The sequence below is a fragment of the Populus nigra genome, chromosome 10 (assembly GCF_951802175.1).
Source record: "Populus nigra chromosome 10, ddPopNigr1.1, whole genome shotgun sequence".
In the NCBI taxonomy this organism is placed as follows: Eukaryota; Viridiplantae; Streptophyta; class Magnoliopsida; order Malpighiales; family Salicaceae; genus Populus; species Populus nigra.
In genome coordinates this window covers 12,157,230-12,213,806 of record NC_084861.1, presented here as the reverse complement: position 1 = coordinate 12,213,806, position 56,577 = coordinate 12,157,230, and the positions used below count along the sequence as shown (strand labels likewise).

Sequence of the window (56,577 nt, the reverse complement as noted above, 5' to 3'; positions counted from 1 at the left end):
CAATACTAGACCCAAGAATATTAGATATGGGTTTGACTATAAAGTCGTGTCATAAAAGTGTGATAATTAAATAGATTAATTAAAAAAATAAAGAAAAAAAATTAAATTAATTGGGTTAACCCTTTAAACTAGGTTATCTCGTAAAATTTAGGATTCACGTCATGAAAGTTTGATAACTAAATAGAAAAAAAAATGAAGGGTTTACCCATCAAACCGAGTTAACCTATCAAACCAAGTTAACCTGTCAAGCCCAAGATACGTGTCATGAAAGTATGAAAATCTGATAATTAAATAGAATGAAAATTAACTTTAACAAACCAAACTAAATGAAAAAAATAATTAAAAAAATTCAGATTAACGCGTCAAATCAGGTTAACCCATCAAACTCGGGATCTGTATCATGAAAATCTGATAACTAAATAAAAAAAATTTAACATTAACAAATTAAATCAAACAAAAAAAATTCATTAAAAAAAAGAAAAAACAGGTATATAATATAATAATAATAATATAATATATTAATATATTAGTAAAAGGTGTTGGAAAACTACGGTAATTTTTCCATGTCTTTTAGAGTATTACTTAATTATTAGTATATTGGTTAAATTTGTGAATTAAATAAACCATGGTAGCTCAGGAATTTTCTCCTCCATCTTCTTTTAATGAAATTCATAATGTAAATAGTAAATACTTTGTCACGCGAGAAAAAGGAAAGTGAAATTCATTTTCAAGCTACATTGGAAGTCTCAGCAAAATTTATTTGACTTGTCTTTGGAAACAAATTATGAAGAATACAATAGGTCTGGATAATTCAATTCATTTGATTTGTTAATGCAATTTGTCACGTTATCGTTATCGTGTACAATGCTTTTTTTTTTGTAAAAATAAAATAAATTTATAAAAAAATAAATTAAAATTTTTATCTAGGTTACTTCAATACAGTTTAAAAGTATTTTTTTATAAAAATAAAAAAAATCTATAAAAAAATTACTTAGGATTTATGTCCGGATACTTAAAACTTGGTTTAAATGTTTTTTTTTAAATAAAAAAAATTATATAAAAAATAAATTAGGATTTTTATTTAGATTACTTGAAGGATAATTTAAATTGTTTTTATTAAAAATAAAAACAATTTATAAAAAAATTAATTAGGATTTATATTTTTTATAGTTTAAGGGTAGTTTAAATATATTTTTTTTATAAAAGATAGGAAAAATTTTAAAAATAATAATTAGGATTTCTATTTAAGATAATTCTATAATGTTTTAAACATTTTTTTTAGAAAAAATAGAAAATATTTATAGAAATAATAATTAAGATTTATATTTATGATACTTTAAGGGTAGTTTAAATATTTTTTAATAAAAAATAAAAAATCAATTAACATTTTGGTTTAGGATACTTTTAACTTTAAGTGTTTTTTATAACAAATAAATTTTTTTATAAAAATATAATCAGACATAACAACTAGACCCAAAGCTATTAGATCTGACTTGACCGCCAAACCCAAGGTCTTGGGTATAGAATTAGTTTAGGATTTAAAGTTATTGGATCTGATTTGACTGATAGACTTGTGATTTTGGATTTGGAATTGCTCCAGACTTAAGATTATTGGGTTTGACTTGACCACTAGAACTAAGAATATTGGGATTAAAAGTACTTAAAATATTATTTATATTCTTAATTTTTTTTTATATTTTATATTTTTTTATTATTAACCAATTGTGAAGCGTGCATCACTATACTTAGTTTCATTTAATGTTAATTTTTTACTATCGCTGTTCAAACATTGTCCAACCAGAACCAGGAACGTGTTCCTTGGAAAATAAAAGGGAAGAAAATAAAGCACTATTTCTATTTATTATTTTTCTCAGAGGAAAAATAAAGCGAAAAGAACCAGTCTCCGACCAAGAGCCAGAGAGATTAACGTGTTTGATACTTTGAGTATTGAATGACTTAGTCGCCAAGATTAATAAATTTACCTAATGATAATGGAACCCACCCACTTAAGAAAACCTTCCCTTTCATTTTCAAGTATAAACACCCTCATCCATGGAGTGTGCAGAAAACATCATTCTCTTTTTTCGCAAATTCAGCTAATCAACCCGTCCAAACTCTAGGCAGACACTAAATCTGCACGCCCTCTCAAAAAGAGCGTGACCACGTGAGTAATCGTCGCATTAAAAACAAGGAGAAGAAATCAACCCCTGTCCAAGGCAGTCAACCCCAGGTCAGTTTCTGAACACGACGCCGTCACATACCATTTCAACATCTCCATAGGTATCTCAGCAGTACCGGCACGTGCTCTGTTGATCACATCCTATCCTTAAAAGAGAGAAACCAGGGAGAGACATAAACAAAAGAAAGGCAAAGAGAAATCGGAAACTTTTTAAGCTTAAAAGAAAAACAAAAAGACATGTCCTGCACTGCAGCATGGGCGATTCCAAACTCACCAGCATTTCAATCACCGAGACTTCCTTCAATATTTTGCAAGCCATCTCCATCTCCTAGCATCATCCATGGTTCACAATCCCCGGCACCATCATCGTCTTTATCGTTGCCACCGTCTTCTTTATCATCGTTTTCACCGGGGCTGTCCTCACCAAAGTCACCTTTATCTCTTCGAGTTAACAAGACAAAATTAGAATCAAAGACTGACAAGTTGTTGAAGAGGAAGAGGCCGGGAATATTAGATATACCAGTGGCGGGGGTTTTGGGGTTTGGTTTAGAGACCCCAAAAGGAAAGAAGGAGAAAGTGGAGGTTGTAGAAGTTGAAGGAGATGGTTATTTTGTCTGTAGCAAGAGAGGACGGAGAGGTGGGATCTTGGAGGACCGGTACTCTGTTTTTGTTGATGTTAATGGATATTCTAAACAGGTATCCTACCCTTATATTTTATTTTTGTAATGATGGATTTTTGTTGAAACGAAAAAACGGATTAAATGTATAATTTCTTGGTTACAGGCTTTGTTTGGTGTTTTTGATGGGCATGGAGGGCCAAAAGCGGCTGAATTTGCAGCCAAGAATTTGAATAAAAACATCATGGATGAAGTTTCGAGTAGATATCAAGAGGGAATTGAAACAGCAATTAGAAATGGCTACTTGACCACAGACGAAGAGTTTTTAAAACAAAATGTTAATGGTGGTGCTTGTTGTGTGACTGCATTGATACACCAAGGCAACCTTGTGGTTTCAAATACTGGTGATTGCCGTGCAGTTATGAGTCGAGGAGGGGTTGCAGAGGCTCTCACGTCTGATCACCAACCTTCGCGCAAAGATGAGAAAGACAGAATCGAAGCCTTAGTAAGTAGCTACTTTGATTAATGGTGATCATGCCATTCAAGAAAGTGAAAGTGAACACTTACTAATGTATATCGTAGCTAAATCTTTTCTTTTGCTGTCATTTTTTTATAGGGTGGTTATGTAGATTGTTGCCATGGTGTGTGGAGAATACAGGGGTCACTTGCTGTAACAAGAGGGATTGGAGATGGACATCTAAAACGATGGGTGATAGCAGAACCAGAGACCAAAGTTTTAAAGATTAAGCCCGAATGCGAGTTCTTGATCTTAGCGTCGGATGGTCTTTGGGACAAGGTAAATTCTTGCAATTCCAGATTCATCTAGGATGATCCTGGCCATTAATTACGTATATGGATTAAATTTTGATTTTTTTTCTTTTCCAGGTTACTAATCAGGAGGCAGTAGATGTAGTTCACCCCTCATGCGTGGGTGTTGACAAGCTAGATCCTTTATCTGCCTGTAAAAAGCTAGTCGACTTGTCATTAAGCAGGGGCTCGGTTGATGATACTAGTGTGATGATAATTCAATTAGATCGCTTTGTTCCATAACTTGCCCCTGGGAAAGGAACTTATGAGAGAACTGGTGAATTCTGCTGATCCTACAAGGTGTTTTTATAAGAAAGTTGCAGTCTCAGAAGCTGGAAGGCCAACTCTTTAAAATTCTATCTTCACTATCAAGTTGGGTGTTAGTTGAAGAAGGTGGTAAGTTTAGATCGCATTCAAGAGGAGTTGTGGTAGAGGAATATGAGGGTCGGGTTCTTGTAAATTGTAGTATATGAAAAGCTAGTTCAACTGACTCAGTTTTCCATTGAAGTAAAACTGAAGTCGAGCCTCGTACTCGAGTGCTCAAATATGCATACATGATACATTAATGTTAGATTAATACAAGTCCTAATTATAATGGAGATATCCTAATATCGGCTGCTTTAGTTTTGGGATGAAATACTAGCGTGAGGCATGCAGGTACAGTTGCTGCTACTCACTGTTGACCTTTCAAATTGCCATTTATAAAGTTTTGAAAAGTTCGTTTTACATTATCCTTCCGGTGCAAGTCAACCAGTGGAGCATTTGCTTTTGTTTTGTTATTGGACCAGGTCGGTCTTTGTTTGGCAGCCACCCGCCAAGCTGGATGCCATTTTGACTGGTGTGTGGTTTCTAGACATTTTTGTTGATTTGTGGTGTGCCGATGCTCTCAGTTCTGAACTAGTAGTCAAATCCTGTCTCAGCTCTCCTTGATTCGTTGGCGCTAGAGCAGCCAGTGTTGTTGGATTTAATTTTAAAAAAAATATTATTTTTTTATATGATTTGTGATCAAGAGTGCTTTTTTGATTTTTCTTTTTATTGATATGATACATTTTAGTATAAAAAATATTTTAAAAAATAATTATAATTATATTTTTAAATATTAACTTAACTGTTTAAATATAGTGTCTTTTCTAGATATTTTGAGTGTGTTTAAAAATGTAATTATAATTGAGGTTGTTTCTTAAAGTGTTTTTTTACTTGGAAATATATTAAAATAATATTTTTTATTTTTTTAAAGTTATTTTTGATATTAATATATTAAAATAACTTAAAAATATCAAATAAATATTAATTTAAAATAAATAAAAAATAAAATAAAAATAAATTTTTTAAAAAAATATTTTTGAAATACAAAAACAGTCTAAGAGCACTTTTTTTTAATATAATAAAAGTATGTTATATAACATATTTTGCTAAATGATAGATCTGTCATCCATGTAATCAAAGGTAACTAGTTTGATATCGAGCACTTGATTGATTTTGTACGATTAAACTAGCAAACCATGGAAAGACTTTTGCTACTCTTCAATAATTCTATGCTTGAATGTGGAATGTCAACAGGGACTACTTATAATTAGCACCGCTTGGTTCGGCCCTCAGGCACAAACCGAGCTTCTTGCTTCATTAATTAATTCTTCGAGTGAAGTTATGAAATCTTTCATACTCATATAATAATAGTTCCAAAGTTGATCCATGATTAACTTATATTTCTACTAAAATATATAGAATAAAAAAAGATTTATGAATATAAATTTTAGAAAAATAAACACGTTTCAATAAAAACGTGCTAGGCATAGCTCTAACCAAACCCGACATACTGGACTTGACAAAGTGTGTAAGTTTCGGGATGCTAGGCCTATCACTAGCCATGCCCAGTTGCGGTTGGACTTCACAGTGTGTCACATTCCAGAAACGTTAGATCAGACTTGTTTGCTTGGCTTGAATATCAATTGAATACCAGTTTCTAAGTCACAAAGCAGCAGGTTTGTAAAAAGTTTAGCCTTTCCTTTTCATCGCTCGAAAAATGAACGTCTCAATTGAAGTACTCATGTATCATGCTACAACGACAAATAACCTGTAATAAACTTGGTAATTCAGATCGATAATAATAGTATTTTTATTAAATTAAAAGAAATTAATTACAAATATCTAATTAAATAAATAAATAAATAATAGTTTTTGAGCGTATTTGAGGTTGCTCGGGCAATCCTAAGAGCATATTCAAGGCTGCTCAATCCTTTTTTGACTTGATAAAAAGCTCCTGCGAGTTTTCTACTTGAATAGGAAAAAAAAAACAAATTCAAATTCAAATTAAATAATTAAATAATCTTAAATTTAAATAAGAGTAAATTAAGGTTAGTACTGTTACAATTTCACCCTCGTAAAAAAACAACCTTGCCCTCAATGTCAGGGTAGGTTACTTTAGAAAACATGTTCTGAAGTGTTGATATATTTATATCCAAATCAAAACCTCCTTTTTGATCATCTTCGTTTGTTTTGAGAGACAGCATGCCGAGCTTTGACATGTGATTAATGCCTTCACTGCATTTTTAGGAGTATAAATTATCCCCTAGTAATTGTTTCGAATATACCAGGTCGTGAAGTTGATGAAATTCCTTCCGGACTGTCATCAGCTGCAGGGGATCCAGGAGACAAGCGCAGTCCAAACCCACTAGTAGAACGGGCAAAGATTTTTTTTCCAGCATTTCCAGTAGGCGAGTCATGTGGCGAGGAAATCAATGGCTGCGGGACTGTAATGCCATCACCATCTCCAATTTCCATGTTGTTAAGACCATTTATTGTACTCTTCAGGGAAATTGATCGAGCTAGCATAGGCTCATCCACATGTAAATCTTCACCAACATCACTGAATAAAAACCAAGAATCAACCTGCTTATTGCTGGGAATGCTTTCAGTTGTTGGATGAGGCAGATAACGGGTAACTTCATTGCCGCCATTTTCTTGTCGAGCTTCAGTTCGCTGATTGTTGGTGTTATCACCATAAGTTGGCCTCTTCCTTTTAATTTTAATAAGATGATCTGTCTGGATTGACATGTTTTGTAATTGTTGAGCTATTTTGTTAGTTGCAACATTCGGTTTCGACACCCTAACCTGTCTAATTCTGATATCAATTAGTTCAGAAATTTTATTGAATTAAAAAAAATTAATTAAAAAGAAAAGATAAATAATAGTTTTGAGTATATTCAAGTTACTCAGTCTCCATCAAAATATATTTGAAGCTGTCCAGTTCTTTTATAACTTATTAAAAAGTCCCTAAAAGTTTTTCAATTGCTTTTTATATAGCCTAAAACTATACTCAAATAGAAGAGAAAAACAAATTCAAATTCAAATTAAAAAAGTTAGGCAACCTTAAATTTAAATAAGAGTAAATTAAGGCAAGGATGGTTTGGTAACCATTCCAGTATGCTCAAGAGCAGTTTGAGTTTTGATTTTGTAACTGTACAGGAAATCTTTTTGTTCTTTTGATGAATTATTGTAAATGAACTTATTGAGGACACGTGCCTAGCTTGATGACATTCCCTGCACCCAATTAACGCTTCTAAGGTTGAGTTAAGATGCCTTTTCTATCTCGGGACATACTTTGGACGCTGGTGGGCAGGATTGGACCGTACCATCACTCATTGTCATTCCCTTGCCACATTTCCTTCGTGCCCCTGAGTGGGCTGAGTTAACAATAACAAGTCATAGCTGCTCTCGCTGAACTGACGCTAAGATTCGTAGTGAAGAAAAGGGCATCACGGGCAAGCTTTGAAGTGAAGTGAAGTGAAGTCGTTTTATTTTCAATCTTTTGCGTTTAGCTAGTGTGATGCTGTGACATCAGAAGAACTCCGCCCTATCCTCCGCGTAGTTTCCGTGGCATCTTTGCAGGGGCCATGGAAAAAACTAGAAATTAGCATCGCACCTGTTAGGCGCACGATTAAAAAGCCCAAGGCATCGGCGAAGTCCATCGGAAAATACACAGCTGATAAACACGCCTTCAATATGAGAACAGAGGCAAGCCCACGGTCCAAGTATGGATTCCACACAAAACGCAGAAACGTCGCAACGAGAGATGTGTCCCCTAACAGTTGAGAACCCGAGCGCGTAGCTTCTGTTTTTATATAAATTTTCAAGAGTATATTTTTCTTGAAAAATATTAATTTAATATTTTTAAAGTTTTTTTTAATAAATTTAATGTATTAATGTTAAAAATAAAAAAATAAAAATTATTTTAATATATTTTTAAATAAAAAATACCAACTACAACAATACTAAAACAGTATTTTTCAAGTTTTAAATATTCTTTTTAAGTGTAAATTTCAATTAAGATGGATACCAGAACCCAAATCACCATTACTAAAATGAAGAAAATTCTTTACTTTGTTTTATGTAATATTAAATGTGTGTTTGGAAATATGGTAGAGTTTACTTTTTAAAGTATTTTTTATTTTAAAATATATTAAAATAATATTATTTTTAACACCAGCATATTAAAATGATCTAAAAACATTAATAAAATATTAATTTAAAATAATTTTTTTTTTTTTTAAAGTGCTTCAACAACAAGACAAACATTACTTTAAATACCAATGATTATAGCGGACAAGGCTGGAATCACAAGAAAGAGGAGCACAATTTTTCTTTTAATTTTTCAAATAACAATTCTATTCCCCAATGGTTCTAGTAGTTCAAAATTTCCTTTGTCTGTAGAAACTTGCTTCTCACATTTTTGCAAAACTTTCTTTAACCATGGAAGCAAAGCGCTTTGCACGGGGGTGGGTTCTAACATGAATCGAACGAAATTTACTCGAAGGAAAAAGAGGATGGCAGAAGGGGAAAATGAGTTCCGGCACGTCATCCACGCATGATGCTCTCATGCAATCAACTTGGTATGGCTTTATGTCAAGTCCAAAGGTGGTCACCGGAAGTGAAGCAAGGTCTCCGTTTTAATTCTTCCCGGCACCGTCACATTTTACTACACCTGACACGAGCCACGAGCGGCGAGCGGCGGCGGCATAATCTTAAACTCTGTTATCGTGGGCATAAAAAGATACCAAGAAATAATCGATACTCGTCTTTAATAAACATACGATGTCGGACAAGTACATAATATACACGACGTAGCTCAACATTTATTCTCAATTATACGGCACTCCGTATATTGCTGGAGTAGACCTTAACATTTCTTCAACAGCTTAAAAGTTTAAAACAATTCAAGCAAAAAACCCATCAGGAAAAAAAAAAAAAAGAGTTTATCCAACCATTCAAACCTCCAATTTATGAATCTAGTATCAAATAAAAACGTACCTGCAAATACAGTATACACGAAAGAGATAGCATACTCTGAGAGTACCAGATAATCCACTATACGAATTCTGGGCAGATCTTCTTCCTCTGTTTTTTTCTCCCTGAGAATCCATGCCAGTTAAAACGAACCCAATCGTCCTTTCCTTTTCCCGATCATGAACTCAATCGCCATTAAGATTTAAGAATAGAAAAATCTGAGGACATAATCTATATTAATTAATATTCACCTATAATCATGCCCACATGCGCCTGCAAGCCAAAAGCGAAAACAAGAGGGGTCGGGTCATGGACTCACGGGTGAGGTCCGAATCTGATGCCAATAAAAAAAATCCCAGAAAGAATTTTAACTTTTTTAGTAACCAAAACGCACATCATAACACGTCTTGTCGTCGTTAAGCAAGATTTTTTTTTTAATCTGTCCTTTTCTCGTTTCTTGAACAAGAGAGATCTCCTGCTTCTTGTCTAAGTATTCACATTCCATTTCTTTTCATTCTTACTAGTCGATCTAGCTCACAGTGACACACCTCCCTGCCTCTCCTCTAGATCTCTCTTTCTGTTCTTTTGATTCTGAAAGAATATTCCAGGGTTTAATCGCTGCTCTAGACCTTGCAGCGATTTGAATCCCCAACTTTGCTGACTCTCAAGTCGACGGTTCAAGTTCAATCACAGACCTGATTAGCTGATTTTGAGCCGTCGATCTAATCGGCAACCATGGCGGCAGCTAACGCCCCGATCACCATGAAAGAAGTCTTAACTGTAACTACTCTTTCACCTGCTTCTGTCTATCCGCTCATTTTTCGTTTCTTTCTGAATTTAAGCTCAGTTTAGACAAGTAATTGTGCATCAAACTGAAGTATGCATGCTTGTGATTAAAGTAACAGAGTGATCAATCATCTGTTGCTGCATTTTGGATCTAGAATGTGCTGATTTGTAATTTAGCTTGACTTGACATTTGAAAAGTAAGCCGGTGTTTCTAAAGATCTGATACTTTATTTCCATGTTTAGATCTATTGATTATATTATTATGGAGCTTGTTAGTGCTTAGTTGCTGTAATTATTTGAATTTCGTGTGATATGGAGGAACTGAGCTGGTGAATTTTTGTGTGATCTGTTGTTTTTGCAGTTACCGTCTATCGGTATTAGCCCTCAATTTATTACGTTTACGAATGTAACGATGGAATCAGACAAGTATATATGTGTACGTGAAACAGCTCCGCAAAATAGTGTTGTAATTATTGACATGCACATGCCAATGCAACCGCTGAGACGGCCTATCACTGCAGATTCTGCACTCATGAATCCAAATTCTAGAATCCTTGCTTTGAAAGGTAGTGAATCATCTGGCTCTTCTATTTGTCGATAATGAATCATGCACATATCTGTTACTGTGATTGAATATTGGTATACATAACATTTTGTATTTTATTTAAATGCATGATTTTCCTTTTCTGGTAGTTTGTGGATAATCGCTTTATAGCAGTGCTTGAGAGCAGATGGCCCAAGTCCTTCTCCTTTCCAAAGTTTGTTTTTATTCCTTGGAAATGCATGTTATCTACTCTAAAGAACTCAACCAAGAGGTCTATACTGTCTTTTAAATTTTGTTCTCCATTCTCTAGATGTGCCAGACTGACCGCCAACTCATTTATCACATTTTTTCCCTCCGAAAACTAGGCAACAACTGGTGGAGTGCGCATTACTTACTATGTGTCTTCACTCTTATACTGCTTACCATTTCTTTTCACGTTGATTTTTCTTTAATCATACCAGAAACTGTGTTTGTCATCAATTAACATCAGGTTGAAACTATGTTGCATTTACATAGTTCTTGATTATACGAAATCTTCTATATCAATTGTAAAATTGTTTTCTTCATCTTTTCCGGTACTAAACTCTGTGACTGGCGAAAAATCATTGCCACATTAGGAACTAATGAAATTGATGCTTGACTCACCAAACATCATCCCGTTGAAGATTAAAAGCAAACAGGATATGTATGCATCTTTTAACAGTTCATTTTTTTATCCAACTTTATTCTGCAACCAAGCATATGGTATTTTAATGTAAACAGGGTACTATGACGTGGAGTTCATTCATTGTTTTGATTGCCATCCTAGCTACAATGATAATGCGTTGATGGTGAATTTTAATCTGATTTGATCAATCAGACCTGGATGTCATATGCAGATTTCTTTGGTTCCTGTCTGTCTAGGAATTGTTTATTAAGCAACATGGAGAAGTTTTGATTGCTTTTAAATCATATTTTTATCTTTTAATTGTTTGTATCCCTCCCCTCCCCGCCCTTGTGCTACAATTTGAACATGGTTGCATGGGCTTTTATCTAGATTTGTTCCTTTTGCTGATGAATTGTGGGATTCTTTTAAAGCCCAACTTCCAGGAACTACTCAGGATCACTTGCAAATATTTAACATTGAGATGAAAGCAAAAATGAAGTCATACCAGATGCCTGAGCAGGTATTAGCTTTTCTAATCTTCCTCAGAACATCCCGTGACTTGCTATTTGATGGTTGGTATTGTTTCCCACTGGTGCTGTAGTGATTTTTGTTTTTTGAACTGTCTCTTTGCTTTATGCCTAGATTGTCTTTTGGAAGTGGATAACCCCAAAGATGCTGGGCCTGGTCACACAGACCTCCGTTTATCATTGGTCAATTGAAGGTCAGGATCCTTTTGCAGCGCTAACCTTGTGGCATATCTTGCACTTCTTCTTCGATGGCTTCTTTAGTCTTACTTCCTTGCATGCTTTCTAATTCATGTTGTTATTCTGGCCAATATTATTTTCAAATTGTTCTCTTATATGAATGCAATTGCTTTGTTCTATTTAGGTGATTCTGAACCAGTGAAGATGTTTGAAAGAACAGCTAATTTGCAAAGCAATCAGATTATAAACTATAAATGTGACCCTTCTGAGAAATGGTTGGTTTTGATTGGAATTGCTCCTGGTTCACCTGAGGTATGATGCTGTCTATTTTAATTCAATTTTTTTTTGACCTGTTAAATCATGATCTCCTTTTCTTAAAGAAGATATCTCTTTCCATTTTCTTAGGGAGAAGTTTAGAGCTTCCATGATTAGGAAGAACTTTTTTTATGTTAAACAAAGGTGGCTGTAGTACTTATATTTTGGATCTTCAGGACAGCAGGGGCTTCTGATGTGGAGCTCGTTTAATATCGAACTAGGTGGGGTTGGGCTAGCCAACATAGTGACCAGTCCTCTGGCTGGGGTGTTTGTGGTCTTGGTATCCAGGCTGCTACACTGAGCTGGTGTGAATTAGGGAAGAACTCTTTCTGACTGTTTTTTAGCTGTCTTGTTTCATCATTTCAAGTGCTTAATTCCCTCTGCCATTTTGCCTCACAGTGGTTATGTTGCCTGTTTATCTTTTTCAACAGTCTTAACTCCTAGTCTGTTAGGGACAGCCTTTATATAGTTTTAGCGCATGAGGTTTATTTCTTTATGAATGTTTTTATCAACCTGATGGTGCTAATGGTTTTGATTTCAAAAATCTTTACAGAGGCAACAATTGGTTAAAGGGAACATGCAACTTTTCTCTGTGGATCAACAACGTAGCCAAGCTCTTGAAGCACATGCTGCATCATTTGCGCAATTTAAGGTATGGGTGTCTCTGAATATAATCCTCAATGTTTTTTTGTGTTTCATTTATTGCCTTTTCATAACGGTCCTTTCTTCTATGTATGGTATTGAGCAGGTTCCAGGAAATGAGAACCCTTCCACACTCATTTCTTTTGCCACAAAATCTTTCAATGCTGGACAGGTTACATCGAAGTTGCATGTTATTGAGCTTGGTGCCCAGCCAGGTTGGTTTTCTTCTCTGGTTCACTACTGCCATGTCTGTGGTTTCTCTATTTTCTTTTATCTATCTTTCTTTTGTTCCTCTTTGTGTAGTTTTTGAGCAACATGTTTAGAATCTGCATGACTTGTCTTTGTGTTCATGATCAGTTATCTTGAAATGACTCCCCCCTATTACCTTACCTTGCATCTCTGAGGTCTGAATCATTGATTCCTGGTTTTAACATTTGCAAACCTGTTACAGGGAAGCCATCATTTACAAAGAAACAGGCAGATCTGTTCTTTCCTCCTGATTTTGTCGATGACTTTCCTGTGGCAATGCAGGTATCTGCTATACCTCTTTTTTCAAAATTCCTTTTATTGATTAGCAGTTCCTTGATATGTCATATTCTGTTAAATGTCAGATATCCCACAAATACAGTTTGATTTATGTGATCACAAAGCTTGGGCTACTATTTGTTTACGATTTGGAGACAGCTACTGCTGTGTACAGAAACAGAATCAGTCCAGATCCAATATTTTTGACAGCCGAGGCTTCATTGGTGGGGGGGTTTTATGCCATTAATAGGCGAGGCCAGGTGTTACTAGCTACTGTAAACGAGGCTATGATTGTGCCATTTGTTAGTGGCCAGGTTTGCTCATATGCTTCTTTTCATTCTTTGTAATACTCAACAAAATGTTCTTTGGTTTTGGGTTAACTTGATTGTCTTTGTTATAGTTGAACAATCTGGAGCTTGCTGTCAATCTTGCCAAAAGAGGAAACCTTCCTGGTGCTGAGAATCTGGCAAGTCATAAGTTTCTCTTCATGCTTTTTTGTTTTTGCCAAAATTTACTTTGTGCTTCTCATTTGACGAGAACTCTGTTGCTTGTTATCTTGAGGATCTTAGGTTGTCCAGCGTTTCCAAGAACTGTTTGCTCAAACAAAGTATAAAGAAGCCGCTGAGCTTGCCGCTGAGTCTCCACAAGGAATTCTCCGAACTCCTGACACAGTTGCCAAGTTTCAGGTTTTCCCCTTGTTTTAATTTAATGCTAATGTTCTTTCTTCATGAATTTTACTCTCCATTCAAAGACTTAGATGAAATTAACCATAGCAAGTTGTTTCCATCCATTCTAAATGTGCAGAGTGTACCTGTGCAACCTGGGCAAACTCCTCCCTTATTACAATATTTTGGGACCCTTTTAACAAGAGGAAAGCTCAATGCATTTGAGTCGTTGGAATTGTCCCGCCTTGTGGTCAATCAGAACAAAAAGAACCTTTTGGAGAACTGGCTGGCAGAGGACAAATTGGAGTGCACCGAGGAACTGGGAGACCTTGTGAAGGTTTGGTTTGCAATAGATTTTTCGATCCTTAATTGTTGAACTTCTGATAGGATGCCTCAGTTTTTATTCAGAAAGTTCTCACTTGTTTTTGATGATCTCTTGTTATTGATCATGTTGCCTTTGTAGACTGTGGATAATGATCTTGCGCTGAAAATATATATTAAAGCCAGGGCAACTCCTAAAGTTGTTGCTGCTTTTGCTGAGAGAAGGGAGTTTGACAAAATCTTGATTTACTCAAAGCAGGTAAAGGACATCTTTTTTCCCCTTGCATAGCATAATTATATGTTATATTGATAAGAAGTTTCCTATTGTTTCTGTTATAACTTCCTTTTCAGAACGCCTCCTTTCTTTCTGTTCTTATTGTACTGGTTTTGATCAGTTATGGGGTCTGATGCTTTTTGTGTTCTCATTTGTTGCTTTAGGTTGGGTATTCTCCTGACTATTTGTTCCTTCTGCAAGCAATGCTCCGTTCAGATCCACAGGTATCGTGTCCCAGTGATTTTGATTTGTATTTGTTTGGTTCCAGACATAAATTTTTTCTGTATGTGCTGGCCCTTCAATTTATTCATCGCATTATCATTTTTTTACGGGATTGTTTTAAATAAACTAAAGGTTCATCTTGATTGTGGACTGTAGGGAGCAGTTAACTTTGCTTTGATGATGTCCCAAATGGAAGGTGGCTGTCCAGTTGACTACAACACAATTACTGATCTGTTTCTTCAGGTTTGTTCTTGATGTTCACTTTGATTGATATTCTGATTTCTAGAAAATGAAGATCATTGAAAGTCCTTTTTGATTGTCTCAAAGTTTATCGTACTGGCATTCTGTGCGAATAAATTCATTAGATTCCTTGTAACTCTAATGGATTTGTCCTTGCTTTTCTTAGAGGAACTTGATCCGCGAGGCAACAGCCTTTCTGTTGGATGTTTTGAAGCCAAATTTACCAGAACACGGTTACCTCCAAACAAAGGTTATTGATTGATTTGGTTTTACAAGAGCAATTTGATTTATATTTCTATATGTTCTTTGAAACCTTTTTTGTTTTTTGATCAGGTTCTGGAGATAAATCTGGTAACATTTCCTAATGTAGCTGATGCTATTCTAGCCAATGGAATGTTTAGCCACTACGATCGTCCTCGAATTGCACAACTCTGTGAAAAAGCTGGTCTCTACATCCGAGCCCTGCAAGTAATTGGCTTCTCTTTTTTCCATATTCCATGCATAACTATTGCTGTTCCCTTGAGTGAAAATTTTACCTCCTCTGCAGCATTATACGGAGTTGCCTGATATTAAACGTGTGATTGTGAATACACATGCAATAGAGCCACAGGTGTGTTCTGTCAAGTTCTTACATGTTATTCCAGGATTGGAAATGGCAAGCTTCTTATGAAAATGTGCTGTTCTTTGCAGGCTCTTGTTGAGTTTTTTGGAACTCTTTCACGAGAATGGGCTTTGGAATGCATGAAGGATCTTTTACTGGTCAATCTAAGAGGCAACCTTCAGATAATTGTTCAGGTACATCATGTTTCTTTCGAGTTGCATGTCAAGAGCTTTCACATATTATGATGCCAACTATGTGCATCTGTGCAGGCTGCCAAGGAATATTGTGAGCAGTTGGGTGTTGATGCATGCGTTAAACTTTTTGAGCAATTCAAGTCATATGAAGGGCTGTACTTTTTCTTGGGGTCATATCTGAGTTCCAGGTGTTATGTCTAGTGATTCAGAATCCCCCCCCCCCTCCATGTTAACTTGGTTGTTTAAATTTTTGATTTCCGTTTTTCCTGTGAATTATGGGGCAGTGAGAATCCTGATATACATTTTAAGTACATTGAGGCTGCTGCTAGAACAGGACAAATAAAGGAGGTTGAGCGTGTTACTAGAGAATCGAATTTTTATGATCCTGAAAAGACAAAGAACTTTCTAATGGAAGCCAAACTTCCAGATGCAAGGCCTTTGATTAATGTTTGTGACCGGTTTGGCTTTGTTGCTGATCTCACTCACTACCTCTACTCAAACAACATGCTTCGCTATATAGAAGGTTATGTTCAGAAGGTATGTGTATTTTGCCTGCCATGTTGACTGTTCAAAATCATTGTCTGTCTTAATGAATTTGCTCAATTTTAGGTGTTCGGAAATTTGCATGTTTTCTCTTGACAGGTGAACCCAGGGAATGCACCTTTAGTTGTGGGGCAGCTGTTAGATGATGAATGCCCTGAAGACTTTATCAAGGGTCTTATTCTTTCTGTCCGTTCTTTGCTTCCAGTTGAGCCCCTTGTGGACGAATGTGAGAAGAGGTAGCTCCCTGTCTACCCCTGACACTTGGTCATTGTTCCTTTTTATTTATTGTTCTAATTCTTTGCTTGTGGTTTCAGAAATCGACTTCGTTTGCTTACTCAGTTCTTGGAACATCTTGTGAGTGAGGGAAGCCAAGATGTACATGTTCATAATGCTCTTGGTAAAATCATTATTGATAGCAATAACAACCCAGAACACTTCCTTACCACCAACCCTTACTATGATTCACGGGTTGTGGGCAAGTACTGTGAGAAACGTGATCCCACCCTGGCTGTTGTGGCATACCGGAGAGGACAATGCGATGATGAACTCATCAATGTCACAAATAAGAACTCTTTGTTCAAGTTGCAAGCAAGGTTAGTTGAGCTCAACTTTTTTTCTTTTTTGGTGTGTTTTTTTAATGGGAACATCTCATTCTCAGAGGCTCATGCTCATATACTTGTACTATGGTTTCAGATATGTGGTTGAAAGGATGGACGGTGATCTTTGGGAGAAGGTTCTTAATCCTGAAAATGAATACCGAAGACAGCTTATTGATCAAGTTGTATCTACTGCTTTGCCAGAAAGCAAGAGCCCAGAACAAGTTTCTGCTGCTGTTAAAGCTTTCATGACAGCTGATCTGCCCCATGAATTGATTGAGCTTCTTGAAAAGATTGTTCTCCAAAACTCTGCTTTCAGTGGAAATTTCAATCTTCAAAACTTACTTATCTTGACAGCAATTAAGGCAGATCCTTCAAGAGTCATGGATTATATTAATAGATTAGATAACTTTGATGGACCTGCTGTTGGGGAAGTGGCAGTTGAAGCTCAGTTATATGAGGAAGCATTTGCAATTTTCAAGAAGTTCAACTTGAATGTTCAGGCTGTTGATGTCTTATTGGATAACATCCAAAGCATTGACCGTGCTGTGGAGTTTGCATTCCGTGTTGAAGAAGATGCTGTTTGGAGCCAGGTGGCGAAGGCCCAACTCAGAGAGGGGCTCTTGAGTGATGCAATTGAGTCATTTATCCGTGCAGATGATGCTACTCAATTCCTGGAAGTCATTCGTGCTGCTGAGGATGCAAATGTATATCATGACTTGGTGAAGTACCTTCTCATGGTTAGGCAGAAGGCAAAAGAGCCGAAGGTGGACAGTGAGCTTATTTTTGCATATGCGAAGACTGATAAGTTGACTGACATTGAGGAGTTCATTCTCATGCCTAATGTGGCTAATCTCCAAAACGTTGGTGATCGCTTATATAACGAAACTCTATATGAGGCTGCAAGAATAATATTCCAATTTATAGCAAACTGGGCCAAATTGGCAATCACATTAGTGAAGTTGAAACAGTTCCAAAGTGCTGTTGATGCAGCTCGGAAAGCCAACAGTGCGAAGACATGGAAGGAAGTTTGCTTTGCTTGTGTTGATGCCGAGGAGTTCCGTTTGGCTCAGATATGTGGTCTTAACATCATTATACAGGTATTTTTTTTTATCAGCATTCTGTTGCGAATGAAATGATATCTGAGTCTATTTCTAGTTGTGTGGATCTATTAAAGTCAAACTTTGAGATAATTTCTTTGTTCCTGATAAACTTTTCAAATTAAATTTTAAACCCACATCAAGATCCTAGTTGTCCTTACATTTATACATTTTAATAATAAGTTCTCTTTGGCATGGAAATGCATGATGTCCAGTACTTTTCTTTTATAATGAATTTAGCATTTTCTTTCTTTCAAATTTTGCATTGGTACTGATATGTGCCCGTCTTGTTTATCTCAAATTAACAAGTTGATTTGTCCTATTTGTTCAATTCATTTCTCAATTTTGTTGTGGGTTTGGAATTTGTAGGTGGATGATTTGGAGGAGGTCAGTGAATATTATCAGAACAGAGGATACTTCAATGAATTGATCTCTCTCATGGAGAGTGGTTTAGGTTTAGAACGTGCACATATGGGCATTTTCACAGAGTTGGGAGTGCTGTATGCTAGATATCGTCCTGATAAGCTTATGGAGCACATTAAATTATTCTCAACTCGTCTCAATATTCCCAAGCTTATACGAGCATGTGATGAACAGCAACATTGGAAGGAACTTACCTATCTGTACATTCAATATGATGAATTTGATAATGCTGCAACTACCATTATGAACCATTCTCCTGAGGCCTGGGATCACATGCAATTCAAAGATGTTGCTGTCAAAGTTGCTAACGTGGAGCTATACTATAAGGCTGTGCATTTCTACTTGCAAGAACATCCTGATCTTATCAATGATCTTCTCAATGTGCTGGCACTCCGTGTGGACCATACTCGTGTTGTTGACATAATGCGAAAGGTTTTTACCTGTGCTATGACATGTTATTTTAAGAAGCAGCAAATCATGAATCTCTTCTGATGGCTCTAACACTATTAATAAGTGATATATATATTTATGGTTTTTAGGCAGGTCATTTGCTCCTTGTGAAGCCATATATGATTGCAGTTCAGAGCAACAACGTGTCTGCTGTGAATGAGGCTTTGAATCAAATTTACATGGAGGAGGAAGACTATGAAAGATTGCGTGAATCCATTGATTTGCACGATAACTTTGATCAGATAGGCCTTGCACAGAAGGTGAGGTTCACTGATATTATTGTTTTTCATCATTGGTTTAAACTGTCTTTGTAATCCATTTTGGTACTAATTTGCCCAGGTTGAGAAACATGAGCTTCTTGAAATGAGACGTGTGGCTGCATACATTTACAAGAAGGCTGGAAGATGGAAGCAATCCATTGCATTGTCAAAGAAAGATAACCTATACAAAGATGCCATGGAGACAGCATCACAGTCTGGTGATCGTGAACTTGCAGAGGAGTTGCTGGTTTATTTCATCGAAAAGGTATCAACTGCTGTGTTAGACTATAACTTTTTCGCAATGCATAAATGATAGGGCATCTTTTGTAGGTGTGGCTGACTGACCATTTTTAGGAAGTCCTCCATTTTTTCCTTACACAAAAATTAGGGTGAGTTTGCTTGGTTGCACTGAGGGGTGTTATGTTACCTTTTCTTGGTGCGACGCTTCACCCGAAATGATTCCACCTCTTGAACATCCCAAGTTTGAGGGTTCTGATTTATGGGAAGGACAAGACTTCTTAGGATTTCAAAAATCGATTATTTTTATGTTGTCTCCTGTTCTTACACCCCTTATTTGCCATGTCATTTGGGCACTCTTAAATATTTTTTTCTGAGTCATTGACTGCTTTTATTTGTGATTGTGCAGGGCAAGAAGGAATGCTTTGCATCATGCCTCTTTGTTTGTTATGATTTAATTCGGCCAGACATTGCCCTTGAGCTTGCCTGGATGAATAATATGATCGACTTTGCCTTCCCATACCTTTTGCAGGTGATTTCTTTAGCTGCTGGGTCTCTAATCTCTAGCATGTGTTTGTTTGCATCCTATGAGCAAGCCAACCTTTTTCTGCTACTTGGCCATCATACCTGGAAGTTAGAAGTTTATGCATGATGATTCACTTGTCTTTGTTTCTTTTCTTGCAGTTTGTTCGTGAATACACGGGCAAAGTTGATGAACTTGTGAAGGACAAAATTAATGCACAGAATGAAGTCAAGACCAAAGAGCAGGAAGAGAAGGATGTCATTGCTCAGCAGGTAATTATTTTGCATCCTATTGCTGTCAAAGGGATATGGTCTCAGAGGCGGCACATTTAGTGTTACAAAAAACATCTTTGAATTGGGTTTATCCGGAAGAGTTGGTCTTCCTTAAACGTTGAGTTTTATGTCCTACTTAGATGGGTTTTCTCATGGTTTTTTATTGTTAAATATTACATTGATCGATTCATGTGATTTTTTGCAGAACATGTATGCTCAGCTACTTCCTCTTGCTTTGCCCGCGCCGCCAATGCCTGGTATGGGTGGACCAACAATGGGAGGAGGTTTTGCTCCACCACCACCCATGGGTGGAATGGGGATGCCTCCAATGCCACCTTTTGGCATGCCACCAATGGGCAGCTATTGATACGCAAACCACCATTTTTTTGTAGAATTAGCTGCAAAGTCCCAGTTGCTTCAAGAAAAGAAGTATCCTAGTTGTTCGGGCATTTGATATGATGGTTTTTTCTGGACTTTGGTGCCTTCATTCTTTCTTTTAGCGTTTGTTTTGATGTGATGGAGGTGTACTTGAAATCATGAAGTTGCCAATTTTCCTTGGTCCTAGGTGTGTGGATAAGTGTTGTAATATTCTTTTGGTTGGAGTCATTTTTTGGCTGCTGGTAGAGAAGCAAGCTGAGGATTTCCTGTATCTATATTATTTTTTCCCTTGCGGTCTAGAGGCTAGCCCGAGTATAGTGCGAATTGTTTCATACAAATCATAAAACCACCTACGTAGGTAATCTGTAATGGTTTTTAGTTTAATTCCACCCTTCTTCTTGTACTTAAACTGTTTTCCATTAAATTTTGATGCTTGTGTTTTTTTCGACCACGTATTCTTTACATTACATGTTTGTAAAGGTTTATCCGTTTGAATCTTGAATTCCAGATTAACGATGTTAATATGTACGTCGGCCTGTCCCATCTTTTCCTCTGGGTCTGTTTGGGAATCGGGTCTCTTTGAAAATGTGATGTAAATTGTGTATTTTTTTAATTTTGGTTTTTTATTCAAAGTTATTTTTTTTTAATATTTTTAAATTGTTTAGATGTATTAATATTAAAAATAATTTTTTAATAATAATAATAAAATATTATTTTAATATATTTTTTAAATAAAAAACAATTTAAACCAAACATTTACTGCTTACAATTCCGAACACACTTTTCATTCCATGACTCGTCCGACAATTTTTAGTAATCCTACTATTTGTTTCGCTACGATTGCAAATTTCTGAACCAGCCGTTAAAACGTTGGCGTGAGCTTCAGATAAAACAGACCCGCTTGAGGCTCTTCCTGCTGGCTGGTGATTTTTGTAACATCAGATGGTACTATTTGTTTTTCTCGCTCAATGCTTTCTCAAGTCGTTCCAGAGATCAGGTGGTGGCAGTTTTAAGTACTGTTGTTCTGAATAACTCGAGCTTGGGCTGTACACACGCACGTGATACACTACCTGTGGATGCGTGTGGGTATTGTGAATGCAAGGTGTCATTTTTTATTTTTATACAGAAGAAGAAGAAGAAGAAGAAGAAGAAGAAGAAGAAGAAGAAGAAGAAGGGAGATGATGCATGCAGGTATTGTTAATCATTGGCAGGGATATCGATAGATCATAGGGTGTTTTCTACTATGATAATTGATAAACAAGTTGTGTGATTGCTTTTGTTGTGTTGAGCATATTATTGGTCTAATAGCTTTTCTTAGTTAATAAAGGAGTTTGGATATGAAAATAATCTGATTACTAAAAACCTAAAATAATAAATAGATAAAAAAATTTCAACTCCTTCAAAGATAAGATTGTAATGAAGAGGTAAAATTATTTGTTTTAAATTGAATACACGAGTTTTAAGTTTAAATCCCACTTTTGTAGAATATATATATATTTTTAGTTTTTTTTTTCATTTCCTTCTTACTAAATGACTGATTCATCAAGGAAAAAAGAAAAGGAGTGAAGGCAAGCATGAAGTATTTGAATTAAATAGAGATCATAAAAAAAAAGTGATGTAGGGGAATATCTTTCTAATAAGTCCAATTTTTTTAATGCAAATGTTTGTTCAAATATATATTTTGATTAATTTTATAAATTCTGAAATTAATTATCGTACACATTTATTCTTTAATCAATAACAATACAGTTTTTATTTTGATTTGTCACTATGTTTTTTAAATTTTAATTTTTTGTTAAAATAATTTTTTTATGTTTTCATGTCGTTTTGATATGATAATATTAAAAATAATTTTTAAAAATTAAAAAATTTATTTTAATATATTTTTAAATAAAAAATACTTTAACCCACTATTATTACTTCAATTTCAAACACACTTGGTCTAAACGGTCTAAACGACTGAGGTGGGTGGTAGAGTAATGACAACTGTTGATTTCTTTTCCAGTTTGGAGAAAGTGACACTGTTGGATGTATTTGTTTCAAACAACAATACTATCATTGCCAGTTTCGGTAAAAAAAGAGAGAAAAGTACAGGAAAATATTCTGATCTCGAGCAAAAAATGTTCGACACATTCTTGCAAATTGCTCTTCCCTGCTCTCTTCAAAACGGTAGCTTTTACATGGAGTGTATATATTTTACATGCAGAAAACCCCCTTCCGATCAAAACACACTTTACTGGACTTTGGCGAGAGTTTTGGGAGGTTCCATCACCGGAATGCATGCCGTGATAAATGAACACCGTGAAGATAGTTACATGGTTGCAGGCGCCGTACCAATTGGTGGGTTTCAAATGACCTGTTGATACTTTTCTTTCTGCTACCATGAAAATGCTTTAAATGAAATTACATTACCGAGGTAATATTGAGTTTTTCATGAATCTCAGAAATGAGATTGAAATTCACACACAATTCTCTTTAATTACTGGCAGAATGGACGGAAATGAACAGAGGCCGGAAATTTAAATTACATTGAAGTTGTGGGGGGTGATTGGGATGAAATCGAGACTCGGGCAAATTAAAATTCAGCCAAGATATATGGTCACAAGAAATTGAGGTCATTTTTTTAAGAAAATAAAAACATAAAACAACTTATTTTTTTAAAAAAATCACAGGTTTCTTCCTATGTATTGAGTATCATGATACAAAAATATTTTTTAATTAAAAATATATTAAAATAAAATTACTTATATTTTTAATATTATAATATCAAAATCGTTAAAAACATCTAAAAATATATCATTTTAAATGAAAAACACTAAAAACAAACAAGCATTCTCTTCATTGCACTGGCTGCATTAATCAATGAGCCGCCAAGTTAACCTTCCGAATCGGGCAATTCTTATAACAATGATGATTAGTGTCGTGTCAGCATAATAGAGGTGCAGTTTGCCACACATCCTGCGTGGAGTTTACAGATTTTAATAAGCGGGAATTGGACGGTGGATTACACGCTTTGTAAGAGAAAGTGGTGGTAGCAAATCAGCTAATCTCCTTGGGTTGGTTACAAGATCATCCACACTTCTTCGCACAAGCACAGCTGCTGGACTCACTGAAATCACAGAACTCTCTGTGTCTATTACTGAATGATACAAGGTCGGGACGTAAAAAGGAGGAGACGATGTCAATTTCTCTAAATTCTGCTGTTGGCTTCAACTCAACGGTAATCTCCTTTCTGCTATTTGGCTCCTCAAGATTTGCCGTCTTATTTACTGTTATCTCTTTTGGGTTTTCTTCATTAAGTTCTTGTACTAAAACTGTACTGCTGCTTTTATCTTTTCTCCTCAATGTTTTTGCTTTGAAAGTACTTCTTGCTAATTGCCTAGGTTTCTTTGAGGTACTTGAAAAAATTAACACACAGATTAGAGTTCTAAAAATAATTAATTTATTGATTTATTAATATTTGAAGAATGATATTGTTAATTGGGCTGTCCTAATAACGATTGAACGGGAATCTTGGCCTCAAATTAGAATTGATGTAGTAACTCATTGGTTTATTCAGTTAATCCAATACCCATTTTCATCATTCTCTTGCAAAATGAAACACGATTTTCCAGTTGTCTGGCTAAAGATTCTATGAAGATCACAAGTTTACGATATCAAAGTTAATTTTTTGGTTCGCACTATTAAGTCTCTTGTGACATTCATCTCTAATTCTCCATCCCTTCTTGGTCTACTTCCTATTAGTATTTCAGTAACCATTTAATTTATGGAGAATAATAGCGTGTTGGAAAAAAGTGTATAGTCAATGCTTAATGAAAAACTCTTTTTTTCTTCTTTTTCTTCCCTTTCTGCATGGAAACATGACCTGTCTGAAATTAATGTTGTTGGAAATCTTTTCCTTCAATTAATCTTCTGCAATGTTTCTCCTAGCACTTGAAATAAGGATTTTGCTCGTGTAACAGGTAGTTGCTCCACTTCATTAAGAAAGGTCTACTTCCTATTAGTATTTCAGTAACCATTTAATTTATGGAGAATAATAGCGTGTTGGAAAAAAGTGTATAGTCAATGCTTAATGAAAAACTCTTTTTTTCTTCTTTTTCTTCCCTTTCTGCATGGAAACATGACCTGTCTGAAATTAATGTTGTTGGAAATCTTTTCCTTCAATTAATCTTCTGCAATGTTTCTCCTAGCACTTGAAATAAGGATTTTGCTCGTGTAACAGGTAGTTGCTCCATTTGTGCACATTTTTTCTGTCATCCCCCGCCGCGGCCCCCCCCCCCCCCCCCCCCCCCCCGAGTACTTTTTTCTGCATCAGTGATGCTTGGTGCTTTTCTTTTAATTCTGTTTCATGTTGATCTTTGATAGTTCAAGACCTTTATTTTTATCAGTTATAAGGGGAAAAAAGACATGGTTCTAATGGTTCAAGTTAACTTTTACTCTAATAAAACAAATTTATACTTTCTTTTATTTTTTGTTTTTATTTTCTTATTTCTTTTGCATATTTGCCATTCAGCAGCCTTAATATCTATGCACTGGATTCTTTCAATTGATGCGATTTAGACATTTTTGGTGACTGTTATTTCTCGAGATTATTTACCAAAGTTTTTCTCCGTTAAAAGCTGCAAACCAAATACCATCATGTGTCTAGACCAAAGGCTGCCTCCTTGGGTATGCTTGCTTCAAGGATACAAATAAATGGAAGAAGAAGAGGGTTATTTGTTTCAGCTGTGGATAATGATCGTCTTGTCACAGACACCGGCGTTAAGGGTCATGGAGGTGCTGAGAGCTCAATTTATGACAATCAGCTGTCAGCAGTGAATTCCCCAATTGAGGATTCTCCAGTAGGAAACAATGTTGGTGAGGAGTCAGGACCTCAAACCTCTGGAGCTTCCAATGGCTCAACAATTTCGGTGGATATGAAGTCTAGGCCAAAAAGGTCGCCTCTAACAGCAAGAGAGAGACTAAAGGCTGCGAGAGTTATCAGCCGTTACACAGAATCAAAGACACCAAAATCAGAGATGGGCAGGAAAGTATTGGATGCCCTGAGAGAAAGTGACAAGGGCAAGAAAAGATATGGCCTTCCAGAAGCTCCTGAAAACTTGTTTGATGACAGCAAGCGAGGGTTGCCAAAGGAGGGATGGACCTTTCAATTTCCAGGGGGTTCAGAACTCTTTTTCATTGTCGTTTCATTTGTTTTGATCAGCACAATAATGTTTGCAACGACTTACATTGTCTGGAAAGTTGGTGCAATCCATTTTGATGAGTATTAAGGTGGGATTCCGCTATTTAGGTGAGCTACCTCTTCAGATACATCCATAGAAAGATCACAAACTATTTGGATTCAGGTATTTGCACAAGTTTCTTATATTTGTTAGTAATTTCATGTCATTTAGACAAGATACATGCATGAATGTACAAAGAATTGCTTAGCTGGCATTTATGTATCAAAGGAAAATGTATCAGGATGCCCTTTTGGTTGTCTTACTCTTACATGAATGACATAGTTTTCAAATTTTATTTTATTATTTATTTGATGATAATGATGCTTAAGCTTAACCCATATTATACCGTCATTCTGTATGTTATATGTACATAAGCGGGCTGATCCCATATTTGAGGTTCTTATAGTGTAGAAGGAGCATCTCTTTGCCAGTGGCACACAAGTTTTGATCTTTTTTTGAGTGCTATATTATAATGTAGCATTCAGTTGCGTCGTTATTTGTGTCCTTAACCGTGATGTCCCCCCCCCCCCCCACCGCCCCCCCCCCCCCCCCCCCCTTCCCTGTTCTTTTAATAAATTGCCGTTATTTCTGACCAAAATCCAAGTAGATAGGCTTCCAACTTGATACATTATTGTGCTAAAAAACGTATCTGGTTATATTCATTTCCTGATACGCACCTGGATTTGGGCACATTTTGTTCGTGTTTTTTGTGGCTCTTCTTAAGTTTGGTGAGTTTGTTGATGCAATCTTTTAGGGAGGAAAGGAGAAAACGAGGAAAACACTGCACGGGTAAGCTTTAAACAGAATAACGCAGAATTATGGACACCACACAATCCTGAGAGAGAAAATTTTGAACGTGAGTGGTTGATCAAAGGTCGTATCAATCTTTAACCCTCTTTATGGTGAGTTGTAGTGTTTGTGTGGGGCCACTGGTGATGGTAATCGTAGGGCTCTTGTTTGCTTGTGCAGGACACAAGGACAGTCTTTAACACTGAACAGTTGAAGGTGGACAAAACAAGCCACCAAAATGAAAGGTCCTTGATTTTCTAGATGATCCAGCTGAGATAGCAAGAGAGCTGAAAGCAAAACAGAAGTGAATGATAGATATTTGAAATCGAAGACACAAGAGCTATCCTTTAGTTTGTTTCGTTGCTAAACCCTATCCCTCCATTGCAATTTGCAGCACTTGAACAAAATTGTAGATGTAAAGACATGAGATCAAGGATACGATACATGACAGGACACATAAACATGATGCCAGTTTCAATCAGTAGAGCAAGTGGTTGTGGGCTCAATGGTACTTAATTCTTTAAGAAACTTACACAAGGACAAGGAAATAGAAACCAACTCATGGATAAGTAGTAGGAAATAAAACAACTAATTATTACTCAAGTGCGCAGAATCTGAGAATTTTAGCGTCGCAAGTCTGTAGTGACAGAATGATGCACGGATAATCACAAAACAGAAACAGAGCGATGCCCTAGATAGTAGATAGGTAGATCAACTACCACAGTAAGGTCAATCTATGATTTCCCACCACCAAAGCAGTTATTTATGCTTCATCTGAATTTGATTTCACGCAACTGTTCCTTTTCAGTACGATGTTTTAGCCACACGGAGTTACTTTGTTTGGCATGAAGTTATCCAAGTAAATTCATGTTGAGGTGACAGCCTAATATGGCCAAACATGGTTTTCATCTGACCATTAAAGTTAACTAGACATCACGCCAATCACCATCACGATATGCAGATCACACATTATTAGTGCAGATACAGTATCTGTACAATGAATGCAGGATAAAAAGAAGGAAGAGTCATAGCTTAGATTTTACAAAGAAAGCTTGCTTTTTTGCTTGGACATGGAAGATCACTATTCTCCTTGTTGGCCTGCTGCTCCTGCAGAGGCAAACTGGGTTCAAACAAGTGCTGCAGTATATGATGAGTCCTTTTTAGTGCCATGCCCATCTCATGCCTCTGCTTCTGCCAACTTTCAAGTTAATGGATTCCCTTCGTGGTCTATACCGATTCAGGAGGCTTCGGAGAATAAAGCTGCTTCTAATTCCAAGAGTCATAGCCAAGCTGAGAAGCGGCGCCGGGACAGGATTAATGCACAGCTGGGAATTCTTAGGAAACTCATTCCCAAATCAGAAAAGGTACACAAACCCCTGTCTTAACATGACATAAACATGCGCCAATCAACATAACCTTAACGGCTTGGCTAGATATTTCTGTCAATTACTCAAGGATGTCCTCTTGTAGCATCAAATAAGGGAGCGAATTTTACATATTGCCCAACACATACCCTCACTAGTAACGGTTTTTGGTTTCAATCCCATCAATCTTTATTAATGGTATAAGAGAGATCATGCATCTAAATTATTTAGCTCCTTTGACAAAATATGGTAAAATTAGTATAGATTTTGCTGATTCTTTATTAGAATTTCACTGACAACAGAACTTGAGATGAATCAATATTTCCTTGCACAGATGGACAAGGCAGCTCTGCTAGGAAGCGCGATTGATCATGTGAAGGATCTCAAGCAAAAAGCAACGGAAATCAGCAGAACTTTCACAATCCCAACTGAAGTTGATGAAGTAACGGTTGATTGTGATGTTTCTCAAGCTACAAACCCTTCTAGCACCAACAAAGACAAGGACAACACGTTCATCAGGGCTTCTGTTTGCTGCGATGATCGGCCAGAACTGTTTTCGGAGCTTATTCGAGTGCTCAAGGGCCTTAGACTAACCATTGTTAGAGCCGATATTGCCAGTGTAGGTGGAAGGGTTAAAAGCATACTAGTACTTTGCAACAAGTGCAGTAAAGAGGGAGGTGTTTCAATCAGCACTATTAAACAGTCACTTAATCTTGTTTTGAGTAGAATTGCTTCATCATCAGTGCCATCAAATTATCGTATTAGAAGCAAGAGGCAGAGGTTCTTTTTGCCTTCTCATCTGTCACAGCAATATACATAATCAGATATATTGAAATTTCTTTTTTTCTAATGGTACGCCTCTTTCCTTTCTAACCTGATGCTTTCTCTCCCATGCCACCATTCCAAGAAACTCTGGTGGCGGTGGCGGTGGGGGTGGCGCAGGCATAGAACGCCAATTATTTTGTGGATCCTCACTTTATTTACAGAGAAAAAGTGGAGTTCAATTTCCATAGAAGGGATCCTTTTTGCTTCCCATAAAGCAACTTTACGTCCCCAAAAAAATCAATTGTAGGTTGGTACCCTGTTAGTTGAAATTATTGGATATTTTTTTGAAAGAATTTCGCTCACTCCTAAGACGTGAAAGAAGCCGCACCAGTCATATCAATCCCCGGATAACTTTTTTTTTTCGTAGAGCAGAAGCTTTCGACTCCATGCTAGTCATAATTGTGTTGAGAAATCCATCAATTAATTTGGTAAGTGATGTATTTGTCAAATAAGAAAAAATGAAGAATGGCATTTGCTGATGATGGCGTTATTACTGAGTCCCTGAACCTTGTTTTTATACTGGAAGTTCGGAATATTTTCTTTTCTTCGTAAGTGAACGTTGTTCGGCTTTTTTTATGTAAGAATTCTAGATCCCTTCGGACTCTATAATTTTATTATTAATTAAACAAGGGAAAAATTCAAGGGCCTGGTGGCCTTGTGCCCCAAAGTTACAGAAACTCCAAGAAAAATCCCTAATTCTGGGAAATGTCCCCTAGCTCTAAAGTAATTAAAATCTAAACCCTTTCTTAATTATATAGTAGGTGGCTCAGTAGTAAGAACTTGAAATCAAGGGGTTTGATTTCAAGTTCAAGTTCTATAGTTGCTAATATGATGGTCACTGGAAATTTACATGGTTATTAATTTTAGAACTCGTGAAATTAGTTGAGGTGCGTCCAAGCTATTACCCCCACCTAAATTTAAACCCCCCTGAATTTTCATAACTATTATTTTCTTGATGTAATAGTGCTGATATTATAATATTTTTTTATAAAAAATAGTAATATCATAACATAATTACTATCACTACTGCTAATAGTAAGCGAATTTGATCCCACCCCTTGATGAGAGAGACGCCAACTTTGGTAAAATTATTGAACAGAGAATTATCAATTAATTCCCGAAAAATAGGGTTTTTAGGACGAGTCCAAGAAACTAGGCCAGCCCTATTTCTTATTATATATCACATAAAATCCTACAAATCAATTCAAATGTAAATTGTGAATTATAAATTAATATAAAATTAGAAAGAATAATATAAATTGATAGAATAATGTACATGAGATGCAGCTGTCAAGATGATGAAGTTTTAATTACAGACACTGTGATTCATGCCATGCGAACACTATGGAGATCGAAAATGGAGTCAATATGTGGGCCAGCTCGCACATGTGGTTTCTTATCAAATATCAGGATATCATATGAAATATTAGCCGATGGAGTCATAAAGTCCCCCCTGCTTGCTTACTAAAGCTGGATGGTTGGAAAAGCTAGCCGGCCGGGTCCTTCGCTGCAATGATGAAACGAACGAACACGAAGCCTTGTCCCTTTTTCAGTGTAGAATTGTAAACAGTTCCAGATCTGAGGATCAAGATTTAATTATGATAAATTGTTTTTATTTTATTTTAATATATATAAATTACTGGAGAATTCACACGTACGAGCATGGATAGATTATTGTGTGCGAATATCTTCTAGAAAATCGAATCTAGCAAAGGCAAGAAATAATGTCAAGAAATAATGGCTTTAATTATTTCTCGTAGACTTGCTAAAGATTGAAAATGAAAAGGGAAGAAAAAGAAGTCAGCTACAGTGGCTAAGGCCTTTCTAGTTCTTTACAAAGTTGTAATATTAATATTCGTTAATTATTAAACAAATATAATGACAATTGATGATTTTTTATTTTTATTTTTTTTGGCGCGTCAACTTGATGATTATATAAAATTCAGGAATTAAAGTTTAATTTTTTTAAAAATAGAGATAAAGTAAAAAAAAAAGGGTAAAGTATGTCGCACGTGTGTGGCGTCGAGGCAATCGTCCATTCTCTCAAGGAAAAATTGTAATGGTCTATCTGGCAAATGTGAAGAGATAAGGAATTATTATCTCTTATCAATGAAAAATTTGAACGTTCTAGCATCCTTTTTTTATTGTTATATTTTTTGATATTTTATTTTGATTCTTGTTTTGGAATAACCCAAAAATGAGTTATGACAAAGTACATGTTTTTTTTTTAATATAATTATCCCTATATTTATTTATATATAATTAGTCAAATTTAAAGTATATATGTTATTTAATGCGCAATATACCATGACAGTTGTTAAACTTAATATTCCATTTATTTATTTATAGAAGATATCGTGGTAATTAAATTGTAGAGCACCATTATATATAAATACCTTTTTTTGCCGAGTATTATTGGTAGAATATTCAACAAACAAGTATAAAAAAATAAGAAATTAATTCTCATAATTAACATCTATATAATTTTTCTTTTCTTTTCTTTTTCTTGCATCTATAGAATATTAATTATTGATATTTACTCTTTTCAGAACTCTAAAATAGTGGTTAAAAAGAAGAAGAAGAAGAAGACATAACTAATTAATATTATACTAACAGCAACATGTGAATTCCGTTGCAGCTCTCTCTTTCTCTCGCGCAATTCAGTTCAGCTAACTCCCTTGATAAGCGTGTGCAGTTCTTTGACAATTCTTTGGTCTCCCTCCTCAAGTACTCTCGATCTCTAACCGCCGGTCGTTATTATATTTAATAATTTCCAGGATAAACACAAAAAGAAAACCTAACCGCCACAGTTTCGGAGCCCTAATTTCAGCCATTGAATGCAAGTATTAACCTAACCGTTCAGTTAACAAATACCAATTTCTTTCTCTTTAAGAACATCCATCTCACCCACGCACGCCACCTTCAAAACAGAAAGTACTCTTCTATGATCAACAACTTTATAAAACCAAATTAAACAAGCATTAATTATCAAATAAATTTTATTTTATTTTATTTTTTTTAAAGAAAGGGGCGTGTAACTAGCAAAATAGCCATGGCAACGTGCGGTTTTACGGCTCACACACAACAACCCTCTCCTCTTCTTATAAACGTTATTATCTCTCTCTCTCACTCTCTCACATTAATTCTAACCTTCCTCCTCCATAAATAAACCTCCCACGAACGAACGTACTCAAAACAAATTAAACATAAATATTTAAATTAACAACTTATTTTATTTGACCTCTCTCATCTTCTTCATGGGTTCTGTTAATGGTGGTGACAGGATCAAAGGTTCTTGGAGCCCACAAGAAGATGCCACTCTGATCAAGCTTGTAGAGCAACATGGACCAAGAAACTGGTCTATGATAAGCACTGGTATACCAGGCCGGTCAGGGAAATCTTGCAGGCTAAGGTGGTGCAATCAGCTTTCACCCGAGGTGCAACATCGCCCATTTACGCCAGCGGAGGATGCCAAGATCGTCCAGGCACACGCCATCCACGGCAATAAGTGGGCTACGATTGCCAGACTCTTGCCTGGCCGGACTGATAATGCTATAAAGAATCATTGGAACTCTACTTTACGTAGAAAACGTGGGAGCGTGTCATCTGCGTCATCTGAGTCGAATTCAGTTTTCAAACGCTCGACTTTGGAGGTGTCGGTTGTGTCTGAGTCTGAGTCTGATTCGGGGTCCAAGAGACAGTGCCTGCATGCTTCGCCGGGGCATAATAGTGTTAATGGAGACGTGGGAGTGGATGGGCCTGAGACGTCCTTGACATTATCTCCGCCGGGAGATGGTTTTGTTTCGATGGCTGTGGCGGAGAAATTGAAGGAGGGTGTGGCAGTAAATGGCAGAGAAAAGGATCTTGGCGAGTCAATCATGAAAGATGCTGAGAAGAGATGTACAGAGGAGATGGACGAGGATTGCGTGAGGGCTCTCATACAGAAAATAATACAAGAAGAAGTTAGGATTTATTTTGATAGATTAAAGACTCGAAATGGAGTTACAATTGGATCTCTAAAGGATATATGATCAGAACTGCTTCGATCCTTGCTGCTTTTAGTTTATGTTTTTTTTTTAAATACAAATTAATAGGACTAGTCGTTCCTATTTTTATTTGATGCCTAATTAATCAACTGGGCAGTCCTAAGTTGTCGCCAGCCTGGCTTTTTCTCCATGATACAGTTTTATTTGAGATCACAGTTTTGATCTCGTATTCTGCTGGGCCGGCAGTCTACCCTAATTCGTGCGTTCTGTACAGGTGTTGCCCTAATTCTTGCTATGCTCGAAAACGGAAAACCTACTGTCTTTGGAGAACGTCAATGAGATATGCCATCACAATCAGTCAATACCACGCAAGGCTCAACGCGAGAGAGATCAGAATGTTCCCCCCCTAGAAAACTCAATGTAATAACATTTTTTATTCTGACAAAAGAGTCAAGATGCAGTTTGAACTAAAAAAAGAAGAAGGTGCTTTTCAATTATTTTAACGTTAATATATCAAAATCGTTCAAAATCACAGAAAAACCATCCTTTTTCCAGTCTAAAAATATTACCAAATGCATGCTCATACTCACTCCCAAGTGGGAAATGAGGGATAAACACCAATTAAGCTACAGTCATCAATGCAATCCTCAAATAGGTCGATTGATTCCTTTCTGATTAAGAGTACGTACACGCGTCCGGTTTAAGGTTTATGCAATTATTAAGACACTGAACACTTTTACTACCCACCTCGCCCCAACACCCATTCATAGCCTCAGCGAGAACAAGACATCCATTTCGATTCGGAAACAACATTCGAATGGTGTAATATGGAACAGAAGCTGCGAGGTTGCTCTCAATATGTAACAGTTCACACGTTACAAAATGACAGCCTTGTTTTGCAAGTGCCGCATCACAGGCTATCATATTAACATTGTGATTATCACAAGACAGACAGAAAACAAAGGGTTATAGGAAAAGGAGCAGAGCTTTGTTTTTCAAGATTTTACTGATCGTCTTAAAGCAAAATACAAAAATAAAAAAAAATTCAGATTTTAAAAATTTTAAGTGTGAAAAATGATCTTTTATAGACTTGCTTATTGTATTTAAATTAATCTAAAATATTTTAAAATTAACTAACTTTGATAATTTTTATTTTATACATAATAACCAACAAAAATTTAATTACATAGTTAATATATAATCATTAATACTTTAAGATGTATTCATCTTAATTATATCATTTAATAATTCTATTTAATAAAAATACTACACAATGCCTTCATTATTGTTTCTATTTTACCTCTAATATTTGTGTTTTTCAAACAAAAAAAAATCATTTCTAAATCAATTCATTTAGTTTTTTTAAAATATTTAATTTAAGTTTACAATCAACACAATTCATTATCAAATCCAAATAATTTGAGCATACATAACAGGCATATGGGAAGCCAATCATTAATCTTATATTGTTTTTTAAAATGTTTTTTCCTTGAAAATACATTAAAATATATTTTTTTATTTTTGATTACACATCAAAACCATAAGAAAAAATTAAAAACAATATCAATTTAACACTATCTAACCCCTTTTCATTTGAAACGCAACCAATTGCATGTAAACCATGTCCAATCGCAGTGAAAAACTGGCTATTAACACATAGCCACTCATGTAAACCACAAGAACCATTAAAATCAGGGTATCCTCTCATCCTCCCCATACTGAATCATTGCAGCACCAAGTTAATCACAGATTCCAGCATCCTCGGTAATTCTCAAGATTGGCAAAGAGCACTTGCGAAAATTTATTTCTGATAACTTCTTCCCTAGTAATCCATACCTAGATACAGCGAGCACCTACACTGACATTTAACTACACCCCAATGAATCAACAACAATCATCACCATGCCCCAATCATCACCATACCCTAGTTTAGGGGTCTAGCAAACAGAACTAGTGCCAATCCGTCGACACCAATTCAAACAAGAAAAAGAACAGCAGGAGATCATCATAATAACACAGCATTGAAGCCCAATAAGCAAAACCAAAATCCCATTTCCATCCAGTTTGAAAGTCTAACAAAATCATGAAATTTAAAACGGAAATAATCTACTCAGTTGAAAGTAGTACTGATAACTGAAACAAGAAATACTAAAACGAAAGACAACTTTCACTATTATTGATAAAATAGAAAACTACTTGGATCTCTGCCTCATCTTTCGGCGCTTCCTCTTCAACCTCCTCATACGCTTCTTCTTCCACTGTTAGTTCAAATAAACACAACAGAAACAATCGATCAATTTTGTACTAACTAAACAAGAATATATAAGATGCTCATGAATTCGTTAATTTCCTGAGAGAAGAAGAAAGGATTACCTTGGCTCTCATGGTGTCACAGTATCCAAGCTCTGTGTTCCTTCTTTCTTTTGATTCAGAATCCTAGAGGCTGCGGAGAATGATAGAGAGAGCTGCTACGTTTAGGGGCTTCGCCGGGAGTTAAATACTAATGATATGAAACCCTAATTTTATTGGGCTATGTTGCCGAGATGGGCTCAACTAGCTAGAGGACGATACCTCGAATCCAATTAGGCCCACTTGTGAATGTAATCTAATCAACTTTGGAAAGCCCGATAAGCCCACATCTAATACCGTTACAAAAGTGTACAGGAGGTAAGAAATGCCATCTTACGATAGCGAGCCCAGATCCAGGACCAGGAGTCAATAATTAGAAAATATTTAATGGAGGACTCACGTTGTTTCAATATCCAATTTGTTTTTTGGGAAAGTTTAGGTGGCCGCATTTATAGGATTGGTAGATCAAGAGCAGGAAAAAAAAGTTGAAAATTGCCTTGCTGATCAACCACGTGAATCTAGTAACTGAAGCCCATTCTGCTAGGTAGGCATTTCATTTCTAGCAAGCGGTATGTTCAGTAACACACCAGTTAGCAGTAGAATTTCTGCTAAGAAGTTAATGTTGGCTATAAATGCTGAAAAAGATATAGAAATTGTTTTCTTTTTCTTTTTAACAGAAAATGATTTAGAAATTTTCGTCACTTTGGGCTTCGGTTTGTTTAAAATTTTTAAGGTGTTGTAACAACTTTGTCTGGGTTATGAATATATATTTATAAGAGCTAGAAACTTTTTCGCAGATATGGAACGAGAGAATTTACATATAATTGATGGGAAACAACAGAGGCTTATGTGATCACTCTGTTCGCAACCGAGCTGCGAATTTCTCAATTTTATCAGTGCAAGAATTACAAGATATCTTGCAATATGTATTGATTGCCATCTGTTCGATGAATTTTCTCAAAAGCATTCGTGATTTAATACAACAATCTGGTTCATTTAAAGACATAATCTACAGAAATAGAAATCTGGGCTGTTTTGTTTACTCTGTTATGATCGATAAAACAGCCGATTCAGCTCGGATAGAAGCTCTACAGAGTGGGCAACTTGACTGAGTGACAAGCCACTTATCGACGCAGTCACAATGAAAACAATGCTGACACTGCGGCAAAACTTTCAGCCTATCACCATCTTCAAACACACCAAGGCATATACAGCACTCGCTTTCGACTGCAGTGCCATTATTACTGGTACCCAAATTTGATTTGTGCAAAGTTATCGGCAAAGCCTTGATGATCGTGGATTCGAGGCCTCTTGGAGGAAGGCGAGGCGCGTGGTGCACAGGAAGCCTAGAGGGAAGGTTATGCCGCGTGTTTTCAAGGCAGACCCAGCGGGCGTAGATGGAGAGTAGGGCGATAAGGATGATCATGGAGCCGACGATCAGTACATAAAAGAGAGCGCGGCCACGGACTTGGAAGTCATTTTCGTCGACTTCTTCGTAGTGCCAGTGGAATGGTTGGGAGTCTTGTGATGCCATCTAACTTGCAAGTGGACTGGTAATGGTGATGAGGGTATTGATGACCGTGGAGGTAGTAGTGGCAGCAGGGTAGTGGGAATTTGGCCAAGAGAAAAGAGCTGGTTCGGCCTTTAAAGTGTAGTTCCAAACCACTTTCAACTGTTGTGGACTTCAAATGGTAGCGCGTGGGAGGCAATACACTGGCTTTAAGTGAAGACCTAACAAGTGAGAAGATTGATTTCCAAGTAGCAAAGAGCAGCGATTGTAATTTTATTGAATATTGATCTTAACCGATTTTTTTTTAATTAAGTGATTTTTTAATAGCTATTTTATTGGATGAGTAATTAATAAAATATAAATTATTTTAATCTCTCTCTCTCTCTCTATTTTAAGTTAAATAATAAACAACATTTAGATAATAAATACATTTATAAATATCCAAAACAAGTTTAGTAGAATATAAATATTTAATTTTTTTATTCATCCAACAATGAATAAAATATAAACATAGTAAAAACTAGATCCATAAATATTTATTATGATATCTAAGAGCTTTTTTCTAGCAAATAAAATATTTTTCATTATTCTTTATAAAATCATTATATAATAAGGCAATGCATTTATCCTATATCTCGACATGAAGCTAAAGCCTAGGAAGGGAAATTACATAAAAAAGAAAGGGGCATGTGTGTATTTAGAGTTTGATGTATGCTGAAATGAGAATAATAAATGGAGGTTTGATTTATTAGTTAGTCAATTCTTTTTATTTATACATGTTGGGTAATTCATACAAAATTTCATACATGTTTTTTTTGTGTGTAGAAACTCAAAATTTTGAGTGATGTGTGGCTTTTGTAAACAACAAGTAAAAACAAAAATAAGTGGCTTTCTTTTCCATTCGAACTTAACTGAGGTGAATTATGATCGGACTTTCTCTATTCGAACTAATATGAAATTCTAGTTAGCTTCTGCATCTTTAATGGTTTTCCCTTAAGCCTCGATAAATTTCATAATTTTTCATAATTTTCTTAGTCCTTTCATTATTATTTTTTACTAATATGATTGTTCAGGTCAGCTTGCAAGCATTTTGACTAATTTTATAAGTCTTGAAATTAATAACCATATAAACCTCTCGTAGCTATCATACTAGCAATTATAGAACTCGAACTTGAGATTATAAAAAAAACAAACCTTTTAATTTCAAACTCTTACCACTACCTTTCATCAAAATAAGTTTTGCACGCAAGATTGCCAATAACACATGACATTAATTGATGATAATACACCTCTCAAGCTAATTTTCTAGCTGAAAACCAGGGAAAAGTTAACGGACCAAACAAAAAAAATTGAAAATACATATACTTGATCGAGAGAAGTGAGAAGTTAGGGCACCAATCATGAAAAATTCCCTTTGAGCTTTGATGAAATCGCAGTGGAAGGGAAATCGGCCCATTGAGAAAGGGAAAATGCCTCACCAGACCTTCCTCAAACAGGCCTCCGATATTTGAAAGGCCCAAAATCCTAAGAAGTATCCAAAACCTTGTCAGTAAACATTTCATGTTAACTGAGAGCATTAGAAAAATTATATGGAAACAAACATATTCTAGGAAAATACGAGTGTTCATGTTCTTACATGAGAGAGTATACTTCTTTTTTAACTCTAGTTTAACTCAAGTGCTAAGAGAGATGGTAAATCTTAACTGCCTAGTTACCGAACCAGACACGAAGAATTAATCTTGTGTGCTGAAATCAATTTCTGAAAGACTGGAATTTCAAATTTTATATTTTTTTAAATGTGAAACGTAAAAAAACTGTTGGATTTACATGGAAATGGTTACCAATAATTCCATGCAAGGATATTATAGCCCAAGAGCTTTGCAATAGTGCATGCATTGCAACTCAAGCATTGCATTCGGAATTGCCGGGGACGACATCCAGAAATGGCCGATCTCTCTTATTAATCTTTTTGCATGCATACCCACATGCAAGTGTTGAGGAGAGATTATTTTTCACACAAAATCAAGTAAATCTGATAGAATTAATAATTCTCACGCATTAAGGTTAGCTCTGATAGGATCAAATTCTAGAATAACACAGTAATTCACAGCTGACTCTTACTATTTTTTTTTTTTTGTCTGGTCTTTGCTCTCTTTTTTTCGTTGCAGCAGCAGTGCTTTTATGGCTTCTTTTTTTCTTCTCTCTGTTGATGCCCTTTTTTCTACTTCTTTGGCTATCTTCTTATTAGCCAAAAGGTAATAAAATCTCAACTATTATTTAAAAAAAACAATGCACTTATCTGTCGTGGGACGACAACCGCAGGTCCTATTTTATATAAATACAGAAACCCTTCAGGTCCTGTGGAAACAAGCCTGCTTATGAATCTAATTAGTATTTCTTTGAAATTTAAAGTTGTTGGTGTGATTTCTCATGATTTGTTTCTGAATTATGTTTTCCGAACAAATTAAGATTCACTGGGTCAACAATCAACATGTACCACGAACACCCAATAACAGGAAAAAAAGTTATAAACACAGGAGGAGCTGGATAAAGCATCACCATACAGTCCATGAAGCATCAACTTTTTTCCACCACAGCATTGTGGATTAATTACTAGTTTAATGTTCCAAAATATGTATATGTTGATTCCCTAGTTAATTTATTCAACGTCCATCTTTCTTTTATTAGTATATACAGAAATGCAATGTATAGAAGAACTCTATGATCCTTACGAGTCCACAATTATCCCCTACATAGAATCTCATCATTCTTAAGATGGTTCGTTATTAGCACGCCAGCAACTCTTCAAACTTTCCTTTGGCAACATCCGCATAGAATCCTCAATGGGAATCTAAACGTTCTCCTCCTCTTCTACATCACTAATTAATGCCCGTGTTTTTTCCATCAATAATTAATATTAATACTTCCCAACATTTGTTGCTTCCAAAGGTCGCCCATATTTTATCTGATGAGTATATAGGCGGTAGACCTGTGCACCACGAAGACTTAATTAATTGCATAAAGGTGAGAAAACAAACATCTCCATTAACCCAAAAATTTAAGCTATTCTTCCAATATGTATATTTTGAGGACTATCTTTAATGCAGATAAAACCAGAACAGCTCCCATGATCATCACGATAATCAAGAAGATGAATTTGGAAACTAAAACAAAACACGAACCACGACATAAATCCATTAGATCTAGATTAGATTAGGCACCACCTATTGTTCTTGACTAGGAAAATGATGTTTGTAGAAGCTACAACGAAGGACAAAACCTCAGGAAAAACAAAGGATCATAAACAGTCCCGCAATATATCCACAAAGCATGCACCATCTGTCCCCAAACCCTTGTCAAAAGTACTCCCAGCGATTGCAACTGATCAAAACCCTAATAAAATTCATTGAAGTATGAACACTATTTGGATGTTCTAATAAGGAGGAAAGAGTGGAAATAGCACACCTGATAAGATCATAACAGGAATGTCGAACCGGATGCTATTGCCCAAAGGGAAAACTCATTGAAGTATGAACACTATTTGGATGTTCTAAATTTGAACACATGCAACGTAATTTAATCACGTCAGTGTATAATTCACAAATTTATTTTCTAAATAAATCTATTCTTGCGGTGTCATATTAATTTGATATAGTAATTCTGGATCTATAATCAATTCCAACGAATCCATTTGATAATTTTTTAAGCCTCTCGAGAGATTCAACCATATAGCTCGAGTAGTGATCCTGATACAAAACAGAAAAAGTTTTTCAAACTTCCTACTTATGTGTGATCTATGCCAAATTAATCAGCACTAATTGTATGAGAGTCTTGAGGATTGAAAATGGTGACTGCAAAAAGAAAATGGAATAACAGCTGATCCTACACTTCAAGGTGTTTCGGTGTAAACAAAATTACAGAAACTTACCTAACATAATAACTCACAACTGCTGATGCTTAAAAGCAAGGGACATTCTCATGAAATGTAATCAAATTTCTCATAACTAATTGAAGAAATAGAAAATTCTCTTTTTAATTCGTTTTTTTTTCATAGCGAATCAATAAAATCTTTCATTGTGAATCTGAATTACCTGGATAAGCAGCCTTTACCTGAGATCTCTCGCGGACTTAATTATGAAGCCAACATGTAAAAATAAGTCTAACAACATCTCTTGCCAACAAACCCTAGATCTATTGATTATAACCTTACTTTCAGAAGAAACGCCTCTTTCAAATTTCTTTCATCTTAAGAATTCCATCTCTAATAACCAGATTAACCCCCATTAATAGCACCCGAATCCAGTAATATATAATTAACCATCGGAAACAATGGAAAGAGAACTAGATTAACTTATACCCAAGACCAAAAACTTGCACGTACGGGGCCTTTGATGGATTTGGCCTCCCTTGAAATCTTTGCCAAAAGAAATCCTCATGAAAATCCCCACCAGCTCTCAAAAATCAAACAAGAAAGGATCCTCATCGTCCCAAATACTAGGCGGCGGGTACTCATCATCATTCCACACAGATGGAGATCCAGCTCCAACATGCATTAACGGATCCTGAAGATGACCCACCGGTGCAACAATTTGAGTATTCCTACCAGACAAAGAGAAACTCGAACCGACGGAACCCACCAACGAACTAACATCATCGCACGCATGATGCTGCGGCAGACAGTGACTATGATTTTGATACGAGGGTGTAGTTGATGTGGCTACACTAGAACTATCAAATATATTATTTGGGTTGCTTGTATTAGCCCCGTATTGATTAAGATAGCGTTGTAACATAACTTGCTGGTGATTTTGAATTAGCATGTCATTAGTACTAAGACATGATAAGGCCGACCCAGCAACATTATTCGAATGATAATTAACCCCGGGTGGCGTAAATCCTGACGAAGCTGCCGTAACAGAAGGAGAAGCCATTGAATTTGAGAGAGAGAAAGTGAAAACAAACCCAGGGGGACGTGGGAGCAAAGGGCGAAGTGTCTGGCTCGAGGAAGAGGCAGAGTTGAGAGAAGTTGGTCCTGATTGAGCAGAAGAAGAGGAACCCGAGGGTTGGAGATTGAGTTGAGCCCTAGAACCATAAAGGATGATGGCAGCTCGATCGTAGGCTCGTGCTGCGTCCTCTGCTGTGGCAAAAGTGCCAAGCCATTTACGGGTTCGTTTTCTTGGCTCACGGATCTCTGCTACCCATTTGCCCCAGCTTCTTTGCCTAACTCCTCTGTATCTAAATTTGCCGTTGTCTGGTCCTCCTTTGCCTTTGCACTTCCTGCTACTGCCACTGCTGTTGTTGTTACTGTTTGTGTCACTTGTTGTGGTGGTAGTGGGGGTGGTTGCGGTGGTGTTGTTATCAATGTTTTTGTCATTGGATGATATTGTGGTGGCGGTGGTGGCGGTGGGTTCTTGGGGAGGGTGAGATGAATTGTCCATTAGAAAGTGAATGGCTTTTAAGACTTTATTAAGACTGAGAGGGCCTCGTTCTTTGGCTATTGATCTGTCGAAGTATAGAGGAGCCTTCGCCTGTGTGATGATTTGAATGTCATGTATGTGAGTGGTGGATGAGGGCGGTGGTCTCTACCATAACTGCATGCTATTTATATTTTTGTATTCGGAGAGAGACAGAGAGTCGCTGCTTACTACTCAAGTAAACAGGCACCACTGCGGAATTGGAAGCATTTGTCAGTATTTTATATATTGTGATTTTAATTCTTCTTTTGCGGATTGTTTTTTTTAAGCTTTTGAGTTTTTCTTGGAAATTAAAATTACTGAGCTAAGCTCTGATTCTGCCTAAGGAATGCTCCCAAATGATATTAGTGTGAATGTGGGTTTTTTCTTTGAGCAACTAATTAATTCTGAATGCGGGTTTTGATTCTTGATTCTCAATCTCTTGAAATAAACTAAAATAGTCTTAGTTGCGAATGATTTATAATAATTCATACGAATGATTTATCTCTAATTAAAATAGGTATTGGTGATTAATTCACTCTAGATGCACCTTTTAGATGTGAGCTCAGGGTTCTTTGTCTATTTTTTTCCTTTCCTTTCCTTTCCTTATTCTATTAATTTTTCTATCATCGATCATATATATATATATATATATATATATATATATATATATGATATCATTGACGTCTACACAAAGTTATGCCTTGCAACCAGAAAAGAAAGAAAAAATCTAGCGGTGAATTCATCACGTGAGATAATAACAAAAATATTACTTTCTAAACCCAAAGATTTTTCAATGAAATATTGGTTTTTGCAGATTAATTCATCCCATTGTTTGATCGGTACTTTCATGTGTGTGTGTGTGTTATATATATATATTCATGCATGGTTAATATTTATTAGATAAAAAAATGGGTTGAGTATCGTGGAGCCAGCATTATTCACTCGCACACAAAACAGTGGATGGAATGTGTATTTTTTTAAAATTTATTTTGGTTCTCAAAATATTTGATTTTGGATGATTTAATTCTAATTGAAAATCAATTCTTTTGGATGTCTTGGATAAGGGTGGAATTGAAAGAATAAATGCAAAAATTAAAAAGACATCAAGCATGGGTGGTGTGCCAAAGAATATGTGAAAAATACACTTAAATTCTCAAATTTTAAAAATAACACAAATTATACAATTTAGGTTCCTTAAAGAAAATTTAAAAATAGTTTTGGTGCAAGAGTTTATTTGTATTATTTTTCAATCTTTGGTTAGAAAAAATGAGAGTAAAAAAGAGAAAAGTCATCAAATTCTGGTGATGAGAAATAAAGTTATTGTTTGAGCTATTCCAGGCCATCAAAATTAATTTTCTTGGTGCCCAATTTACATGAAATGAGAGAGATTTAATGGTAGTTGTTTAAACCCACAATGTTACTTGAAAAAATAGATTTAAGTTAAGGAAGATAATTCTAACTCGATTTGATTTCATGTTTTTAAATTTTTTTTTGGATATATTGAGTTGATGGATAAATTTATGGGTGTTTCAAAGATATTAGTGAGATGTTTATTGGGTTGAAATGACTTAAATTTGAGTTTTTTGAACAAAAAAAAATGTTATTTTAATTTTCTAATCGCCACTGTGGTGACTAGAATTTAGGCTAGCATGTTACATATCATTTGTTTAATTTGTTCCGGATAAACCTGTTAGCCACCCCTTCAAAATAAAATAAAATAAAAACAACCCTGGGTGTGTGTGCCTGGTCTTGAAGGCCCACCCATGCATGTGGGCCTATGGCCCCATGCTAGGGCTATTTTTTGGCCATCTTTTTTTTTAATATATATAAATTTAAGATAAAAATAGTATTTTATCCAGTTGAGTTCATAATCTGAATCATAGTTTTGATAAGTTAAGCTATAATACCCAGATTATTTTTTTCTTTTTTTATTGATGTTTTTTTTTTATATTTTTTGGTAAAATAATTTTTTATTTTATGTTTCAATTGGTATCGCTCATCTGTGATTTTTTAATTTTTTAATTTATTCTTTTTTGGATAGAGATTTTTGTACAAATATTTTGTGTGTATTTAATTTTTCAAGAGATTTGTTTATTTCATCTATAATTTTCTTTTTATCTTTCGTATAAACTAACTTGATTTTTAAAATAATATTTTTTTAGATAATATTTATAATATGTACAACCTTGCATAATTGTTTTTTATTTTTATTTTATTTAATCAATCTAATGTGTGTGTTTATTTCTATTATAGTTTGATTAAATAAAAAATATATTTAAATAAACAAAATTTAATGAACACAACAAGGTAAATTTCCCGTCTTGCAAGATTAAATATCTTCATTTAATTACACCTATCTTTTTATTTTTTTAACTTTATTTTTAGTTATCATTAAAGACTTTATTTATTTATTCATTAACACACTTAGTTCTCAATTTATTTGATTTATACTTTTATTTTTTTTTTTAACTATAAAAACACACAACACACACACACACACAATTTTTCATAAAAAAAATATAATATCAAACCCATGACGTAACGCCTCACAAATAACTAGTAGATATCTCTTCAATGAAATCTAGCTTGACACGAAAATGACACGGAGAGGAAAAGGTTTATATATAACTTTTCAATTGTCACCATACACATATCCTCAAACTTAGTGGCCAGGAAAAGGTTCACGACAAACCATTCACATCTAAATTTATTATAAATTACTTGGTAATAAACTCCTTAATTTGAAGCAAAACTAGCTAACATATAATTGCATAAACTTAGCACTCTTATGAGAACTTAAGATCCATAATTCGCAAGAAGTGGCCTTGAATACTTTTTTATTATTAATTTCAAGGTTTGATCTATCGATTGAAAACTTAGTTACTTGAATTATGTTTAGACAGACATGCAAAGCATCCGTTACTGATCACAAATGCAATTTAAATATTTATCTATATGAGGTGGATTTGATAAATTAAGTTGTCATTTTAAGCCAAACTAATGCTCTAAGCACTCTATAATTTTACTTCTAATCGAACAAAAACATATGTAGCTCCCGTTCCTGTGGGGGAAAGAGATCTACACAACTCCAATGACAGTGGATCTCGATCGACATCGATTTCATGGTGCAATTTTTCATGCATATGTTATATACTCTACAAAACCGCAGAACAAGCAACTCCACGCATATCTATTGTATTTAGCTGCAGCTCGTCAGCACCTCGATCGGCATTTAAAAGCGAAAAGGGACCGCTGCTAAACTAGTTAATTATTACAAAAAATCTGGAGACAGTTCAACGGGTTAAAAATATTTGATCCAGTAATTTCACCTCTTGAATCGATGAAGTTCTTCCTTCTTGGCTGAAACCCTGTTGATGCTTATTCTTCTTCCCTCTCTGTCGCCGCCGCTTCATGTTTACTTCTTGAGGAACTTGCTTCATCATGAGACTAAATCTGCATGATTAGAGATCCAATGATACATAAAAGCACAGTAAGCATTGAAAATTCTCTCTTGAAAGCGGTGGGTTCGTGTTTAAAAATAAAACAGGAGGAAATTGAAGTCAGGGTCCTGCTTGGTGGATGATCGACGACCTAATTCTCCGGTGTCTAGGTTTTTACTGTCGTTAAATTACAATATATACTGGAATCCAGGATTAACATTGGACCGATTTATTAACTTCCGCTGCAAGACTCTTGCGGTCTTGCCACCTGACCAGATGCTTGCACCTAGGCGTGCATAAAGTTCCATAGCATCTTCTGATCTCATCACATTGCATATTATGTTCATCAGATGCTGCAATCATCCAGCTCTCTGTATTCAAGAAGATTCGTGACGATGGGATGGCAAATTTACCAGATTAACAGGAGACTTTACATCATCCAATCCATGGCCTTTTATCAGATTCGACTTGGGTCAAAGCAGGTTGGATAAAAGTCCAACTTGATTCCCATCAATTCAGATACGAGGAAGGGTAAACAATTAATCACCTGAGCCATCACACGAACTATACTTAACATGCTATTCTCACTATATTTTTAATTTTTTTTTTATCAATAATGTAATTAGTACATATATACCTTATAAAACAAACCCAATTATTGAAGCTTTATTTATTAACTAAACTTTGTTCAGTAAATAAAAAAAAATCTTTGATTTTTTATATATAATTCTTATTCCAGTATTACATTTCAACCCGTATAAGAAAATCAATTTTAATTTATAATTGGATTTTAATTTTATAGTTATAATTAAACATATGATAATAATGATTAATCAAGAAGACGCAAAAATAGATGTTAATGTCTTTTAGTGTTATATGATGTAAATTGGGTGCAAAGCTGACGTGTTCTTTTTAATGTCCATGGTAGATCACTTAACAGATATGGTGTTTTGTTCATCTAGCTTCTTCTGTTCTTGTGTCTCTTGGCTCTCTGTCCACTGGTTTTCAAGCTCTCTGTTTACTTACTTCCCTGCAATCTTCCTTAGTTCTTTGATGTCTGTAAGTTCTTTTGCTCCTCCTGTGCGCCTAGCTACGCCTAGGTGTTTTGCCTGTATTCACATGCTTATCCAAAAAAAAAAAAAAAAATCACTTAACAAATAATTTAAACACATGATTCGAAATTATATAATAAAATCACTGCACCTAGGTGATTTGATATTTTTCATATTTTACAAGAAAGACTCACTTCTTTATATACACCTTTTTTAGAATACCGTTTCATAAAGTAATAATATTTTTAAAAAGATTAAAAAAATATGATTCTGATCCGTTATCTAATGGTTGCAAGTAGGGGGTATTTTTACTATAATAACAATTGTTTTTTAAAATAATTATTTTTTATTTTAATTTTTAAAAATTATTTTTTATATCATTATGCCAAAATAATTCAAAAATATTAAACAAAATTAAACAAAAAAAATTCAAAATTTACCCGTTGAAACACAATATCAAATTGGGATATGTTAATAATATTTCTTGGCCTGCGGCCTAGTACTAATTTTATATTTAGCTTGATGAATTATGAGAGGCATGTTAAAAGTAATATGTCTCTTGCGTAATTGTAACAAGTTCGTGGAATCTAATTTAATATTAGACCTTTACAACCACCTTCAAGGCTGCAAGATCACAGGACAGTAATCATGGCAGCAACAGCCCCAAATCACAGCCTGCATTTACAACTGAAGTTTCGACATTTACAATCAGATTACAAGCAATAATTCAAGGAATCCTAGCTCTAATATCATAACTACACAGACCACAACTCCAGCAAGATCACAGGCGATTCCAACAATCACAGGCTTTTACAGATCCAGGACGACATGTTGTCACGGCATATTCCAGCATATGACAAACTTGTTATCCTCCCTGTGAATCACATAATATTTTGCTGGTTTATGCTGCAATATGACAAGGTGGTGTGATTAATTTTAATTAATGGGTTAAGAGCCATCGACTAAACAGCTAATTAGCAAAGGAAAGACTGTTTTTTTGGTTTCAGAAGACTACTTTACCTGGTCCTCACAACAACGTACTAAAATATTGCCACGAAATACTTAATACAGATTCAACATTAACTCTATGGCAAAGCAAGGTGGGAGAGTTTATGGTTAATTTTGCATGTAAAGACGAGGCGTTAGCGGGTAAGAGGGGGTTAGCCACTACACTAGAACTGTTGGAAGAAGATATGCGTAGCATGTGGTGGCCAATGGCTAGCAAATGCCTCGTAACTCACAGAGGCGAAGGTATTAAAGTGTAAAGAGGGTGAGAGAGAAGAAAGTGTCTGACTCGATGCTCTGATGAATGATGCCCTGGGCGACTTTTTCTTGTTCCTTTGTCGTCTGACATTGGTGGGTTCGTAATGTTGGAGGGGAGCTGTTCCATTGAGAGCCCATTTTGGTGTTCTCTCCAAAGCTAATTATTTCATATATTTTTTTTTTGTGAAGAAAAATAACTTTAGATTAGATGATATGAAGTTGTGAATGTTATGTTAATTATTGTTTAATTACAAGAAACGAGGCTAAATTCCCAAAAGAGAGGTGTGTCTCATGCGGGGTAAAGCATCCTAGCTCATCTACATCAGCATATAACAAAGGAGCAAGACCACGTGCATGCGTCCCAGCAGATAATCATGCCAAATTTGCTAGCGGATTACCTTCAGGCAAAGTATGCCCAGCAACAACCCGTCAAAGCTTGCGAAGGAGAGCCCTAATCTCGTCAAAATAGGCTCACCGACCAAGTATGAGATCCTAACAGAGCTGAAACTACCACGACAGAATCAACCTCCAATCCCCCCTGGTGATATCCCAAATTTCAATCCATGAAACGCTATCCAAAGTTCCGCTTGGAGAGAGGAACAAATGCCCATGTTCACTACAAAAGCAACCACTAATTTGTCGCCGGCATCCCTAGCTAACCCACCTGCAGCAGCCCTTCCTTAATGCACCTGACATGATCCATCAGCTGGTCTTTCCCGACTTACCAGGCATTTTTCTCAAGTACTGTCACGCCCCAAATTCTTATTATTCAAAAAGGCAAGCTCGACCTCTAGGACACAATCAAGAATAACTCCCACAGGATCACGAGCAAAGACCTCAGTGTTGAAACATCGATCATTCCTCCACCTCAATAGCTGCCAGACCGTTACTCGAAAAAGAAGCCGCCACCGAGTCACATCTTGATTATTAAAATCTGCTTCCAGATTACGCAAAAACCAATTCTCAGATTAACCTTGAGAAAATCCAACCCATTTATCTTGATCTACCAGCCTCTCCCAAATTGTTCTAGCCCGCCAGCAATCGCGAAAGACGTGAATCATATTCTCCTTTATCTGTGCACAATCCAAAAGGCAAGGGTTCATAGACAAACGTTTATGGAACCGAAGCCCGTTAGTCAGTAATTTCCCATAGCCATCGACCATAGGTGAGTCCAAATGAGCCGGGAACCCTCCCATTTCTACACTAACTGCCAAATCTTATCACTCTCCAATCCACCATCGTCCAACAAAAAATCATTTGCAGACTTAGTAGAAAAGAGTCCACAATAAGTTAAACTACAGCTCAACCGATCTTCACCAGCTTCCGAAGGATGAGGAAACATAGCTGTTACAAGTGATACAATTTCCACTAGCAATATGTGCTCATCTACCATGTGCAAAACTAGCCAAAGGTTTAACAAGACCCACGACCCATCTATCAGCCCAAAAATACCCTAGAGCCATTCACTTGCTTCTCTAACTAATTCAGAAACTCCACAAATAGCACGCCGAAGAGGAAAGGCACCTGGCTGCGCTCTCAGTTCCGAACCTAGGGATCCAGGCATACCATACTTTTTAACACTCTCACCCACAAAGCATCAGTATCAGAAAAATCACCAGCTTTCCACCCCAGCCGCATAATGAAGCATCATTCATTACGCGTAATTAAATCCTTTGGTTGACGAATCTTATCCAAACTAACTGCAAGAATCTTCTAGTGATCCGCCATTGCACCTCACAAGAAATTATATCTGATAAGCCGCTCCGCCGCATCACAAATGGTAGGGCGACCTTTCGAATACATAGCCCCGTCATCCTTCAACGTCCTTTCATCCATGCAGACGTCAGGCATGGAATCAGTAACAGATTCCTTACAGATATGTAATCTGTTTAAATTTTATACTGATGCACTTATTATTATTCAGACTTATACAGATATGGTTGAATTGATGGACCATATAGCCATTTCCTCCCCTGCATTTCTAAGAATTCTCCTTATAATGATTCTGATTTTCAATTCACCTGTTATTTTCTCTTTTTGGAAAACAAAAAAACAGAAGAAGCGAAATGTCACGAATTCGTGACCTCGCGAATAGATAATTTCCAATAATCCACCCATAAAACTGCACAAAATTACAATCTGTTGTTGTGTCTGTCTTGTTGCGTGAGCACGATGACCCATTCATTATACCTAGCATCTGTGCTCTTTTTAGGCAACGATGGGAATGCGTTGAACACAATCTTTAAAATTTTTATTTTTTTTAAAAAAATTAAATTAATACTTTTTATTATTTTAATTTGCTAATATAAAAATAAAAAATTATATCATATTAATATTTTTCCAAACAAAAATTATTTTAAAAAATAATTTCTATTATAATTCCATACAAGTATTTCACTTCCGAACAAGTTTTTTTAGAAGAAGGGAAGGCAACAACATAAGAGATCTTTAGAAAATGCGATTCTATACAAATTTAAATTTTTTTGGCTTGAATTTAATTTTTTTATACTTTTAAATTGTTTTGATGTATTAATATAAAAAATAATTTTAAAAAAATATTATTACTTTAATTTATTTTTAAATAAAAAATATTTTAAAAAAACCGCTATTATATTTTCAAATTATTACTCGTGCCGCACAACACTGTAGAAAAAATTCGAGCTCCATATGGACGTGTGCTAAAAGAAGTCCATGTCTTTCTTAACTGTTAATTTCACAAGGGAAAGAGATATGGATGGCCCAGTATATGTGAGCTTCCCTGAACTGCCATGTCCATTTTGTTTTTCAACGATATTCGGCCTCAGTACTACCGCAAAAAGTTGTTAGGAGTCTGATTGGCCCACGAGCAACCACAAAAACATAAGTTTTTTTTTTGCTTTTTTTTTTAAATAATCCCTCAACAGTCGAATTTTTTATTTTTTTTTATCTTTTAATATTAAATTATTTTAAAAATTATACTTCATTTTTTTTTTATTTTTTTGTGAAGTAATTTACCAGTCTCATGGATTTAGATTCTTTTTATTATTATTTTAACCCTTGACATTAGATTTCTTGAAAGTTCAACTTCATAATTCTTTTTATTTGTTTTCTATAGATTTACCGTTATATCATAATCATGATCCGGATCGTGGTTTTAATAGGTCAATTCAAGTTAACTCAAGTTATCTTTTGAGCTGTTTTTTCTAATTGATGAATTTTATATTTCAGTATTTGGATGCTTGGAAATTGGGTTTATTATTTTTTTCTATAAAGTTATCACAATCTCATGGATTAGGTAGGTTGATATGAGTTGACTCTATTTATTTTTTATCATTCTTTAATTGAATTTTGTAAATTTTTTTATAGGGTTATCCCGAGCTCCTAACTAGAGTTATGAGTTTGGCAAGTTGATCCGAGTTGATTAAGTTTATTTTTTTGTTATTTTTTAATTTTTATTTCAATCTCACCCTCCAACAACTCAATCTTTTTTTTTTTTTAATTTCACCCTTTAATATTAGGTTATTTGAGAATTAAGTTTAGTTGAGAATAATTGGGAGGCTTAACCTAATGGTTAGCCAACCCTTTCTATATATATATATATATATATATATATATAGGGCAATATACAATAGTAATGGTGGAGGTTACCACACAAGAGTATGTCTATAATATTTCCTATATAAGTACATTATATAATATGCCCCATCAAGCTGAGGGTGGAGGATCAACCTGAAGCTTGAAATGAAAAGCAGTAAACAAAGAAGTAGGAAGTGGCTTAGTGAAGACATCGGCAAGTTGATCCTGGGAGGAAATAAAATGAATTTGAATCTCCTTCTTTGCAACTCTATCTCGGACAAAATGATAATCGACCTCAACATGTTTTGTACGATCATGAAAAACAGGATTCGCAGACAAATAAGTGGCACTAAGGTTGTCACACCAGATAATAGGAGCAGAAGTAGATGAAATCTGGAGATCTGTCAATAAATACTGAAGCCAGATAACCTCAGCAGTGCCATCAGCTAAGGCTTCGTACTTAGCTTCAGTAGAAGAGCGAGCAACTGTGCGTTGCTTACCAGATTTCCACGAAATCGACGTTTGACCAAAAAACACAAGGTAATCACCCATAGATTTTCTGTCCTCAACACTGCTTGTCCAATTTGCATTTATAAAACCATGTAAGACAAAAGAATAACTGCGAGTAATATGTAAGCCATGTGATGTCGTACCCCGAAGATAACGCAAGATGCATTTCACGGCAGCCCAATGAGAATCTGTAGGAGCATGCATAAACTGACAGACTCTGTTAATAGCAAAGAAAATATCTAGGCGCGTAAAAATAAGATACTAAAGAGCACCCATAATTTAACGAAAGCGGGTAGCATTAGAAAACAATGGATCGGGCATAATGGTAGCGTTGGATGTAGAGATAGGAGTATCAACAGGTTTGCAATATAACATACCAGCCCGAGTGAGGATGTCAAGTATATATTTATATTGGCGGAGCATAAGACCCATACTAGTAGACTGAACCTCAATACCCAAAAAATAATAAACAGAACCGAAGTCACGAAGCTTAAATTCTGAGCTTAGTAGCTGAATGAGGCATTAGAGCAGAAGAGAGTTACTACCCGCATGCAGAATATCATCAACGTAGACCAGAAGATAACAAATATCAGCATTAACAGAGAAGATAAACAATGAGGTATCCACCTTAGAGGCACAAAAACCAATAGATAATAGGAAATCATTTAGACGAGTGTACCAAGCTCACGGAGTCTGTTTTAAACCATATAGAGATTTATACAATCGGCACACATGAGAGGGGAGAGTAGAATCAACAAAACCTGGAGATTGTTTCATGTAGACCTTATCGTCAAGAACACCATTGAGGAAGACATTATGGATGTCAAGCTGATGAATTTTCCAACCACACGAAACTGCAATGGAGAAGACTAATCCGATGGTCGCTTGTTTGATGACTGGACTAAAGGTTTCAGAGTAATCAATACCTTCTTGCTGAGTGAAACCTCTAGCAACCAGATGCGCCTTGTAACTCTCGATGCTTCCATCAAATCTACGTTTAATCTTGTATATCCACCGATTACCAACAACATTCATGGAGGGGTGAAACGACACTAAGGTCTAAGTTCTGTTTGCACGTAAGGCCTGAATTTCCTCACGCATAGCACTATGCCATGCCTCATATCTGTTAGCATCATTAAAAACAAATGGCTCATGAGAGGGAGGAGAAACTACTCGGCTGAAGGAGACAACAGAGGCTGCGATAGTGGCTGTGGACAACGCTGTCTTGGGCTGCCTTGGATGAAGAATCATGGGATGTTGACGAGCAGCTGGGCATGGAGAAGTGTGACCTGTACCTAGAAGATGCTGAAGAGGATATGAGGAGAGGTCTACACAGAGCTAGAGACCAGCTGGAGAAGCAGTGGAGGGACTGGTCTGCACTGCAGACACTGGGATGATCTGTTGCAGAATCGGGCTACTCTATTACAACAGACCTGAGAACATGCACATCCGGTGATGGAGAACCTGTTCCTGCACAATTATCATTGGAAAGACAAACATATGGTGACAGTATGTCAGTGTGGAATGGTGATAAAGGGGTGGCAGAATCTATGGGCAAATGGGTAGTCTGGTGGGGTGCGACAGAGGGTAGAATTGGGTTGTGGTTGGGGCCGATTTGGTAAGTAGTAGGCTGAAAAGATGGAGGAGGGTTCAAGGATGGAAGATAGGTAGGTGGGGTGGGAGGTACCGGTGAGGATGTTACCTATTCAGACTTCGCAAAAGAAAAGATATTTTCATGAAAACGAACATGACGGGAGACATAAATACGATCAGACTCTAAGTCAAGACAACAATAACCAAGATGGGATGAGCTATAACCTAAAAACACACAAGGAGAAGACTGAAAATCTAATTTATGAGTATGATATGGACGCAAAAAGAAAAAATAAAGACACCTAAAAGTATATAGGAAGTTATAATCAGAAGTGCGTCGAAACAGACACTCAAACGAAGATGTATTTTAAAGAACAAGAGTAGGCATGCGATTAATAAGGTAGACCGATGATTCAAAAGTATAGTTCCAAAATCGCAATGGGGCACTACACTGGCCTAAAAGGGTTAGGCCAGTTTCGACAATATGTCCATGATGACATTCAACAGTGCCATTTTGTTCATGAGTATGAGGACAAATTAACCGATGATGATTACCAATGATCTCAAAAATTTTATTTAATTTAATATATTCACCGCCCCAAACAGTTTGAACAGATTTAATTTTAAGAGAAAACTGACGCTCAACAAGTGTTTGAAAAGTGGAAAAAACATCAGATTTCGCAATAAGTAGATAATCTCATATATGTTTGGTATGTGCATCGACAAAAATAACAAAATAACGGAAGCCATCAGAAGAAAACATAGGGGCAGGACCCCAAACATCACCAAAAATTAATTTAAGTAGGGCATAAGTTTTATGACCCGTAGGTCGTAATGACAAACGAGACGACTTTTTTAAAGGACAAGCTTGGCATTGAGTAAGAGAACGTCTAGAAGTACATACGATTTTATTGCCAGAAACTAACAAATTGAAAATACAAGGGGTTGGATGACCCAAATGACGATGTCATAGGTAGGCAGTCGCGGAGATGCAAGGAGACCAAAAAACTTGAGGAACTAACGTGGCAGAAAACTCGAAGAGGATATAAAGGCCATCATGACTCTGACTGGAAAAGAAAACTTCCTTAGTGGTGAGATCCTTCACATAAAACATAGAAGCGTTAAATTCAAAATAAACATGATTATCACGATAGAATTTTTGAACAGATAACAGCGGTTTGGTAATGTGAGACACATGGAGAACATTAGATAATGTAAACATGCATTTTGAAGAATGTAATTTAGTATGTCTAATATGGGATATGTCAAGGCCCTTATCATGCAAATAATCATTACCAAGATAGGGTGCAGAATCGGTCAGAGTTCCAAGATCAGGTGTGACGTGTTGATTTGCGCCGGTGTCGGGGAACCAAGTCGCAGCAGAGATATTCTCAACAACAAGATAAGCAGAGGGCTGCGGAGAGCTGCTACGAAACTGGGAATAATGGGAAGCTGTGTGCCCAAAACCGGAGCACAATTGGCAGTGTATATGCTGCTGTTCAGACCACTGCCCAGCACTAGAATTGCACCTAGTTTACTGCTAGTGGTTTGGCCGCCAATCTGCAGCAGATTGGCCCCTGTTCTGGGGAGTAGAACGGTTGCTATGGTGACACCAATTACCTCTAGAGGTGGCTGAAGTTGGGGTTGTGATGAGACATAATATGATGTGCAGAAAACTGTAGTGTTGGCAGTAGAGGTGGCTGTTGCGATAGAGAAAAAGAAGACAGCAGAGAGGGAGCGGTAGCAATGGAATGGAAAGAGTTCTTGTGCAGAAATTCATGTGTTAGAAGGTGGCTGTGAAGATCAGCATAGGATAGCGGTTCTACCTTAGTTATGAGACTCGTTACCAAGTCTTTGAACTCACCACGAAGGCCATGAAACACATAAAGATTGAAATCTTCAAGAGACATGGGGTGACCAGCAACAACCAATTCGTCAAATAATGATTTGGCTTGCTGTTTGTATAGACTAACCAATGAGTCACCTTGCCGAAGGTCTTGAAATGAGTCATGAAGTTGCATGATACGAGAATTAGACGGAGAGGCAAACGCTTTGTCAAGAGTGCGCCAAACACAATGCGAAGTAGAACAATCTACCACGAGATACAACACATCCATGGAGAGAGAGGAGAGCAAAGCACTCAAAATAAGTTGATCATGTTGCTTCCAACGAAGAAAATAAGGGCTGATGATAGAGGAAGAACCAGCAGAGCTGTAAAAAATATGAGATGGAGGATACGACACCGAGCCGTCAACAAAGTGAAAAACACCTTGACCAAGGAGATATGGCTTCATCTGCATTCTCTAATAGAGATAATTTGTGTTCGTAAGTTTTAGCGAAACAACTTGGTGAGTGTTCGCTAAAGGAACAATAGCTATAGCGTGGGTTCCCATGAGAGGTAAAGGAACGACAGGGACTTGGGAGGACGAATCAGAGACAAGCTCTGCAAGTGGAGGCTGCTGTGGGGAAAAAAAGGCACCAGCGGCAGCAGCTTGGGGATGGCTGGCCGACTGTGCTGCACCACCTGTGGAGAGGGAGAAGTTGGCGGCAGCAGTAGAATCCATGTAGAGAAAGTAAAGAAAGGGTCGGTTGTAAAGGGAGGAAGGGAGAAAAGAGTTCTGACGGCAGAAAGCTCTGATACCAAGTTGAGAATAATTAGGAGGCTTAACCTAATGGTTAGCCAACTCTTTCTATATATATATATATATATATATATATATATATATATATATATATATATATATAGGGCAATATAATAGTAATGGTGGAGGTTACCACACAAGAGTATGTCTACAATATTTCCTATATACAATATGGAAGTATAGTCTATAATAAGTTTCGTATTTTTTTTCAATTTGGTTTATGTGGGGTTATCTTGATTTTATAGATTTAGTTTTTTTTTCTCAATTTCAACATTGAATCTATTAGGAATGGAGCTTCATATTTTTTTTTTTCATTTACTTTTTACAAAGTTATCTCGGTCTAATGACTTACATCACTAATTTAAGAAGTTGGTTTGGATTGACTTGGGTTATATGTTTTTATTCTTTTTTTATTTCACCCTTCAACATTGGGTTGGGAAATTGTTTATAGTAATTTTTTATTTTTTTATAGGGTTATTTCAATCTTATAACCTGGGTTGCATGTTTGACATGTTAACCCAAGTTGATTCGAGTAGTTTTTCTTATCTTTTTTTAATTTACTTTTTTTTTTAATTTTTCCGGTTGATTAAGAATCGACTTTTATAATTTATTTTATTTGTTTTTTATAGGGTTTTCATGGTCTGATGACATAGATTTTGGATTTGACAGGTTAA

The 56,577-nt window shown here is 35.9% G+C and overlaps 7 protein-coding genes and 2 long non-coding RNA genes across 12 annotated transcripts; 5 read left to right on the top strand and 4 right to left on the bottom strand.

Annotated features, from left to right (window-relative positions):
• Window positions 1-2,079: 2,079 nt before the first annotated feature.
• Window positions 2,080-4,204, top strand: LOC133704994 (probable protein phosphatase 2C 2). The gene is made up of 4 exons (XM_062130079.1): window positions 2,080-2,875; window positions 2,963-3,301; window positions 3,413-3,592; window positions 3,682-4,204. Exons 1-4 carry the CDS (start codon window positions 2,417-2,419, stop codon window positions 3,844-3,846), a joined length of 1,143 nt encoding a protein of 380 aa, XP_061986063.1. The 5' UTR covers window positions 2,080-2,416; the 3' UTR covers window positions 3,847-4,204.
• Window positions 4,205-8,652: 4,448 nt separating this feature from the next.
• LOC133705430 (uncharacterized) lies at window positions 8,653-9,174 on the bottom strand. Its single transcript, XR_009844269.1, has 2 exons — window positions 8,911-9,174; window positions 8,653-8,797 (listed from the first exon to the last, which is right to left on the bottom strand). It is a non-coding gene; the product is annotated as an uncharacterized LOC133705430 (long non-coding RNA).
• A 217-nt stretch (window positions 9,175-9,391) lies between these two features.
• LOC133705429 (clathrin heavy chain 1-like) lies at window positions 9,392-20,756 on the top strand. The gene is made up of 30 exons (XM_062130624.1): window positions 9,392-9,666; window positions 10,034-10,238; window positions 11,294-11,382; window positions 11,505-11,583; window positions 11,751-11,878; window positions 12,435-12,533; window positions 12,630-12,738; window positions 12,975-13,054; window positions 13,135-13,362; window positions 13,449-13,514; window positions 13,618-13,734; window positions 13,853-14,050; window positions 14,177-14,293; window positions 14,473-14,532; window positions 14,687-14,773; window positions 14,937-15,020; window positions 15,104-15,238; window positions 15,318-15,380; window positions 15,461-15,565; window positions 15,641-15,753; window positions 15,850-16,102; window positions 16,208-16,344; window positions 16,423-16,701; window positions 16,802-17,804; window positions 18,174-18,659; window positions 18,767-18,937; window positions 19,017-19,202; window positions 19,584-19,706; window positions 19,859-19,969; window positions 20,175-20,756. The coding sequence occupies exons 1-30, from the start codon at window positions 9,622-9,624 to the stop codon at window positions 20,334-20,336; spliced, it is 5,118 nt and encodes a 1,705-aa protein (XP_061986608.1). The 5' UTR covers window positions 9,392-9,621; the 3' UTR covers window positions 20,337-20,756.
• A 2,430-nt stretch (window positions 20,757-23,186) lies between these two features.
• Window positions 23,187-26,839, top strand: LOC133705919 (uncharacterized). 4 transcript variants are annotated; one of them, XR_009844360.1, is made up of 3 exons: window positions 23,187-23,567; window positions 24,967-25,692; window positions 26,324-26,839. XR_009844360.1 is itself a non-coding variant. In XM_062131363.1 (2 exons), exons 1-2 carry the CDS (start codon window positions 23,526-23,528, stop codon window positions 25,615-25,617), a joined length of 693 nt encoding a protein of 230 aa, XP_061987347.1. In that variant the 5' UTR covers window positions 23,188-23,525; the 3' UTR covers window positions 25,618-25,869. The 4 variants fall into 4 exon arrangements, 3 of the variants coding, with proteins under 3 accessions (XP_061987347.1, XP_061987348.1, XP_061987349.1); XM_062131363.1 differs by lacking the exon at window positions 26,324-26,839 and having other exon boundaries at window positions 23,188-23,567; window positions 24,967-25,869; XM_062131364.1 differs by lacking the exon at window positions 26,324-26,839 and having other exon boundaries at window positions 23,188-23,567; window positions 24,864-25,869.
• A 140-nt stretch (window positions 26,840-26,979) lies between these two features.
• Window positions 26,980-28,572, top strand: LOC133705918 (transcription factor bHLH51-like). Its single transcript, XM_062131362.1, has 2 exons — window positions 26,980-27,722; window positions 28,057-28,572. Exons 1-2 carry the CDS (start codon window positions 27,429-27,431, stop codon window positions 28,540-28,542), a joined length of 780 nt encoding a protein of 259 aa, XP_061987346.1. The 5' UTR covers window positions 26,980-27,428; the 3' UTR covers window positions 28,543-28,572.
• Window positions 28,573-31,701: 3,129 nt separating this feature from the next.
• Window positions 31,702-32,789, top strand: LOC133704389 (transcription factor MYB73-like). Its single transcript, XM_062129198.1, has one exon. It carries the CDS (start codon window positions 31,805-31,807, stop codon window positions 32,576-32,578), a length of 774 nt encoding a protein of 257 aa, XP_061985182.1. The 5' UTR covers window positions 31,702-31,804; the 3' UTR covers window positions 32,579-32,789.
• A 1,746-nt stretch (window positions 32,790-34,535) lies between these two features.
• On the bottom strand, window positions 34,536-35,456 carry LOC133704798 (uncharacterized). Its single transcript, XR_009844122.1, has 2 exons — window positions 34,907-35,456; window positions 34,536-34,791 (listed from the first exon to the last, which is right to left on the bottom strand). It is a non-coding gene; the product is annotated as an uncharacterized LOC133704798 (long non-coding RNA).
• A 314-nt stretch (window positions 35,457-35,770) lies between these two features.
• LOC133704797 (RING-H2 finger protein ATL66) lies at window positions 35,771-36,607 on the bottom strand. Its single transcript, XM_062129791.1, has one exon. The coding sequence runs from the start codon at window positions 36,414-36,416 to the stop codon at window positions 35,922-35,924; it is 495 nt and encodes a 164-aa protein (XP_061985775.1). The 5' UTR covers window positions 36,417-36,607; the 3' UTR covers window positions 35,771-35,921.
• Window positions 36,608-40,846: 4,239 nt separating this feature from the next.
• On the bottom strand, window positions 40,847-41,830 carry LOC133704853 (ethylene-responsive transcription factor ABI4-like). The gene has a single exon (XM_062129869.1). It carries the CDS (start codon window positions 41,828-41,830, stop codon window positions 40,847-40,849), a length of 984 nt encoding a protein of 327 aa, XP_061985853.1.
• Between the last annotated feature and the right edge of the window lie 14,747 nt (window positions 41,831-56,577).

Bases quoted from the DNA above. Each gene is read 5' to 3' on its own strand.
- LOC133704994 (XM_062130079.1), top strand. From the start codon at position 2,417: ATGTCCTGCACTGCAGCATGGGCGATTCCAAACTCACCAGCATTTCAA. The intron at 2,876-2,962 runs GTATCCTACCCT...TCTTGGTTACAG, and splicing joins TTAATGGATATTCTAAACAG to GCTTTGTTTGGTGTTTTTGA. The intron at 3,593-3,681 runs GTAAATTCTTGC...TTTCTTTTCCAG, and splicing joins CGGATGGTCTTTGGGACAAG to GTTACTAATCAGGAGGCAGT.
- LOC133705429 (XM_062130624.1), top strand. From the start codon at position 9,622: ATGGCGGCAGCTAACGCCCCGATCACCATGAAAGAAGTCTTAACT. The intron at 13,515-13,617 runs GCAAGTCATAAG...TGAGGATCTTAG, and splicing joins TTCCTGGTGCTGAGAATCTG to GTTGTCCAGCGTTTCCAAGA. The intron at 15,381-15,460 runs GTGTGTTCTGTC...TGTTCTTTGCAG, and splicing joins CACATGCAATAGAGCCACAG to GCTCTTGTTGAGTTTTTTGG.
- LOC133705919 (XM_062131363.1), top strand. From the start codon at position 23,526: ATGTCAATTTCTCTAAATTCTGCTGTTGGCTTCAACTCAACG. The intron at 23,568-24,966 runs GTAATCTCCTTT...CTCCGTTAAAAG, and splicing joins CTGTTGGCTTCAACTCAACG to CTGCAAACCAAATACCATCA.
- LOC133705918 (XM_062131362.1), top strand. From the start codon at position 27,429: ATGGAAGATCACTATTCTCCTTGTTGGCCTGCTGCTCCTGCAGAGGCA. The intron at 27,723-28,056 runs GTACACAAACCC...TTCCTTGCACAG, and splicing joins TCATTCCCAAATCAGAAAAG to ATGGACAAGGCAGCTCTGCT.
- LOC133704389 (XM_062129198.1), top strand. From the start codon at position 31,805: ATGGGTTCTGTTAATGGTGGTGACAGGATCAAAGGTTCTTGGAGCCCA.
- LOC133704797 (XM_062129791.1), bottom strand. From the start codon at position 36,416: ATGGCATCACAAGACTCCCAACCATTCCACTGGCACTACGAAGAAGTC.
- LOC133704853 (XM_062129869.1), bottom strand. From the start codon at position 41,830: ATGGACAATTCATCTCACCCTCCCCAAGAACCCACCGCCACCACCGCC.